This window comes from Phyllostomus hastatus, unplaced genomic scaffold (assembly GCF_019186645.2).
Source record: "Phyllostomus hastatus isolate PE091 unplaced genomic scaffold, TTU_PhHast_1.1 phas_contig_36, whole genome shotgun sequence".
NCBI lineage: Eukaryota > Metazoa > Chordata > Mammalia > Chiroptera > Phyllostomidae > Phyllostomus > Phyllostomus hastatus.
The window spans coordinates 1,763,266-1,835,354 of NW_025333862.1; the positions used below are offsets into that span (position 1 = coordinate 1,763,266).

Genomic DNA, 72,089 nt, shown 5'->3' on the forward strand with positions numbered 1-72,089 from the left:
TTATTTGTTCAAATATGTTTTCAATCTGTTGCTCTTCCTCTTCTCCTTCTGGTCCCCCTATAATTCAGATGTTGGAACATTTAAAGATGTCCTGGAGGTTCCTAAGCCTCTCCTCATTTTTTTTGAATTCTTATTTCTTCATTCTTTTCTGTTTGATTGTGTCTTTCTTCCTTCTGGTCCAGTCCATTGATGTGAGACCCAGCTTTCATTCCATCACTATTGGTTCCCTGTGTATTTTTCTTCATTTTACTTAGTGTAGCCTTCATTTTTTCATCTAATTTGCCACCAAATTCAACCAATTCTGTGAGCATCCTGATCACCAGTGCTTTGAACTATGCATCTGATAGGTTGGCTATTTCTTGGTTGTTTAAAAGTTTTGGCTCTGGGGCTTTGATTTGTTCTTCTGTTTGAGCCATATTTTTTTTTTGGTGTGGGGGCATTTTTCTGGTTGCACCTGTTACATAGTGAGGGGTGGAGCCTTAGGTGTTCACCAGGGTGGGGCAACCCAGTTGCTGAGTTATAATGCTATATGTAGGGGCGGGGGTCAGAGAGGGAACAATGGTGCTTGCTTCACTCTCTGTCAGATTTCAGTCCCCTCTGCCACTTCCCACAAGCAAATTAGGCCCTTCTGGTGCTGGTTCCTGGGTGGGTGGGTTTGTGTACATTCTAGGACCCTGTGGGTCTCTCCAACAAACTCTTGTGTGAGGCTGGGAATCTCTCCTAGCTTCTCAGTCTCCACAAGTGTTTTCAATCAGTGCTTTTAGGCTTTATTTCCTGGCACTGGTGCCCTGGGTCGTGTGGTCTGTCTCGCTGCCCGTTTTCACCTGGTTTATCTGCACACGAATGTGTGACTACGGACAGCTAGCTGCCTTGTATGCCTCACTGGGTCTGCTTGTTACCTCCCCACTCCTGCGTCCAAGGTCTGCCACTAGGGGCTGCTAGCCGCCATGTGCCGCCTGCGTGACCGGGACCACCAGCAACTGCTTTTCCTTTCCATGACCCCTCTCCGCTGGCCGCCAACTCTGCCCCTCTTACTGGTCTGGATGAATGGTTGTCAGGACTTCTGTACAGTTCAGTTTTCTGTCTGTTCTGGTTGATTTTTTGTTTCTAAATTTTTGTTGTTCTTAATTTTGGTTGTTTGAGGAGGCACAGTATGTCCACCTACGCCTCCATCTTGGCTGGAAGTCCTTCTTTGTCCTAATTCTTAACCTTCTGCCAGTTCTTTCATCATTTTAGAATCTCTTCTCTGATCCTTTTCTCTTAAATAGCTGGGTTGAGAACAAACCTTAGTAGGTGAGTAAGTCTGTGGCTGATGGTTATGAGTTGAACATGAGATGTTATTTCAGGCCCTCTTGTATGGTTTTCTGTTATTCTCAATATTTTAATCTGTTGTCTTTGGCTAACTCATGGTCATTTGTGATTCATTATGGTCCTAAGATCTTTTTAAGCCCAGAGCTTTGTCATTAACCTTTGGAACCAGAATTTCATCCGAACCTATGTTATTTTTAACAGGTGTCCATGTAAATCATGATCAGGCATTGATGGGTATACTGGTGTGCTGGAATGACCAGAGACTTTGGAGACAAACCTAGATGAAGGTCTTGGCTCCCCCCAGTTAATGTGTGACTTATAGAAAGTTACCACATTTCCTGAGCTTTGTTTTCCTCATCTGTAAAATGGAAATGATCATACCTTCAAGTCATAGGGCTATGCTTGAAGACTAACTGATAGAGCATATACAAAATTCAGGCACACAATAGGCCCTCCATGAATGGTGAATGAATATAGGTTGACTAAATGAGATCTACATGTGAATAAAAAGCTAAATATATCTTGTCACTCTGCAATGCTTGTGTTTTGACTCTGTAATGTTCCTTACCACTAGCAGAGAGCCCACGATTCTGGACCAGACACCAACCTTCACCCTCTGGCTCTAACTTAACCTTTCTTTTATTTCCTCCTGTTCAACTGGCCTAGCTTTTCTGACTCATTGTCACCTCCTACCCCTTCCCATTTCTACCTCCTCTAAAACATAAACTAACTAACTCAGCTTTCATTCCCCTCTAGTCTGTCATGGAGATGACCCCCAGCTGGTTGCCAGGGAAAAGTTCTGAGTAACAGTTGCCACAGAGTGCAAGCTGTTCCTGCCAGGCACTAACTCTGGTGACTTTCCATACTAGTTTATCAGGGACTTTCCCAATATTAGCATTGGAAGTCTAGAAAAGTGCCACAGTTCCTGGAATACCAGGAAAAATGATCATCGAACCCAACCCCATACCCCATGCAACTTCATGTTACTGTGCATCATTGTCCATATCTGCATGTTCCACCCACACTACCCATTGATGTCTGGGTCCTACAACATTGTTCTAGGTGTTATTTCCACCTTACCCATTGGTTGAGATAAAACCACACTCAATGGGCTCTGTGCAATGTCACATTATTGAATTTGTAGTCCCCAGAATGGTCAGGCTTCTTAAATGATATGTATCCTCCAGTCCGTCCATCTACCACTGCCAGAGTTATCACTCTAAAATGAAAATCTGGTACTGACTCCTTGTCTGCTGAATAAATAACAATCTCTAGCATAAATTCCCTTCATAATCTAGCCACACCAACTATATTGTTTTCTGTGTTCCTGCTTTTGTGTATGCTGTTCCATTTTTTGTAATACCTTTCATCCTTTGAACAACTGGTTAACTCTTAGCATTTCTTAAGGTCTACACATTTAATCTCTGCCTCTTCTTTGATTCTTCAGTGACTTATATATAGTTGTACTTCAACCTTTATCATATGGTGCAGTAATTATGTGTTTGCTTATTTTCCAGACTGAACTATTAGTTCCTTGAAGGTAAGTTTCATGACTTACTCATCCTTGTATTCTCAAAAGCTCAGCATTTTTGACATTCACTTTTATTTTACAATTCTAAAAACAAACTATTAATAGCATATTCATCTTCATTTTCAAGTAGTTTGCATCCCTGAATATTATCTTATCCCTGACCCTTGCATTATTCCTTACATATAAAATAAGGTTCAAAAACAAGGTGAGAGTTTGGGTAAGAGCATCCATTATTTGTTTTATTTTGTAATAAAAATAAAACCCAGGAGTCTATAGTTTATCATATATACTGTAACAAAACATCTGGGACAAAACACCCAATATCAGCTGTCATTGTGTATTTCATATGGAAAGCCAATAAACTAAATAAATGATCAGGAGTTCTATTCCAGACATATGATGTGTTCTTATATGTTCACCAGGTGTAACTATGAGGTGACAAAACTTTTGTTTAATTTTGTTTGTATTAACAAATAGACTAGAAAGACACTGTTCAGAAATTTCTAGAATTCCTCTTTGCAAAGTGCCTTAATAGAATAGCAATAATAAAAAAGGGAATAAAAGAACCATGTATATGTTAACCAACTATATGTTAGTCAACTTATACGCCACTTTCTTCCACTTTACAATCAAATCTTGTTTTTGCATTACCCAACATGAACCTCCACTTATCCAAAAGGCTGGAATCCCAAAGACATTTGGCTGTTTTCAAAATTAAAAGCCAATCTCAAAGTATGAAAATTCTCCACAATTGATGATATGCAAAAGTGAGTGGCAGTCTCTAAAGTCAATTCCAAGAATTATAAACTATTCCTTAAATAAGTAGATAAAAACATGTATGCATGTATATTAGAATCAGTCACCTTATTTTAGATATAATATGTATATGATAAGAACATATACATACCTATAGGGAGTATATTAATGAAATGTGGTTATATGCATGTATGTGCTTCTGAAAAAAAAAGTGTTTTATGAAGTCTATGTGTTTACAAATATATTATTTCAGCTTAATTTAGTATAATTAATGGAGAATATATTATCTTTCCATTTCTACACTAGGCAGGAATTACAAGATTCATGAAACATCATTCCTGCCCTTGAAGAGGTCATAGCTAGAAAAGAATACACATCAACTAACCATTGCAACACAGTGAAAGAAGTGTAACAGTGGAAGTACTGTATTTTTCAGATCATAAGACATACCTAGGTTTTAGAGGAGGAAAAAAGGAAAAAAAAATGTTTGAAGCAAAAAAATGTGGTAAAATATTTAATAATAAATAACATAATATTTCACCAATGTAAATGTAAATAAAACTCAACAGCAGCATTAACAACCATTATTCCTCCCAAATTTGGGGGAGGTGTGTCTTATAGCCTGAAAAATACAGTATATATTCAATGTAATGGTGGTACCTAGCAAGGAATAACCCTAACCCTAACCCTAACCCTAACCCTAGCAACAACCTTAACCCTAACCCTAACCCTAACCCTGGACTATTTCTGGATAGAAGGCTTCATGGAGGTGGTGAGATCTCATCAATGTTTGAATGGATAAACACATGCACAAGTTTCATCAGGCTTGAAACGAGATGGGCAATCCAGGTATAGGAAACAGTATATGCAAAGACACTAAGGAATGAAACAACATAGTGTGTTTGGGAAATTACAAGTCATTGATATTGCTGGATCATGGAATGCAAGTACAGGAATGCAGAGGTAATTTGTCAGAGACACTATAGACACAAATACATGTAACCAAAAAAGTGTTTTTTTTGTTTGCAGATGATTATGTGTATCTATTGTCTTCTTAAAATACATCAATCAGCCTAAAACTAAAGCAATAGTGGCACTCATATTTACTACATGTTGTTTCTGCCTGAATTTATCACAAAAATATCTCTGGTCTCCACTCATATCTGTTCTATTCTTTGATTGCTCTCTCACTTCTTACTCATTTCACCTCTTACTCAGTTCCTCCTGCACTTTTACTTTTCTTGCTCCTTTTCCTTTTGTCCTGTTTCCTCCCACAGTGATGAGTCCATCTACAGTCTCATAGGTCATTCTTCTTCCTATCTCTCCTTCAGAAGCAAGATCAAATAACTTGTTTCTCACAAGCCTTTTTGGCAAAGTCTAGTGGTTAAAAATTTAGGCTTTGGAGTAAGACAAATCTATATTTGAAACCTTGGTTTCTCTTTCACCATCTTTGTGTTATTGTGCCGGTGACTTGGCTTCTCCAGTCCTTGCTATTCTCATCTGTAAAATAAGGGAAATGTATACTGCACAGAGAGCTTGTGAATATTAAAAGACATAATACATATAAAGAACTTAGTATATAGAAACTTGGTCTTTAATAGTCATTGTTAATTCTAAATTCGAAGTGTCCAGTGATCTTCATGTCTAAGTCATGTACATACATAGGTGGTTCCACTGGTATTTACCTTGACTGTACCTGCCTTCTTATGCCATGGGAGGCAGGACTGCTGTGTTGTACAACACCAAATTGAATGATGCCCCTGGCAGTGTGTAGTATGGCCAGTCTGGGAAGGAGAAGAAGGCTTTTGCTTTTAGCTTTGTTGTTTCTAGCTTGATTAACTTTAAAGTAATGTATTTATATATATTTAAAGTAATGTATTTATACATTAAAGTGTCAATGGGGTTTCTGGGCAGGGAAATTTGGCCTCTTGTTTTGTGTATATTTGATTTCTATTTTGTACTACTCTTTATTTCTTAAAATCTACCAATATACTTTCAAAAAATGCAGTATGTTAGAAATCATTCCAGTTAGAATTAGTTAGGATTTTAGAAAGATGACCAAGGAGTGTTTATTGGCAAAAAAAAATGAGCACAGGCTTTTCAGTCAAGCAGAAAGTAAATAGCGGATTTGGATCTAGTATTCAAAAATTACATAACCTCCTTAAATTATGTTATCTCTATTTGTAAGGCAGCTAATAATCCCATTACATTAGGGTACTTTCAGGTACCTAAATAAGATAGTATGTATGTAAAGTATCCAGTGCAAAGTCAGCATACAATATGTTCTCCATAAATGGTAGTTGTGATAATTTTTATTATGTGCAAGTTGCTGTCCTCGTTACTGTCTTATAACAGATTGGAATTAAGATACTGGTTAAAATTGACAATTAAATTGGGTTTTGTATTAGGGTTAGTAGTTAGGGTTTGTGATGGATTAAATTAGAATTCAATTAAGGTTAGAATTAAAATGCATACAGAGCTTATTAAAGATGGGGTTGATTAAAACTGGATAGTAGAAGTAAGAAGCTGAATAAGGAGTACTGGTTTAGTTAGGTGAAAAATAAAAGAGGAAAACAATGTGAAAATCTATGTAGAATTTACTGGTAAAGAAAAGGCCATACAGACAAGAAAGGTTGCAGTGCAATGTAGAACTGAGCCAAGTCTTCTGAGTTTTTTTCCTACAGGTGTTGTCATCCCCCTTCCAGATGAATATATTGTATTCACCCAATTCAGGCCGAGTTCCCTCTTCTCCCTCTATAGGAGCAGTGTGGGGAAAGGAATGCTGAGGGCCCACACAGCTGTGGAGCCCAGCATGGTGCCAGCTTCACATTCCACGCCCCCAGTGACCCAGGCTGTTGCTGAGTGGACAGGGGCATCCGGGAGCCAAAACTCGCCTTCCCTTCATTCCCTTTCTCTGCCACAACCCCCAATTATCACTGCGGCTACCAATTCTTTAATCCCACAGACAACCCACTCCAGACTTTATGCAAGTCTCTTGGAAATACATATTGTATGCCATAGCATTTTACAGGGGTAAATAACTGTAGAGATCACAATCCAACATAGATACTTTTATTTTACCTATTTTTATGATAGGGACAATCCTTGTAGGCCAGTCTTATTTATAAAACTCTCTTCCTGGTGAATAGGGTGTCTGTGTGGTGCTGGGTGCAAATGTACAAAGGGCATTAGAATGGTTACAGATAAAGAGTTATTCCAATGTAGACATCCACATCTGTAGAAAAAACTACCCTTTCACTCTGAGCTATGGAGGAGTGAGGAATTCCTCAGATTGTACACTGCTGGGGAGTACTGGGATTGTTTCTACTTATTTCTCTTGCTTCTAAGGGAAGTATGTGCCTCCCCTCTGCAATACTGGTAACTTTTTACTATATAGCTGTATGAACACAGAAAGTCACTTAACTTCTCTGAGTTTCATTTTCATCATCTGTTCAACAAAGGATATTAATTAGGTAATGTTGAGGTCTCTTACACCTCTAATACTCTTTTATTCTATGATTCTAAAAGTCAATGGCTGCTTCCTACTCCCAGAGCCTAAAGTACTGCCAAACTTATATTGATGATGTAGAAAATGGAAAGGGAGACAGGAGCATTCCAGAGTCTTATGTGCTTCTTCTTAATACTCTGTCTCCAAAACAACTCTCCTCCTCTCCTCCCACACTTAGTTCTTCTCCCAAGCAGTGCCAGTGCAAGGCGGGGCAGGACCGGCAGAATCATTAGAGAATTAAAGAAGGAGAAGCAGAAGGGGACCACTACAGAAGAGCAGACAAGAAAGAAAACAAAAACAGCTAGAAGCACTTGGGACCTAATCCCACATCCTGCCACCACCATTCCACTCATCCCCAATCTCACTTCCCCCCAACACTAACCTGTCCTCTCTTAAACTCACTTAACTGATCTCTAAGGTTTCTTCTAGCTCCAAAGATAATACTTTTTACCCATTAAGATTCTTTAGCTAGGTAGTTCAGTGGTTCTCTCAATGTTTCTCTTCCTCTTTCTCCCTTCCTCTCTAAGAATATATAAAATCTTTTATAAAAAATCTGATTGGGACTTCTGGCCAAGACAGAGGCATAGATAGACACACTGTGCCTCCTTCCACAACCAAGATAAGGACAACAACAATTTAGAAACAGAATAACAACCAGAACTTACAGAAAATTAAATTGTATGGAAGTCAGACAATCAAGGAGTTAAAATAGACAAGTTCATCCAGACCAGTAAAAGGGGTGGAGTTGGGCAGCTGGGCAGAGAGAGGTCACGGAACAAAGAGCGTTGGGACTGGTATAAGCCATCCTGGGCACGCAAGACCGCAGCAGGTGGACCCTGGGCTGGAAGACCCCAGGTGAAGAGTGGCAACTGGCAGACTCAGCAAGGTGGTGATTGTGAAGCAAGGCACTGCACACAAGGCAGCTGGCTGACTGGGCAGTCCCAGGGTCCCAGTGCCAGGAAATAGAGCCTTGGAGCACTGATTGAAAACACCTGTGGGGGTTGAGGTGCAGGGAGGGAGTCCCAGTCTCACAGGAGATGTTGTTGGAAAGACCCATGGGGTGCACAAGCCCACCCACATGTCAATTAGCACAAGAAAAGCCCAGTTTGCTTGGGGAAAGTGGCAGAAGGGACTGAAGTCCAATGAAGACCATAGCAAGCACCATTGTTCCCTCTCTGACCCCACCCCCACATGTAGCATCATAACTAAGCAACTGGGTTGCCCTGCCCTGGTGAACACCTAAGGCTCCACCCCTCACTATGTAACAGGTGCAACCAGAACAACGCCCCCCGCCCAGAAAAAAAGATGGCTCAAACAGAAAACAAATCAAAGCCCCAGAGCCAAAACTTTTAAACAACCAAGAAATAGCCAACCTATCAGATGCACAGTTCAAAGCACTGGTGATCAGGATGCTCACAGAATTGGTTGAATTTGGTGGCAAATTAGATGAAAAAATGAAGGCTACACTAAGTAAAATGAAGAAAAATACACAGGGAACCAATGGTGATGGAATGAAAGCTGGGTCTCACATCAATGGACTGGACCAGAAGGAAGAAAGACACAATCAAACAGAAAAGAATGAAGAAATAAGAATTCAAAAAAAATGAGGAGAGGCTTAGGAACCTCCAGGACATCTTTAAATGTTCCAACATCTGAATTATAGGGGGACCAGAAGGAGAAGAGGAAGAGCAACAGATTGAAAACATATTTGAACAAATAATAAAGGAGAACTTCCCCATTCTGGCAAAGGAAATAGACTTCCAGGAAGTCCAGGAAGCTCAGAGAGTCCCAAAGAAGTTGGACCCAAGGAGGAACACACCAAGGCATATCATAATTACATTAGCCAAGGTAAAAATGAAAGAGAGAATCCTAGAAGCAGCAAGAGATAAGGAGACAGTCACCTACAAAGGAGTTCCCATCAGACTGTCAGCTGGTTTCTCAAAAGAGACCTTGCAGGCAAAAAGGGGCTGGAAAGAAGTATTCCAAGTCATCAAAGGCAAGGACCTTCATCCAAGATTGCTCTATCCAGCAAAGCTTTCATTTAGAATGGAAGGGCAGATCAAGTGCTTCTCACATAAGGTCAAGTTAAAGGAGCTCATCATCACCAAGCCCTTATTATATGAAATGTTAAAGGGACTTACCTAAGAAAAAGAAGATAAAAAAACATGTATAGTAAAATGACAGCAAACTCACAATTAACAACCACACCTAAAACTAAAACAAAACCAAACTAAGCAAACAACTAGAACAGGAACAGAAGCACAGAAATGGAGATCACATGGAGGGATAGCAACAGGGGAGTGGGAGGAAGAAAGAAGGAGAACAGGTACAGAGAATAAGTAGCATAGATGCTAGGTAGAAAATAGACAGGGGGAGGGCAAGAATAGTATGGGAAATGTAGAAGCTAAAGAACTTATGACACATAGACATGAACTAAAGAGGGAAATGGTGGTGGGAGAAGGTGTGCAGGGTGGAGGGGAATGAAGGGGGGTAATGGGACAACTGTAATAGCGTTATCAGTAAAATATTTTTTTAAAAAATCCTTTAACTAGAGTAGATCCTTCCCTCTGAAGTTCTGTTATAGAACAACAGGGTTGGGTGGGCAAGGGTGATATACTATTACCGAAAGGAACCGCCCCGGTTCTATATGTCCACCATCTTATAGGAAAGACGTCTCTCAATGCCAGAAATTCATGAAAAGGAAAGGAAATGTTTATTTAATGCTGTACAGACTTAAAGTAGTGACCTAACGTCTTCATCAAAATCCCAATGTCCCTTAAAACACCCACAAACACATGCAGTCCTTCCTTCCCCTCTTTGCCCAGTCTGGGGTACCATATCTCAGGAAAAGAAATAGAAGTCCATGGCTCAGTCAGCCCCTGGTTCTTCCCAGTAATCCATCTCGGCTGGTAGGCCTCCCTTGGTTCCTGGCACCATCAGCTGTGTCATCAGGATCTCTGCTAAAGCCAGGTGGTGGTCCCCACTCCTAAACCTGCGAGGATACCCACTCAGCCAAAGCCATGTGGTTCTCTCTACACAACGGCCATGGAAGTTCCTACTCTGGCAAAACTGTGTGGTTCTTTTACATGTCCACAGCCACGTGGTCCTCTCGGCACAATGGCTGCAGGAGTCTCCACACTGCCAAAACCATGTGGCTGCCACATCTCAGTTTAAATCCCCATGCCAGTCTTCCTCTTGCAGCCCCATTTCTGACTCCTCCCCCAATCGGCTACACTTGCCAGCACTCTCATATCTTTCCAGCTTTACTAGGCTGCCATTGTGAGTCTGGGCAGGTGAGGCCCCATGTCATAGAGCCAATCTTCTCCAAGCTCTCATGCAGGCGCTCTAACTTGGGGGACCTGCCCCCCAGTTAGTCTTGGTGGGGAAGTTACTTCCATTCCCCTGGCTCTGAGCATGGCTACAGCTATTTAACATATCTATGTAACCAGTTAAAGGTTATAGATATGTTAAATGACCATGCCAGAAGTTAGCTGCAAGCTGTTGCTATACAAAACAGCTCTCCATGGCTCTGCTCCATGTATCCCTTTCCCCAACCCACACCTGTGGAGGGGGGGGTGGCAGTGAAGACATCTTAATATTTCCTGAACACTTTGAGTTCTGGACTCCATTCCAAATCACTATTTGGGGTCCCCCCTCTTGGCTGCACCCTGTTACAGTTACGTCCTTTTTTTGAAAACACACCTGCTCCTTGCTATTCTCTGCATGGCTAAATTCATGCCAACTTGGTCCAACCTTGGTCAGCTAGTCCAGTTTTCCCATTATATCCTCCTCCTCCACCCCAAGACCATTCTCTCCTCTCTCTTACACCCAGCTCTTTACGTCTCTCAATCACACTAATCCCTCCATCTTTGTCTCTCAGAGGTTTCAAGATGCCAGAGAACCAGGGAGGAGGAATAATTTAGAGTCACTGACAAGTGTCAAGGCTGGCAAGACAGGCAGCCCAAGATAGTCAAACACTGTCCTGCCAATAATTCTTAAAAACAACCCATATACTCAGGAAATATTCAAGAGGCAGGCAGAGCTCTTTTCACAGAAACCATGGATAAGCTCTAGAAACACTGAGAGAAAAACAGTGGGGCAGCACCTGACTATCCTAAATGATGTCCCTGGAGAATATTCTTTCTGAGCCTCTCCATCAGTGACTAACATTTATATAGAGCTTTAATAATTACAAAGTACTTCCCACACCCTTGTGCTTGTATCCATCACAAAGGGCTGAGGGGGAGAAAGGTCATCTAAACTTTAAGGATTACTAGGGTGTGGCCCAGTCATCAGCACAGGAGGGGACTGGTCCAGGAATTGGAGGACATGGACCCACATCCCTCATCTAGGGACAAAATATGGCCAAACAAGATGGAAAGTACCTTGAAAGCCTTATCATTCCATGCCCTAACTGACATTGTGTTTTCTATTATTAACTGTCTGTATAACCTTGGGTATGTCAGTTAAAGCCCTTTGGACCTAAGTTGCACCTGAATAATAAGGGGTTGAAACACATATTTTCTAAGAATGCTTATAAACGTAAAATCCTTTCATTCAGAGATTCTAAAATTTAGAAGTTGATTCCCAAAATATGAGTTCAAACAAACTGACTCAGAAGTATCCCTTTCTAAGATGTCCCAAGGCTCTTCTGGAGATAGTTAACCACAAAGAACAGGAACCCCAAGGGATTTGGAACTACTGAGCCAAGAGCAAGTATGGACACCCTGCCTCTCATTCATACTATATTTGGGTCAGGGACAAGAACTACATTAAACACAAGATGCACAGATCCTTAAAGGGGAAGCTTCCTGAGGGTCTGTAAATCAGACCACTGACCCAGGAATCTTATTCACTAAAACCTGAGAAGCAAGAACAAGAGCCTCTGAGAGATTGAGGAAAAAGAAAAATATTGGAGAAAAGGCCATGGAGTGAAGGTGGGGCATAGGAAATATTAAGGGGGAAACTGGGTTGCTTTGCAGGCCATTGGGTTGGGCAAGAGTCTTAAGGGAAATCACTGTTTTGGGGGAAGGGGGATAATTTCTGTGACAAGGGATGAAGGGAAATGTTTACTGAATGATGTCTTTCAAAGGAAATCGCCTGAGGCCACAAATTGTTGCTGGAGAGACTAGGAGCTCTTGGGTTAGAGGAACTAGGGGCTTTTGTGTTGAGAAGAATGGTCAAGGCAACTGGTTACCCAGTGGGGAGAGGTCCCTGGGCACATTGTTGATAGGGGACCCCCAGGACTCTTGGGAATCCCCAGTTGCTAAAGAGGGGAGGGTGAAGCTTTGAGGCTAGTGGGCACACCCTTGCCTAGGCCTGCAGTGGCCGTTCTAGCCAGCTGGCCCAGGGCCCTGCCCAGCTCCTTCCCTCCACCCCAAACCTAACAGGGGTGCGCGCTGGGCTCTGCCACTAGGGCTGCTACCTCCCTGAGCTCCACACCCGAGCCAAGCTGGCTGAACTCCCGGGGGAGAGGGTGGAAGGAGCCGCGGCAGCAGGGAGGGGACGTGGGGAGAAGGGGGAGTGGGGAATGCGGCAGTCCACTCCTTTGCCCCCCCTCCACAGCGACCAGCCCAACCCGTCATCACCCCCCTCCACCTCCAACCGAATGGTTTGTTCCGAGCGTCCTATTTAATCCCAGCGACTGCAGCAGTGCCGGCTCCCTCCCGGTCCCCGCCTTGGACCCGGGGTTCTAGTGGCTCCGGGGTGCCCTTTCTGCGTTGTATTCTACTTCTTCCCCAGCCCCAGCCCCCGGGGACCCTGGCTCGCCCGCGCCCAGCAGGGAGCCGGCCGGGAAGCACAATGGGGGCCCCTTCCGCTCTCCCTTTGCTCATGCTCTTCGCCTGCTGCTGGGCTCCTGGCGAGGCCAACCTCTCCCAGGACGGTGAGTGAGAAAGGAGGCGGCGCCAGGGGAGGTGGGCAGCGACCGGGGCGGGGGTTTTAAGCGGCTCTAGGGGCAGAGGAAGTCTGCCGGCTTTGTTTGGAACCTGAGGTTTAAGTCGCCAGCGGGTGCCAGTACCCCTATGTCTGTCTCAGCATCTGTGTCTCCGTGGGTCGTGTGTGTGCCGGGTATGCACTCTCCTTTATAATGTCGAGTGTGTCTGCTTGTACACCGGGGTTGTGGCCCGTTATACCAGCCCAGAGCCTGGTTGTGTTGCTGTCTGTGTGTGTCTGGGTGTGCGCGTCTCTATTGGTGTCTGGTTCTGCGTTCCTGTGTATGTGTATGTGTGTGTCTGTGTCAGTGTGTGTTGGGGGCGGAGTGAGGCAATCAGGGCGTGTGTCGGGCGTTTGTGTATGTATGTCTGGAGGGTTGGGTGGCCAATGCAATTCCCAAAACTGCTGTATGCAAACATCTCCGCTCCCCTACCTCAGGCGGACATCCAAGTGGCTAGGGAAGGGGGCCTGGGTGAGGCTGTTGAGGGGAGCATAGGCAAGGAAGGGGGCTTCTTCTTGGAGCAAAATAACAACACTGGGCAGATTAGGCCCGCCCGAGGATGACAGTATCCTTAACCATGGAAAAGTGGGAGAAAGAAACCCAAACATGAGCAGGGGAGTGGGGGTGGTTAGGCAAAAGAAAAGATCAAGATACTTGGGAAAAAGGATGCATGAAAAATCCAAAGCTTTCCTGAGCTAAACATTTATTTTCCCAAATCTGGGGTGGGGTAGCATGCCTAGCACCTTAGCCACAGTCTGGAACTCAAACTTGGGGGATGGGGTACAGTGATGAGGGTCCTTGGGAAAGAGCCCCTCCAGCTGCCCTGGACCTGGCTATGTGGGTCAGGGTTGTGTGGGCACCTCAGCTTTCTTAAAGGTTGCTGACGGTTAATGGAGTGGTAGGGGACAGTTTGTAAGGAGACAAGGAAGGCAGTCAGTGCTCAGAGCCTAGGGTCCCAGAGGAGGGAGGGCAGCTGGCTGTGAAGGGACTAAAGGAATGCATCCTCCTGTCTCCAGCCTTGTCAGAGCTGGGCAAGGGGTGGGGGAGGGGGGAGGAATAGGACCTCTGCAGAGCAAAGGGATGTGGGGCGAGTGAGGGGGAGGGTGGTAACTGTGACCGGCCAGATGCCAACGAAAAACAGAAAGAACCGCAGGGGAGGAGAAAAGGGAGGAGGCTCTTGGGTGATGGACCCAGTGGCCAGGATAGATGGGCACAGGGTGGGGCGGAGGTGGAAAGGGGAGGGATTAAAACTGGGGAGGATGATGTAGAGAATTTCATCTGAAGAAAATAGGCGACAAGCCAGGGTGCTGGAGGGATAATCACTTCATCTTGCCTGACCTCCTCCCATTCCTATCTCCATCATGATAAAGGAGCTTTCACGGATGTGGGGACACTGGAAATCGCCTCCCTAAAGCTGGGTAGCTGACTCCTTCCACCCTGTACCCATCGATGGTCTCCAAAGAGAGTTCCTTCCTAAGTCACTACAGAGACAGCAGCCTCTCCCTCCTATAAGGAGTCCCCCTTGCCCAGAGGCCTGCATTGCTGAGCCAGCTCACTGAGAAGATGTGGAGAGTCCAGAAAGAGGGCAAGCCAAGTGCAAGGCAAGGAGAGGCACTGGGTGTTTGTATCTCAGTAATGACCCTCTACTAGATTTGACTTTCAACCGCAGCCCCTGCTAGTTGCATTAAAGAGAGACAGATGTGACTCAAACTGCACCTGTTCAGCAATGGGAACTAATGGTTCCTAAACAAAAAGAAATCACCCCAGAAAGCTAGGAGCTCTTCAATTCTAGAATTTAAATACTGGAGAACAGAATAAATCTATATGTTAGCTAAGTCTTCACCAGCTGCACTATGTTTTTTTGTTTGTTTTGTTTTGTTTTGTTTTGTTTTTGTCTTCAACTTGGGGGACCAGCCTCCATGCAGGCTTAAGGTTGAGAGGAAGAGAAATGCTCTATCCTCTTACTTATAAATATGTCTTAGAACAGTGGCTTGAGGGAAAGATTGGGAGGCAATAAATTTTGAATAGAGAATTTCTGAAGATCTTGGGAAGCTGGGGATGAGAAGAAAGGTCTGTTAACTTAGAAGAGTTAACTCAAGCATCATTTTCCTAGTACAGCATCATCTGTCCAGATAGTGGGAACTCATGTCTGGTGTGCAGTGTCTCTGGATGCATGCATGTATGAAAGCTACAACCACATATGATCATTTATTTAAATAAATTTTACCTCTTAGTTTCTGGATCTAAGAAGGCCATCTCTGATAGTGGGAGGTGGGTGCATAAGTACAATGATCATTAATGAAACTATTCTGACCAGGATCATGCAGAAGGGATGCCTGGTACCCCTGAGTTGGTCTGGGGAGGAAGTGAGGCAGTTCATACCTTACCTCGTAGTGTTTGACCAAAACAGGGACAGATGCAGTATGAAGGTTTAAGGACAAGATACCTTACTTAGTACACTGATGCTTGAGTGGTCAAAGGGGTGTGGTAGAGTGACTGTTTCCATTTAGAATAAAAAAAACAGGTTTCATATGCTGCTGAGGTATATTGTTCCCTGGAGTACAGCATATATTTTTAGGTTCATAAGGCTGAACAGGGATTGAGAGGCTGGAGAAGAGCAAGCAGTAATATCTGAACCTGGCCATTAGAGCTATGGCTAGAAGCTCAGGAACAGTTTAGATAGTTTTCCACCTGCTCCTTCCTTCTTACATTTCTCCACTAGTATTGCCAAAAGTTAGCATTCTGGGTGAGGGGAAAACAAGCCCTATGAACCTAATGTGTCCTGTGGTTATCTCTCTCGTTAGCATTTTGACATTCAACATTGTAATCAGCCTTGGATTCTTCCCTCTCAAATTACTTCTAGAACTCCATGAATTGACCTAGTGTAGAGATGGATAGGTGGACAGCCTCACTTTGCTTTAGACCAGGTTACAGCAATTTAACCTTGTACTGTACTCCCCCACACATGAATGAATATCTTTTCCCTTCCCAATGACCTTCTATTCACTGCCATCCATTCTGCAGCCCCCTGGCAAGGTGCCCAGTATAGAGATCATGCCCTGTGTGCTAGAGAGGTCCCAAAGACATTCTCTCTAGAGGAGCCTACATATCTGCTTGGCAGACCTTCTCCATCCACTTTCTGTTCCTAGTTGCAGCTGTAACTGTTCTGTTTTGTTTCTGTTCCTTTTCTCTTCCTAGTTGCAGCTGTAACCCTTAGGAAGTATATGCTCTTCTTTCAGATGTGCATTTTCTGGTACAGAGAAGTTGAGACCACTAGAGAGACACTGGTCTAGCAGAGTTTAGTTAATTCCATGCAGAGCCAGCCTGTGTGCTGTGGGACCCAAGCTGTGGAATGTCAATGCCAATTCAGAAGTTATGCCAAAGACTCTCTCCTAAGTTCTCTCTAGGGCTAAGCACTATTTGGTTTTAGTAGTTTCTTCTCGGGTAGTGTTTTTCTCACTTTCTTTAAAGATGTGAGAATTCTTTCTCGAATAAACAAAACAGATAAAAGAAAAATTACTCTCTTTGAAACAGAGAAATAAGACCTGTAGCCCTTTTACTCTTCTCCTTGGCTTCCCCACACTCCCTATACTCCCTAAGGCACAACTTGTAGTTCTGCTACATAAGGTTTGAAATTCTGTTCCCTAAAATGACAGTAATATGAGTCAGCTCGCTACCATTAGGTTCTCTGGTGCTCTTGCTTACTTTCTCATTCTTTCTCTCTCCCTCTCTCCTTCTTCCAACTTGCCAACTGAGGAAGAAAGAAGGTCCAAATGTAATTTCAAGAGTGCCTTGTTGGAGACATTCACTATTCACTTGGAGAGTGACTCATAGTTCTGCAGCCACAAAATTCTACAGATGGCATTTTTTTGTGTACTGGTCACTGTGAAATAGCAGAATAGGTAGTTCAGCCATTGCTCTATAAATCTTTAGATTTTATTTTAGTACTCCTTGCTGTTATTACTTTATTGAACTCCAAATAATATGTAGATTGGAATCAAAAGCTGTTTTTCCTTAAGTCACATGCTAGGAAAAAATATCTTCATAGTTATCAGAGAAATAAAACCTCCAGGGCTGTGACTAGTCACACCCTTTGTTTTTTCTTACTCCAGTAGAACTGTATACTGGCCCAACTATCTCTTTTTGTCATCTACTTCTGAGTAAGAGAATTCCACATAAGGATAGTAATCTCCATGAGAACAAGCTGTGGACTGGGCCATCTCCTGACTACTGAATGAAAAAATGTAGGGTATTAGAAAGTTTTGGTAATTATGTTTCCTCCTTTGATTTTTCATGTTAATTTTCAATAATTCATTTTTAAACCTTGTCTGTAGGCTTCTGTATTGGGACATTTTCTTTTCCTGGATGAGGCGAATCCTACAGGTCTTTGCATAAACTCTAAAATCAGCAGAAGTAATGATTCCTTACAAGGTCTGAACCAATTGATGCTAATGATTCTTTAAACCAAGAAAAAAACCAATTCAATTTTCTGTTATAACAAGGAGATCTATCCTTTCTAGCATCAAGAAACCAAGCTTTCAAGAGTCTTGAACACATGAAGCTTTTGAGAATTTTACAAAGTAGAAGCTCGTAAAACTACATATTCTTCACTGAAGCAACAAGTACTAGAGATAGAGCTGTTTTTCCCTTTACCAAAATTTCCCTAAGCCTAAAGAAAGTGACCAAATTTCCCAATTAACACAGCAACCTCTAAGTTCTGAGGATAATACTCTTCTTGAAGAGACATGATCCATTTCTACTTCCCATGTATGATCAAGACTGGACTATTCACATAATTTTGGATACCTTAGAGCACTCTGACTCTAATACAGATTATACCCTATCTGATGGTAATACATGCCTGAGTGTCTCTGAGGGAACACAGGCTCTGTGGCACTTCTTACCTCACTATGTGATAACTTTAATTTTATTCATAATTGATTGTAGCAAGTTAAAACCCTTTCTACCACTACTAATACATAGGTAATTTGTAATAATTACTGAGGCTCCTTTGACAAATTCAGTCTGGTGGTCATTTTCACTTTTTATATACTCTTGGATATGTGTGACAGATTCAAACAAAATACTTCAGGAGGCCTTTTAGAATGAGGGATGTGTGTGCAACATGATGTTATCAGAAGCTCTGATGTCTCTTCTTTTAGACTGATTGTTAGAGAGCTGGCTGCCTTCACCCATGGTCCAGCTTTCTTCCCCTATCTGTGGAACAAGATACCTGTGATTTGAGCTCTCCATGGTGCTAGCCCCTGATGGTGACACTCCAGGCTCTTATTGTTGCTCTCCATGGTTCTGCTCTCCCTTCAAGCTTCATAATTTCTATTCTCCACAATGCAGCCCTCAGAACAGTGTTGGAATCTCCCTCCCCCACCACAAACACACACATGATCTTGATTACAATACCTGACCTGATCCACAATTGGGAGGGGAATAGAACTTTGAAATATATATCTGGAAAGTCTTCACAGCTATAGGAAGGAGACAGAAAAAACAAGTAAGTATGAGCTTGAAAATAAGTGTTGTTTGAAATGTTCAGGAGACTAGAGCCTGGAGTAACCTCAAAAGGCCTCAAAATAACTGGCCATTTTGGCATATATTAACTCATATATTAAAAACAGAACTATAAAGGGTTATGTTTTATATTGAGACAGTATTGCTCATATACCATAACCACACATACCCTATACATATGGAATGCAAAAACATGGAGTCCTACTCAGTTTATAAGCACTGAACCTCCAAAAACTACTCTGAGCCTAATGATCAATGCTAGCTGTACTCTCATGGAATTTATTTCACCTTTTATCTCAATTTTTGAAGTAAATGCAAAAATGACAGAGAGTGAAGGATTATCAGAATAAATAATGGAGGGATTCAACATATAAGAGGCATAGAAAACAAATATCAAAACCTCGACTCGTGTCCCCAATAATTATAGCCTTCTCATATAGAACTAAATGACCTTAAATACATAACCATCCCATCTCAGAGTCCAAGTGGTTGGCCATATCTCAGAACATGCATCTTTTAACTGGATTCTTCTACTCTTTGGGGTATATACCAATAAGCTGATGACATCAAGTGTGACAAGTAGCCAAGAATGCTCAGCCCCTGCCAGTCTGGGACTAGAGAGCTCATTCCTCCTATCACATAAGAACTACAGAAGTGTCTCTTCTACACCCTGTTTTCTTTATGTCAGTTTCTGCATAACAGTTAACACCAATGAATGACATGCAGCAGAGTCTGACTGGGGAAGCAGGCTTCCAGAATGAATTTCTGGGACCCCTCTTCCATTTCCTCATTTGAAACAAGAAGAAACTTCATTCATCAAGGACAGGTAATAGAAGTGATTTATTTCTGTGAGTGAGCCTTCAGGAAGGCAGAATTAGGGTTACAGTAACAGCTGGAATATCTCCCATCTACTCATCTCCCTAAGCCCTTTATTCTCATGAATATCAGAGATGTTTCAGAAAGGATTCTAGTGCAGAGGTTCCAACATTTTTTTCAACATGTGTGTCATTCTTCTATGTGAACTCTTACCTCTGGGATTGTTTAACCCTCTCATCTCACTCCTTCTTTCTACTGGAGGTCTTCTTTAACAATTTTTTTTCTTACCCCAGTTAGACCTACACTAATTGTTTATTAATAGATCATTATAAGCACCTTTGGCTCATTTACTTTCAGGTCAGAGTCAGAAAGGTCAGACTCATCACCTTGGCCTAGGAGGAAAAAGAAAAAGAAATGAAAGCTTATCTCTCAGCCATTCATCTCTAAGCTAACCATTACTTAGTGCTCCCCTTCTTTCATATAGTCCTAGATGTCGACAACATAGAATAGAGAACTAGTGCTTCCAATACTAGATTTCACTGGGAATATGTAGGTCCTTGCTTCATATGTTTATTTTTTTACTTCTGTGCCCTGGCTCTTTGCTTCTATTCTGATTCTAGAATTCCAACCAAGGCCTCAGACAGGGTGGAAAGCTACAGAGGTAAACTGGTTTATTGAGTCTCTAATGGAAATACTTAATACTTCTTGGAAACTCAGCAAGACTCAAATACGTTGATGACAAACAACTTGAGACTCACTATGGCCTAGGTCAGCCTTTGAAGAACACCAGGCAAAGTCCTTTTATTATTATAAAATGAGGAGCCAGATCTAACCGTGTGGTTCAGTTGTTTAGGCATCATTTGGGAGAGTGAAAGGTTGCCAGTTGATTCCCAGTCAGGGCAGGTTCTGTCCCGGGTTGGAGCATGCATAAGAGGCAATTGATTGATGTTTTACTGTCACATTGATGTTTCTTTCCCTCCCTTTTTTCCTCCCTTCCCCTCTCCCTTCTCTAAAAATAAATAAATAAATAGATAAATAGCCAGTTATACCATGTGCTCCAAATAATTTGTTCCTCAGAAAATGCAAAAATGACAGTAGGAGAATTGTACTTAATTAATCCAACTAGTTCTTACACTAGTTTATAAAGATGAAATCTTTCCAAACACCTATTATATCTTTCCTCCCCTAATCTCTGTCCTATAATATCAGACAAATATAAAAACCACCATCACTAAGCCCCTAGACCTCACATATTCTCATTTATCTTCAACTGCTGCGTAATGCCAACTCTTTTTTTTGTTCCCAAGTCCTGGAATCCAATGTCAGTAACAGATGGACAGAGCCTCAGTCCTGGGGAGGAGAGGATTCTGGCACTCTCTTTGGGAATATGAGCAGGAAAAAGCCTGAATTCTGCTTTGGGGAGAATATCTGCATTTAAGCCATATGGCTTTCTGGAAATAAGAGGTTCTGATTAATATTGGGCTTGTGAAAAGGGCTCTGTATCTGGGTCATAAGAAAAACTATGTGTTTATGTCAGAACAAAATTAAAACAGATATATGAATAATGAAATTATAGTATATCATGTATGTTGAGAGACACATGTTGAAGGGAAAAAAGAGCATAACCAAATTGGAATATACAATATTCACTTGGGGCACAAAAATGAGCACATCCCCACATTAAAGAAGAGTCACTAAATAAAGTTTTAAGAAGAGAATAGGAGATCATTGGGTCAGAAAAGTATGCATCTGCCACTCTGAGGACTGTGAGGTATGGAAACTTGAAAGAATCTGTCTGTCTCACAGACGAGTTAAATTCCCAGGAAACCACAAAGTAAGGCTAATTGAACAATGTGCTCCTCTCTGAGAAATACATTTTTGAAGTGAAAAAAGTGAATGGAATATACCGAATCTGACAAAGGATTGGGAGAAGGGAAGAACCTTAGAGTATGTGGGTGTGGAGAGTGGAACACATTATTCTTCATATAATGTTCTAACCACTGCCCTGGACCTATTATCTACACCCTGATTCTGATTACCCAGAGAAGAGAAACAGTACGAACAAGTCAATAAAATCAGAACCACCAGAGATAAATGCTTTTTTTTTCCTGATTCCTAACAAATTCAACTTTTTCACAGCGTCATAATCTTATCACACCAGGTCATAAGCTTGAAGTATCTAAAGTACAACATAAAGAGCAAAGGAGAAGATAGAGCCTGTTGAGAGAGGGAATTCATCCATGCACTCCAACAAGTACTGAAGTTCTGAGGGTAGGAGCAAGACTTTGGAACCTGGACTGTGAGATTCACCATCCTCAGGGAATCTATCCTTTACTTCTCCCTGATGTCTCCAGTGTTTCTTGCCTTTTCCCAGCTCCTAATTTCCCATAGCTAAACATTTTCCAATGAGTTAATCTGAATTCTGCTTTCATTTACCCCCCACTGAATGTGTTATGTTTCCTTTCCAAGTACTTCCTAAGACTGGGGGAGGAGGATTTTTCCCCAGTTCTATTACATGTGTGTGAAAGCAGCAAGGTAATTTTTTTTTTAATTTTTCAAAATTATTTATTTGAATATAAAAATTTTTCTCTAAATTTCTTTTTTCTTATTTTATTTTTTATTGTTGTTCAAGTACAGTTATCTCCAATTTCCCATCACCCCTTTCCCCCTCCCCACCCAGCCCTACCTCCCATCCTCAATCCTATCCTCCTTTAACTTTGTCCATGGGTCCTTTATTCATGTTTCCTGATGACCCTTCCCCTTCTTTCCCCCATTATCCTCCTCCCCTCTCCCCTCTGGTTACTATCAGTTTGTTTAGAACTTCATTGAAAAACTAAAAATGAAACCCACCTTGTTGACCTGGCAATTCTACTGCTGGGATTTTACCCTAAGAATCCTGAAACACCAATTCAAAAGAACCTATGCATTCCAATGTTCATAGCAGCACAATTTACAATAGCTAAATGCTGGAAGCAGCCTAAGTGCCTATCAGTAAATGAGTGTATCAGACAACCATGGTGCATTTACACAATGGAGGACTAAGCAACAGAAAGAAAGAAGGAGCTCCTACCCTTTGAGACAGCATGGATGAAACTGGGGAGCATTGTATTAAGTGAAATAAGCCAGGCGGTGAAAGACAAGTACCATATAATCTCACCTTTAAGTGAAACCTAACCAACAAAACAAACAAGGAAGCAAAATATAACTAGAGACATTGAAGTAAAGAACAAACCAGCAGCGAGGTAAATTTAGCAGATTAGTGCCTACACTTGGTTCAAGGGACATCTAAAAGTTCAGAGCAGATAAAATCTGTCCTCCTTACTCTCTACAGCATGAGAATACAGATCTAAAATCATTCTGGTTCTGATTTCTGAGTATGTGTGCATGATGGGAGGGAAATGAGAACATGGGGCAAGTAGATACTTTTAAAATGTCTCAGGACTGTCATCCACCAGAATGATTTCATGGCCAAACTTAGGGACTTACCTGAAAAACAGCTGATTAGAATGAGACCCCAATATAGAACCTGTTCTTTCAGGTCTTAATAAATCATCCCTTTGCTCTGTCTTGTCTTCTCTAACAGCCTTAGTACAGAACACTAGATGCCTGTCTAGAGCACACAGCTCAGTCCTAGATACAAGGAGCTAAGGCTAGGAAGAGGCCTTTGGATCTAGGTTCCCCTTCCTTTTTGTTTCCCAGTTGCAGTTCTGTGCTATAACATGGTATTACCACAGAGGGACTTGTTTTTGTTGTGGGCAAGCCCAGGGCTCCTTCCCAGCACTAATGCATGAAGAACACTGACTCAATAGCAAATCAAAGCAACAGCTGTTCCCACCTCCTTCTTTGCCACCCACTTCCCAGTCTTTGCTCCTCAGAACCTTAAATCTCTCAGGCCTTCCCTCAGCCTACTGCAAGCCTTCTCTACCTCCAGATTTTTCTCTCTCTAGCTCAGAATGGGACATGCTCTTCTGCTCTCTTCGATCTTCTAGTCTTTATCTCCCTCTTCACAATCAGGTTAGCACTCCTCCACCTCTCCACCATGCAGATCCAGCACACACACACAACCTGTTCCCATAATCACCCCCTTTTAACTCCTAATAGCAAGGAAGTAGCTTTTACACCTTGGTCTCCTCTTTTATGAGAACTGAAATCTGCCTATAAGGTCCTTAAGTTTGTGAAGATGCCATTCTTTGCATCTTCAGGAACTACATCCTCATCTCACTGCAACTTCTCTATCCTGCCTGGCGTTTAGTAGAGTTACTTTTCCTGAGGTCTATGGTCCTGGGCTTCCCCACTACTATACACAGGGAGGTGGGGAGCAGGAGGATGGATATCACTGGAAGTTAAGTCACACTAAATGCAAACTTAATTTTTGAATTAGCTAGTGCAAAGCCCTGCTATCAAATGGCAATGTATACAGGAGACCAGGTTATAATCACAGTTCCCACCAGCTGCCTGTGTGACTGTGCTTAAGTTCCTAAAATTCTTTGAGCCTTAGTTATTAATCTTTAAAATAAGAGGGTTGCACTAGATGCTACTTAAGATTCTTGTTCACTCACTCTAAAAGTTTATGCTTCTAAGAGTCACAGAGGGGAAAATGTTTGGGGAAGAATAAGCTGTAATAGAAAAGGGAGAGGAATAATTGAACTTTGGTAACAGGGGCTCAGAAACGGCATCAGTTCCATCTTGTCGGGTAGAATCAAAAAGATCTTAAAAATTACATCTGGCCATTAGAGGTTAGTAGAAAATGACCAGATAAACAAATTGATTTCAGGGTTTAGGAAATACACAGAATGTATTTATTCATGACATATTAAAGTTGGAAAAACTGTGCTTTCTTTTTTTTTCAATGTAAAGAAGGTTAACACCAAGATAACCTTCTTGTTTTAACAAGAAGCTTTTTGTTTTAACTCCATCCTCATGCCCACCACAGGCAAGCTAGCCAACTCTCCAAAGGCTTTCCTTGTCCTCATTCAGCCTGGGAAAGCCTAGCCACACACCATTCCAAGACCAGGAACACAGCCTTTTATTTGCATTAACATGCTTAGGATGGAAACAAAAGGTGCCTGCCAATATGCAATAGTAAACCTGTTTGAGCCCATATTGGTCTCTTTCAACCCTAAATCTTAGATCATCTCACAGTATAGGTTATTAAAATCCTGACTCTTTTGGCCATGTTTTTTCAAGCTACAGGGCCAGTCAGCATGTTAGGAACTTGTTAGAATGAAGCTTCTGTTCCCACCTGTTTTCACTTATATCCATCCCATAAGCCTCCTAGGGGAATAAAGCAAAGCTGAGAGTAGTGACTTTAGGCCCAAGTAACTGCTGGCAGGCAGAAGGAAAGCATGTAAACAAGACTCTGGAAGGAAAAGAAAACAGACAGAAACAAAACAGTGGAGGCGTGGGGGACAGAGGTGGGGGGCGGGAGCTAAAGCTCAGGAGTCCAGCCAGAAAGGGCAGAAGGAGCAGTGAACTGGAGGGAATGCCTGGCTCAAAGAGGCAGCCAGGCAGCTGAAGCATGACTGAGCTCTGAAATTCAGAAGTAAATGTGAGCTGGAGTATATCTGAGCTATGCAAGGAGATCCCTTAGGAGATCCTGCTGTCTATGAGGGGACACAGCTCTGTCCTTAAGGAGCAACAGAAAGAAAAGGAAATATACACACAATACCTGAAAAGGCAGATAATTGCAGATGACAGAGGAACTCTCACCTCTATGGCACTAGCTTTTGTCTGATTGTACTGTAATACCAGGCACATCAGGGAATTAGAAACTTAAGGAAGGGCAGGCAAAGTTAGAAAGGAATGGAGGGCAGAAAATAAAAAAATAGTTCAACAGTCACACTCTCAAAATTTAGACTAAGAAACTACACCATGACTTCATAGGAGTAGCATGATTTCTGGCAGCCGAAGAACAACTGAAGAATGTAGAGCCCTTTTTTGATTAGGGTATTGTGCTCTGAAGTCTCTCAAGTCAAAGTGACTTCACAAATCTTGGAGTTATGCCTAAATCAGGATTCAGGTGGGAGTGGCTCTGGGCATAAAGAAAAGCTACATAAGCCAAGATCTAATTCTGATTTTTCCATGTCTATTCTCTTTAGTGTGTGACACAAGAATTCACTATGTGACTGAGATCAGGAAGAAATGACAGTGAAATCACCCAGTCAGGGGGCCAAACCTGGGAGTGGGTTAACCATTCTAAAAGTGGGTCCCCTCAGCATTCTGGGCCACAGTTTTCAGTGTGTTTTTTCCCTTGGAGATAACACTCCTCCACCTACCTGTCATGGTAATCATAAGAAATAAGTAGACTAGGAGGAAGAGTATTTTTAACTGGAATTAGAGAAATGTTGAATCATCATCACAATCACCATCAACTCTTACTCAGGGAGCTGATTCTCTCTAGTCTGTGAAGTGGGGCTATGGACCCAAGCACTGGCATGGACAGCAGCAATTATGTGGAAGCATTCTGTCCTCTTACCCCACCAACCGAAAAGTGCACCTGTGCACTACTGACCCTCAGGCCGATGTACCTTAGATTCCCAAAACTGACTAAGAAATATATAAAAACCCTGCAATCAGAGGTTATACTGCCACATATACTTCCCTACTTAAACATCACTTAAATTGGAGACATAATACTTTTTTATTAATTTGAGTCACTCATTTATTTATGAAATAAATATTTACTGAGCACTTACTATGTTCAGGGTCCTGGGATATGAGTGAAAAAGTTAATCACAGGTGCCAATGCTTGCTTAAAAGAGGCACATTAGTAAGCTTCCAAATCCCACCTCTGCTGCTCTTAATATGAACAACTCATTAGAAGGAAATTAGTGAGTTGAATTGCTTTGTTCTTTAAAATGCTGGGAGTCATAAAGACATTGGAACCCATAGGTAAATAAATCAAAAATTAAGAACCCCCAAGGCAACTGAGGGCAAACAGGAAAATAATGTTAGTTTATAGGTGCTAGACTGCTATGAAAACATGAGGGGATTCCGTTAGTTTTAACTGGACATATCTGTAGCTTTGTTAACTTGAGTCCCACTTTGTAAGGCTCTTAAGGGTGCATGAAATAGCCTCCCAAGGTGTAGATGAAGATATATTAATAAATCTAATTAAAAATGCAATACAGTGGGTACAGTCTGTACCATTACCACCACAAGCACCTATTTTCAACTTGCTACACTGTTTCATTTTTAAATCACATTGCAGGTGAGTTTTGTGAATACTGTTTAGGTGAGCCACCCTTGGTCAGCAATGCAGAAAGGGATCTTCTCCCATAATCCCTGCCCCACAACCACAGACACAAAATGAATGCTTTGCAAGAGAAGGCAGTGTAGTGATAATGTGCAGAAAGGCTGGGTTTTATGGTCAGAGAAATTTAACTTTAAAGCCCTTCCCATCTCAACACTTACTGAGGCCATCATATGGATGAGTTACTTAGCTTCTATGAACCTTAGTTAGTCTCTAAGTCTTAGCTAACTTGTCCTTAACATGCATATAATAATACCTATTAAAAGGGTTGTTCTGGAGTAATGAATATAGAGCACCTAGCTTGAATCTTGAAACAGAGGGTGATTGATAAATATTGATTCCCAGCATCTTGTGGACTTCTAGAGCTTCAGCCTCTGGATGGGCGACCCTCTTTCTTGGCCTACTCTTACCATGTTTTATTTGCTATTGCTTCTTCACTGGTAGATGTTGAGCTTAGTTCTCACAGTAGAAAATGCTCAGAAATTTTGTTTCCTTTATTAAATAAATATTTATTAAGCGTAACATGCTGTATTAGGGCCAGTACTAAATGCAAAACTAAATTAGATATCAATCCTACCTGCACAAGCTATGTAATTTTGGAGGGAAGCCAAATGTGCAGTACGAAGTAGAGTGATGCATAATTTGAGGAAGGCAGATAATTATTGTAACTCAGAGAAATGAGGATCATTTTCATGTGGGTCAAATAGGGAAGACTTTTTCAAGGAGATGCCACAGAAAATAGGCTTTAAGGGTGAATAGAGCTTGGATGTGTGAAGATGGGTGAAAGGCATTATCAATGGAGTTATTATAGAAAAGGGGATGTATGCAAGAAAGCAAAGGGGTTACAGAAAGAATTCCAAATAAAGTCATATATCTGGGATATGGGGTGAGTGAAGTAAAGACAAAGTTGAAAGGCACATTGACTTCAGACTGTAGAGGATATTAAAAGTCTAGGCTAATAAATCTGGATGTGATCTGTAGACAATGGGAAGTTAGTGAAGGTTTCTGAGCAGGGAAACAATATGACCAATATGACCTGAGATCTCTCATTTATTTTTCTTTTATGTGAGAGGGGTATGGTTTCAATTTCTGAATTTCCCTCCAAGGACCCTTCCTGAGAAGAATTTTCACTATTTCCACTCTAAAGTCCAGGTAGCCCTTTCAGGGCACTCTTTTAAGTTCTCCTTTCCATTCTGAATCCATTGATGGAATTGTGCTGATGTCATAAGTGGTTGTCACCATCTAAATCCAAAGAAGGCACTAGCCTTTCACAACATAGGTAATAATTTCTTCTACTTATCCATGTTTGTATTGATACAGTTACAGTCACTCATCTGCTCCCACAGAGTGGCCATTTGGAATTTATCATTATGGGTGTATAATTTTACAAAAATAGAAAGAAAACTTAAGTACTCATCTAAATTAGGGGGACAAATGTCACCCCCAGAGGGGAAAATAAAACAGATACCTTTTAAGCCATTTCTTAAAACACTACAAACTAGAGTTCACTGTAAGCCTAGAGAGATAATACACCAAGTATATTACAAATATGACATTTATTGGAGATCATTTGTTTAATTATAAGTCCCCTCACCTGAACAATTTAGTTTGGTTTGAATGACTTACATCACCAATTCACTTATTCATCCTATGCAGAAAAAAAGGCCAGCAAAATGCATGAGGGAGGGGATGGAATGAATGTAAATAAGGAGAACAGAACTGAGAATGCAGATAAAAAGCACAGATGAAAGAAGGAGTAGGAGAGTGAAGATTAAATCCATGCTGTTGGACAGGATACACACTCAGCCTGATTACAGATAGACATAGCACAGTGCCAATTGCGATGGAATGAATTACCAGACCAATTAAATGTACCGACCCCTCTATGGACTAAATGCTAAAAATACAGAGATGAACAAGGTAACACCCATGCTCTCAGGCAACTCAAAGTTTAAATAAGGAGACTGATAACTAAACAACTACGTGGCAATACAATGGGCTGAAATACTATAAGAAACAAAAAGCTGTGGAAAACTTTTGAGAACACCATCAGAGAAAGAGGATCCTGGAGAGGTGTGCCATTTGTGTGCCTTTAGCTAAGTCCCTGAACCTCTCTAAACCTCATCTCTAAAAAGTAATTATATCTGGTCACTTATCTCTCAAGGTTGTTTTGTCATTCGATGAATTCATGGTCTGCAAACTGAAACTCCTATGCCAAGTTATGATATGGCTATTTCCTCTGTTCATTTGAGCAAAGTCCTGTTTAGTGATTACTTTGTGCACTGGGTTCCAATACTGTGGGCTGAGCACTGACCCTCTCTGGCTCCTCCCTTCCCTCTACCACTCCAAACTTTTAGCACAACCATTTGACTTCCTACTGCATGTTAAAGCAGTGCACCCACTAATACACATCCTGAAAAATAACATGAAACAGTCACCAACTTCAGGTTGTCTCCATCCCTGATGTTCACAGAAAGCAGCAGGGTTAAAGTCTAGCACCCAGGGAGGGACCCTGCTGGATGGGAGAGCCCTTGTCCTCTCCATGCCACCTTTCTGCCTTGCCCTCATCTTTGCTGCCTTTCTTCATCAACATTTTTTCCATCCCTTTGTGCCTACTCCTTTCTACCTGTTAGAGATTTTCTGTTTTCTCTGTTTTACTCCCCTTCCCATTTGGCCATCAACACTTCTGTATGAGAACAGAGTAATTCCTAAATTTCCAATGGCATGTCTGTGAGAAATTCCAGAGAGGGCATCTCCATGAAGGCCTGCAAAGCCCTGAAACTATCTCTCAGAGTCATATTCAGACACAAGGAATCGCTCTAACTCCCTCATCCTTACCTCTCTCTCCTTATCCCCTTTCCCTTTCTCCCTCCTCCTTTCTCCCTTTTCCCCTCTTTTCCTTCTGATTCTGCAGTTCTCTTCCTCTCCCCTTTCTTTCCATGGACCCTAAACCCATATGCCAATTAGCTTTTTAGTCCAGCACTCCTGCCACTCCGTCCTTTCCTTCCACTTCCTCTATGTCTCAGTGCTGCCTGCTTCTTGTCCTTCCACTGCCACGACTGAAGTTATTCTAGAACTCAGGTCTGGATGGGTACCAGCTCAGAACTCTCCTCAGCAACCTGTGACCTCACTGAATTTTATGCACTGTGATTGGCTGTTTTGGGGCTTATGGCTGGAGACCCTAAAAAGATTCATTTGGACTATTTCTTTGCCCCTCCACCCCTTCAAATTGAATTAGGGAAATAGACCCTTGACACTATGCAGTCACAAAACTGTTTATGGGTGCTTGCTAAGAAAAGAGAGATTTGTTGTGCCAGAGAAGTGAGCAGAGTCAGTGATATAATGTGGGCAATTGGACTGAGGGTGAAGGAGGAAAACTTGAGACTTTGAGCACCCAATAGAAGGTAAAAATCTGGGAAGGGTGGGGGTACTTCTGCCCTCACTGCAGTGTCTGTCTTTCTACAGTGGTAGAGTCTTACCTGAAACAAATAGAGCTTTGAATTTGGATCAGACATTTAATTTCTAGTCTTTGCTCTTCTATTTACATGACCTTAGGCAAGTCACTTCATTCTGTTTCCACTCTGCAAAGTAATAATGATAATACAGGAGTACTGGTTCTATGGGTTTATTAAAAGTATTTAATATGAAAATATTTTCTAATTATTAAACCTATAATTATTTTAGTAGATAACAGCGTTTAGCAGAGTGAATCCTGGGTAAGGAATGAATGTCTTTGGTTATCTTTCATTTTCTCTGTAGTGACCTCCACCATGTCATGTTTAACCTTTATATGCTTCATTATCCTCACCTGTGAAGTGGGAGAACTGGGCTAGATGACATCTAGAATCTCTTTTGGCTTCAATATGATAAGATTGACTGATAAACCTTAGCATCCTCCTTTTATTCACTCCTGGGAGGAAAAGTCAACTTCCTTTTTCAGTACTTTAGTTAGTCTCTTCTTTTTGTAAGAAACCCACCTTCTCTTGGGTATTCTGGTGAACATACTCTTCACAGGGTCATACCTTTCCCCACGTATAGCAATGGAAATTCAGATACCAAACTGCAGCAGCATATATGTAGGGCTCATCCATGATGGAGATTCTCTCCCCAGGCTACTGGCAGGAGCAGGATTTGGAGCTGGGAACTCTGGCTCCACTCGACGAAGCCATCAGCTCCACAGTCTGGAGCAGTCCTGACATGCTGGTCAGTCAAGGTGAGAATCCAGGCTCCCTGATCTCTGTGTCTCTCACTGACCTCAACCATCCTCACATCATCTCCCACTCATGTGGCCTTCACCCTGTGTTCTACTCCCCTCATTACCACACAACTCTTTCTCCTTTTCATCTGACATTGTAGTTCTTAGATCTACACCAACATTCCTAGTATCTACTCCTTCTTCCTTTACAATATAGAGACCTCTGTATCCACTACACCTTCTTCTAAAAGTGAAATGATTCCAGAAGGAGTGTATTAGTCAGAATAAAAAGGTTCTGGAAGACATAACTAAGCCATAAATGTTCATAAAGGACCATGTACAATTGAATTACTCGTCAAAAATTGGTATATAGCTAGCAGTGAATGAAGGGCTTTCCAAACCTTTTATTGAGATATTTAAGAAACATATCACTCCCAAATTTACTCAGCCAGCTCAGTCCCTGGCTCATTAATCTCACAACCAGTTTTAATTCTCATGAGATGATTACTTGAGGGGCATTCCAATGAAATAAGTACTGTATTGAGACTCTGAAGAATGAAGTTCTAGTCCTAACTAGAATCACTGAGAAGTAGAATGATCTTAGGCAATCACTTCACCTCCATTGCCTCATTGTCTACATTTTTTTAAATGAGAGAATTGGATTTCATTATCCCTAAGATCACTTTCAGTTCTAATATTTTATGATTCTAAACACTAAATCTAGTGGCCAGGCTTGGTGCTTTAATTTGGAGATAGCTATCCTAAAATATTGCTATCAACTCTAGCACATGCCACCTTCACCCCTTGGCACACCTTCTCTGCCAGGAGTGCTTATTGTTTGTTGGAGATAGATCTGTAGTGACCAAGAAAGAAAAAATAAACAGACAGGGAAGAGGTAAGGTCAGTGGCATAGGGAGCATAGGGATTGTCTAAGTTACTCAATTAGGAAATGTAGAAAATATGTTTCTTGGCTTCCTATTCAGAGGAGAATAATGCTAGTTAAGTAATTTAGCTCCATAGAACAAATACTGTGGATGTTTCAGAAGCAAAGCTGGAAGGTGCTGCTTACTTTAGTTCTGTAAAGGTCAGTGCTACTGGGTCACAAAATGTCAGTCCTGAAAATGAGAAAAACAACATTGGGAATCAGAATCAATGCTGTGGGGAAAATGGAGCAATAATACTAGGGGGAAGAAGCAAGTGCCACACTGTCCAAGGGGCTCACAGTTACACCTGACTAAAAGTCACATTTGGAATTCAAATGGCTCATTCATGAGATACCTTGTTCTGGTTTTTGTTTTGTTTTGTTTTGACTTGTCTAAGCAGAGAGGGATTAGGAAACATATCCATCACATTGAAGGGAAAACTTTAATCCTTTGCTCCTTAACACCAGGATGATGATTTGGTTTGTGTGTTGAGAGATGGGTAGTATTAAAACTGAAAAAATATATTAAAGGAGCTGATGAAATAAAGGAAGTTATTGTTGAAGGAATTTAAAAATCTGAGTCAAAATGTGTCAATTGAAAAAAATTTGTTTGTTTTGAAGTTTTATCAGCTACTTCTTGTGTAAATGAATGTGTAATCCAAGGGCTGACCTGACCTTTTGCTCACTTTTAGTTTATGAGTCACAACTGCTTCTTTTGATCTTGCCCATAAAGGCAGGTGGTAGCATGGAGGCGAAACACAGAATGACAGATATATATCTGTATTTTCAGAGGTGATTGGTAGAACTCTATCAGTAAAGATACATGAGAAGTAGTAAGTGTAGATTTGGAGGGTCTTTATTCCACTAAGTGTTTGTGGCCATGTCAATTTATGAAGCAAACATTCAACAAGTGACTGCTTTCCTGTGTATTCAAAACAAGAGGAAATAAGGGTTCCCCCTTGACCACCTCTGTTCCTTCCCCCTAGTCCTTCCCTTGTGATGCCTTGAGATACAGGACCTGGATCTTGAATGGTCTGAATTAGATGAGGTGGACTTTGGCCTAGAAATGTGTGGAGGGGCTAGGACTTGCTTAGAAACTAACCCTATTTTACTCCTGCAGACAGTCAGCCCTGGACATCTGATGAGACAGTGGTGGCTGGTGGCACCGTGGTGCTCAAGTGCCAAGTGAAAGACCATGAGGACTCATCCCTGCAGTGGTCTAACCCTGCTCAGCAGACTCTTTACTTTGGGGAAAAGAGAGGTACTATTATCTCTCTCCGAGGGAACCATGGGTTGGGGAAGGGGATTGCAGCATTGAAAGGAAATGTTACTGTAGTGCAAAGGCTGAGACACATGAAGGTATGACTATTTGAGGAGGCAACAAGACACTGGTTCCTCACTTTGTATCAGAGAAACTTTATTATTACAGCTCTGACCTAACCCATGTGTAGTCTTATAGGGTCCTGGGATGACTTTACCACAAAAGAGCAGTAGGAGACAGCTGATATCAGTGTTGACATATGTGTCTTACAAGGAAACTCTTGAGGTCCAACCTACTTTTCTGGGTATCTCTTAGGCTACTGTGCCCAATGGCCCACGAATGTGACTGAATGACCTAAAGACTGTTAAAACTCAGGAGCAGTATTTTCCCCTTGACCCAAATTACACTGGACCCACTCCCCCCAAAAAGCTGACTTGGGAATGAAGATAAACATGAAAGGTACCAGTAAAAGCCTTGCTTCCCATTCTCCCAATTCCCCCCAGCCCTTCGAGATAATCGGATTCAGCTGGTTAAATCCACACCCCATGAGCTCAGCATCAGCATCAGCAATGTGGCCCTGGCGGATGAGGGCGAGTACACCTGCTCCATCTTCACTATGCCTGTGAGAACTGCCAAGTCCCTCATCACTGTGCTGGGTGAGGCTCCCAAACCCCAGTGTCACTGCAGCATGTTTCTGTGCAAACAAATCTCCTTAGGTGTGTCCCTGAAAGAGCCTAGAGCCAGGCAAGACTCCAAGCCTTCTGGAAAAGTTCAGCCTATATTTCCTTTACAGTGGAACAAAATGCAAAGAGCACTGACTTCTAGTTACTTCTCTGCTCACCATTTGCTTTGGAACACATATCTTACTCTCTCTGAGCCTGAATTTCCTAATGTGTAACAGAAGGATGATAATGTCTGTTCCACCTATCTCCCAAGATTATGTGAATGAAACATTAGAAGTGCATGCAATATACGATTATAATGTCCAAGCTGAGTACCCCAGTTGCTTACATACTCTCATCCTATATTTTATTCTATGTTTCAATTTCCTTCTTTGCTTTCCTGAGCTTCACACTATTTCTACGGCCACCCAGTTGTGTTCAAGTATGGTACATTTCCCCATTCCCAAGCCTCCTCCCTTTGGATCTATCTTCCTGGTTCTCAGAGAGGAGATCAAGGAAAAAAAATATCTAGTCTTTTGCCCATAATAACTAAAGTAGACCCTGGTATCCAGTCACCCTGAGAGGCTGAATCAGCAGAGAGAGCTGAGTGTAACCTTATGGCCTCTTCTTCATATTCTGGCCATCCCCTATGCATGGTAGGAATCCCTCAGAAGCCCATAATCACTGGCTACAAGTCATCATTACGGGAAAAGGAGACAGCTACCCTAAATTGTCAATCTTCTGGGAGCAAACCTGCAGCTAATCTCACCTGGCAAAAGGGTGAGCAAGAACTTCATGGTAAGTTCCTCCTACATTGGGGTTAGAGGAGGAGGTGGTATTGGAGGGAGGAGAGGTGGGAGGGAGGGGTACATGTGTATATACACACAAGGCATGCTGTAGAAGGAAAAAGCAGAATGACATTCTGTGCACACTTGTGTGTATGTGTATACATATTCATTTTGTAACTTTCTAAGTTTGTGTAAGTTGAAACTCACCATCTTTATGACTACTGTGGAACCCACACAATATCTGTATGTTAGGGCTCACTCTGTGTGTGTATGTGTCTGTTTCTGCACTCTAGGAGAACCAACCCGAATACAGGAAGATCCCAATGGTAAAACCTTCACTGTGAGCAGCTCAGTGACATTCCAGGTTACCCGGGAGGATGATGGGGCAGACATCATATGCTCTGTGAACCATGAATCTCTAAATGGAGCTGACAGATCCACTTCTCAACGCATTGAAGTTTTATGTATGTCATGGGCTTGTGGGTGAAGACAGATCAGGTGTGAGATGAGGTGTGGAACACGTACAGATAAGTGCATGATAAAAACAAACTGAGACAAAAGTAATAGGATTAGGTGAAGGGTCAGCAAACTTTTCCATAAAGGTCCCAATAGCAAACATTTTAGGCTTTGGAGGTTGTATGGTTTCTGTCTCAGCTACTTACTTCTGCTGTTTTTGCAGGAAAGTAGCCCTAGACAATATGTAAACAAACAAACATAGCTGTATTTCAATAAAATTCTATTTACTGAACCATGTAGCTGGCAGGATTTGACCCAGTGGGTACATTTGCCTACCCCTGGAGTAGACCAGTATGATGCAACTAACATAAATTATAACTGTAGCAAATGAGGAGTCAAAAGACACAGGCTGTAGTCTGCCCTCCACCACTTGCTGGCTGTGTGATTCTGAGAAAATTATTGTACCCTCCCTGAGCTTGATCCTTTATTTGCTAAATGAGAGCATGAACACGAGGATCACTAAGGCTTCCTCTTGATCTAGCTTATGATTGTTTCAAGAAAGTACAGGTTGTAGGAAACACAATCTCTTTAGCTATCATTATTCCCAGATCTTTTCCTATAGTTCTCTACTGTCTACCACAGCTCTTGATTTTTCTTGGGATTCTGACCCCAAATGGCTACTACCATGATCACTACTTCTAGCCTTTCTGAGGGTCCTATCCATCTATGGAATGTGCCTTGAGTAGGGACAGAGAACTCCCTCTTCACCTGAGGAAATTGGGAAATTTCAAATAAGAACTTTTTTTAGTGGAGGAACCAAGGGGGAAAGAAAATAAAGTACAAAGGTAAAAGATAAAGAGTTTTAAAATAATGTACTTTTTGTTCTAACTCATCTAAAGGTTGGTTATTTTTCTAAAACAATTAAAACCCTTACTCTCTTCTTGTGGAAGATTTAGGACTGACTTCAGGGCTATTTAAAGCAATTGCTAAACTTATTGCTGAGACCTGAACATGAGGAATGTTTGGAGTACCATCATTTTCCATTTAGCAAACCAAGCAGATAACTTGGATTCTGGCTGCACTGCCTGTACTTACTAGCTATCTTAACTTTCACAAGAGCATGTAATCTCTTAGTGTCTCCTGCTTACTTCATTGAATTTTCTTGAGGATAAATGGAACAAAAGCTATGAAAGCAGTTTGTAAACTTCAGAGTTCTATATTCCTATATTTTTTGTCTGATTATTAGTTCTAAGGGTGAAGCCCCTGCCTTGGGCTTCTTCCCCTAAGTCTGGGTGCTGGCCAGGGCAAAGAAAAGCCCTCCCCAGTCTAAGGCCCAATGACTTCTGTTAAGTGGCAGACCATCTGGCAGGTACTCTCCAGGGAACTTTTTGGTGCAGTTGTGATCAGCAGTCAGTCACCAAATGCTATCTATACTGGAGGCACCATGCTAGAGGTTCCTATGGCTGTGGGGCCCTTGAACACCCATTCTTTTACCTGGCCTGATTCTCTTTGTCCTGTTTCATTTGACTGAAACATGTTCATTAACTGGTTGTTAAGGTTGATTCTACCCTTAGGGGAAGCTCAGTGTCTTTATCTGTTGTTCTAAACCAGCATCTAGTTGTATCGTTCTTGGCAGGCGTCTGGACCTAGCTTCCTTAGCAGCCCTTTGGTGTCAGTGGCAGATGCCACTATTCCTTTGCAGAGCCTATCTATATTGTGTCATTGCCTTTTTGCAGCTAAAATATGATCCCCATCTCTTGCTGTTTTAAAGCTCACCCTTCATTTCTGGGCTGACCATTAAAAAATGATGTTTTTATTCAAGCATTGCTGCCAGTTTAAGCTCCCTTACAGAATAGAGAGAATTGAGAGGTTATGAGCTCAATAAATGATCAAGTTCAAGTGTATTTTTTCTGTCACAAATGTATACTGAGTCCTATTTATGTGCTAGGTAGTGTGCCAGGCACAGATGACTCAATGAAACCCCTTCTCAGCTCCTTTTTAACATCTCTTGGGTCCTCACCAAGGACAGATTGTTCAGAACCCTACTCTATAAGGTGGCAGTACCAGTCCTTCAAACATTCAATGGCAATAGCTGTCTTTGCTGGCAAGAAGTAGAGGGAGAAAAGTCTTTGTTCATGGTCTCTTGGACTCCTGAGGCATTTAGAGGTGGAAGCTGTAATGTGTAATGAAATGATTTTGAGATCAAGGTGATGTCCTGAACACTATGGGTGTTTTATGTTGACACAATTTCCTTCTCCACAGACAAGCCAACGGCGAAGATTAGACCAGACCCTCCACATCCCCGTGAGGGCCAGAAGCTGTTGCTACACTGTGAGGGTCGTGGCAATCCCGTGTAAGATTTCTCTCCTGGTGTCTAATACAACTCCACAGTCTCAGATTGTGATATTCACATAATGTCTTCCTATCTCCTGTGTACTGTCTAGCCTCTAATTTTCCCTGACACTAACAATATTCATCCTCTGTTTCTCCTGCAAAGCAGCAGTAGTGGGGGAGGGGGGGGCCCAGTCCCTGGTTCCCACAAGGAACCAAATTACAGTAAGATACAGTTAGAAAATTTCCCTTTTCTCCAAATTGAACCCCAAGATGTCACCCTCCCCCTGCTTCTGAGCAGCTCAGTGTTTCTGGCTCATATAAGTTCTTGAACTTTCATCAAACGGTCCTTGACTTCCCTGCTCTGAGTTATATTTGTCTCCCTTTAGCCCTGACCTACTCTCTTCTGAACACTCAACAGCCCCCAGCAGTACGAATGGGAGAAGGAGGGCAGTGCACTACCCCTGAAAATAATCCAGGAGAGCGCCCTGATCTTCCCCTTCCTCAACAAGAGTGACAGCGGCACCTATGGCTGCACAGCCACCAGCAACATGGGCAGCTACAAGGCTTACTATACGCTCAATGTGAATGGTAAGCCCACCTCACTTTTCCTCCAGCATCCTTCTTCTCCCCTTCTCTGTCCATGTTACACTCTCATGTTTCTGTCACCTGAGAGCACCCCCAGATGGTGATTTGGAGTAGACTAGAAGGACAGCAGCTCCCCATTGAGGGCCTGAAGACTCAGCTTCAGATCTACTCTGGAATGTGCAGTAAGGAAAGATCAATAGAATAGAGGACTCCTATTGGCCTTTGTTTAGCATTAATGACTCAGGTGACACCATCCTCCAACCCCTGCATTCACCAGGTAGCAAAAATAACAATTCTGTGTATAGAGGACCCAGAGCCTCTCACGTATGGGTGTAGATGCATTTTCCATTGCAACAGGCTGTTTTCAGAGTTGCTTCTCCTGTGACTAGTATTAGATGTATACTGCTTCTATTGTCTCCCTTTCTGCAAACCTGGGTCCAAGGAGGAAATGGAGATAAGTTTGTACTATGCTGAGAAATAGTCAGAATCGTTTCTCAGATGCCATATCTTCTAGAGGAAAGAGATGATGCTTCTTCTCTGAAGTTCTTCCCAAAGATACAACCACAAAACCCCGTTTCAGGAAAGACAAGCTAAAACAGAAGTCCCTCTATGGGGCATGAGAGATTTTTTTAACGATCCCAGTGGCAATGGGGTCATGCCAAAAAGTCTTATAAGTCTTTCCTCAGAATAGGGAAATGCATTTGTCAGGGGGACATCAGAGGCTCCCTTGAGTGAAAAACCAATTAAAACTGGCCTAATCAAGCCTAAGGAGACAAAGTAGGAAAGATAAAATATATAATGAGTCAATGAGGCATCTAGACTCAAGTTGAGTCTGTGGAAAAACAGTAGTTCTAACATTGATCAGCCTCCCAGGGATAAGAGATCTGAGGGTGTCTGGATGGGGTAATTCTGACTCCAGGGCAAACCTCAGCATTATGGGGACTCAGCACCACAAACAGCTAGGTGCCTGAAGCAAGGACAATGCCCTGAGGTACATTATCTGCCCCCATATCTCTCTAGACAAACTGTGATGATGACTGGCCGTGAGAAATTTCTTGTGCTCTGTGGTTGGCTTCTTTCTGATCCTCCCAGACTTGTGCTGGAAAGCCTGTCCTGTTTGACTGAACTGCTTCCAGTGCTGACACCTGGTGGTAGAATGGGTTATTGCATCTTGCTGGAATATCCTAAGCACTATTGGTTCCCACCTGCCTGGAATGAAATTAAATGGTGTTCCACCTAGAGACAGGCCTGTCATGGATGACCCAAGAGATCATGTAGGCCATGGAAACCTATGTTTTTCTAGGGAATTTCTATTTCCTTAGTCTCAATAATAATTAGCCAAGATTTATTTTTAATGTGCAGTGTCTCACATGCTCCCTAGGAGAAAGACAGTGGGTACCTTCATTCCCCTTCTTCCAACTTACGGTATCAACACCCCCCCCCCATCAAGTCATGGATCCCCTGGGCCTAATTTCTCCATCCCTTCCAAGTAGAACATTAAAAACAGAGCATAAATGTTTTATTTTCGAATAAGGCATAGATAGGCAAGAGACTGAAAAGCTGGCCTAATCAAGCCTGAGGAGACAAAGTAGGAAAGACAAAATATATAATAAGGAGTCAATGAGGCACCAAGACTCAAGTTGAGTCTGTGAGAAAACAGTAGTTCTCCAACGGGGGCGGGGGGAGAGTCGTATCTGTGGTGAGTATTTTGGACACAGCACTGTATCCTGGGCCTGTGTCTTCTCAGGTATTTGAGATGCTGCTATGTGGCTAGTGGTGTTCTTAACATTCCTAGCCCATCTGTGCTGGCAGAGACATTGGCCATCATTGAAGGCAGCATGGCAGGACTTCCTTGAAGAAAATATTCAATTTACTACAAATGTTTGGGTGGTGGGAAGTAAAAATGCAGTTGCAGACCCCCTGATGAGACTTACCAGAGGACTTGGGTTTTGCTGGAACTTTAAACTCCTCTGCCAAGAAGGAACACTGTTCTTTATACAGAAGGTCAGAGTCTGCCATAGCTTGTAAGGTGTTGTCAAAGTACCTGATTCTTAAATCCAGTTTCTTACTACTCCTTGTCTATCTGATCTCAGGGCAATGGGTTAACAGGTTGAGAAGCCTTTGTAGAGAAACCATCTCGGAATATTAAGTGAATGGGAGAGTAAGAGGGCTTGGGGGATAGGGAAGGAGTACTCTGATAATCCAGAAATTAGAAGAAATAAATATAGAAACAGGTAAAGAGACTGGGAGAAAAAGAGAGAGCAAGAGAGAAGTCTCAAAAGATGATTTAAACATTAAAGTAATGATCTTTAATCATTGGGTAGGATATGTATCTATTTACTCATAAATACATTAACTTTTGTAAACATTACTATGTTCCATACACTGTGTAAGAAAACTGAGTACAAAATAAGACATATCCCCTTTACTTAATGATGCTACTCCATTCTCCTAATGTTAGTATATTTTCTCTGCTGTGTAAGATTACCATGACCAGGTTAGAAATGCTATAATATTAGGGGTTTTCCCAGATCTGACTGTATGCATTGACCCTTCCCTCTAGACCACAGTCCGGTGCCTTCATCTTCCAGCACCTACCACGCCATCATTGGTGGGATTGTGGCTTTCATTGTCTTTCTGCTGCTCATCCTGCTCATCTTCCTCGGCCACTACCTGATTCGGCACAAAGGTCAGATATGTGAAGGAAGTATCAGGAGAACTTGGGTGTGGGTAGGGAGATGGGTCAGGAGCAGATAGGTAGGAGCTGGCTGCAGGAATGACCTTTGGAGACCCAGTCAGCCACTATGAGTGTTTGAGAAAGAAGAATGCAGGCAATCCTGTAATGATGGAGCACCACCAGTCCCTCCTGAAAGCCTCACCACTTGTTGATCATCCAGTAAAATCAAACCTTCCCACTCAGTAAGCTGCTGCTCCCATGCTGCTCTGCCACAAGGATATTCTGCTATAAGCAGAGAACTGAGAAACTCTGCATCTTCCTCCCATTTCTTTATATATGTTCTTCCTTTATGTTTTGCTTCATTTCCCTTGGCCTTTAATCTCCTTGCCCTTAGTCTCCACAATATCTCCTTTCTTTTCTCTTTTCTCCTATATGCACGACATCTCTGTACCATCTCTTTACATGCCTTCTTCTCATATACCCCCTTTTGCTATGACTTCCAGCTGCGGCCAGACTGTACCTACTGATCAAGTGCTAGTCAGCTCATAGCTACATTGCACATGGAGATGACATGGCAGTTTCTCTAGCACCACCTTACACATGCACACATGCACATGTACACAGATACACACATGCACACCTACATACACATGCACATATATGCACACAGGCACACAGATGCACATACAGGCATATACACACATATACACACACTGTTATTTTTTGCCTATATCATTGATTAGATTCACTAATTAAAGGCAGGATTCATTCATTCATAGGGGTATATATGGTCAGGTGAGGGATGTTGCAGCAAAATGCAAGTTAGATCAGGTGAGGAGGAAGAAAGCTCTAAATGGGAGAAAAATTCAGGAGCAAGGTATGAATGGGTGGGTGGGAAAGTGGGCAAGGGGAGATTGAAAGGTTTGGAAACTGCTCCTGAGAAGAGGAGCCTCTGTTCCTCTCTAGGAACCTACCTGACACATGAGGCTAAAGGCTCTGACGATGCCCCAGATGCGGACACAGCCATCATCAACGCAGAAGGCGGGCAGTCAGGCGGGGACGACAAGAAGGAATATTTCATCTAGGGTGCTCACCCACTTCCTGCACCCCTCCAGGGACCCCATGGGGACTACTGGGGCCATAACCAACTTGGACTTGTACAGAGCAACCCCAGGGCCACACCTCCTGCTTGCTCCCCAGTTCCCCCCCAACCCCTTGTACAGAATGTCTGCTTTGGGTGCGGTTTTGTACTAGGTTTGGAATGGGGAGGGATGAGGGTGGGCAGGGAAGAAGGGTTGCCCTCAGCCCTTTCTGTGGCTTCTTTGAGTTTGGGTTATTATTATTTTTGTATCCCAAATCAAATTTGTCTTCAGGCTGGAGGTACAGGGGCTCTGGGTTGAAGAGAGCAAAAAAACCCTGGAGCTTTAAGAGGAGAATGAGGGTGGAGGGGTAAGGATAGGAAGGAGCAGGGCTGATTTAGTAGGGACTCTCACCAAACTTCTATCCTGTACAACAGAGCAGCTTCCTGGACTTCTCTGGGAATGGGGAAGTTGTGAGCAGGAGCTGGCCTTTCTTCTGCTGATAGTCACATACCTGGAGCTGTGGACAGAGACACAGGTGCCTCTCTGATGCCCTTGTTCCACTTCAGTGGGAAAGGGATAAATGGGGATCCCTGAGGAGATGTGACCTGAAGATGGCATGCAGCCACACAGAGATATAGGGGTTCCACATGGGGAGGATGTGGGTCCCTGCCAGAAGGGGTAGATTTAGAGAAAAAGGATGGCAGAGATGGTCCCATATACCCCTTATCCCCATGATATATAAAGCCAGGGCCTTTACACAGGACTGCCCTTGGGGGATAGCAGGGCAAGGCTGCACCTCCTTGCTCCAGCAGCTGTGGGAGAGGTGCTGCTCCAGGCCCAACTGCATCTGCTTCTCTGCCCAGGAGTCCCTCACTCCCACCCAACCCCTGGACTGTTGTTGCTTGGCAACCACTCCTCTTATGGCATTATTCACCAATTCCTCCTCCCACCCCTCCCACTTCCTAAGCAACAGGTGGCAAACACAAGGCCCTCAGGCATAATCCTGCCCTGTGCCTTGTTTTATCAAGCCTGACACCTTATTTATACCAGTGGCAGCACCAAGCTCTCGCTTAACTGTTGAGGAGTTGTTACATTTATACAGTCCCTAAAATTCCATTTGGCCCTTTGAAGGCAACCTCGAAGCTGATGTGTTCCCCAGTGAAAATGAGTTTGACTCCCCTGTCCTAAGCCACCCCTTAGTCCTTCTTCCCTTCTCCAGCAGCCAGGCAGATATAACCACAAAAATACAAAAACAGGCTTCACTACACTGAGCTCTTTCCTGCCTAAACAAAGAAAATAATGTGAACTCTGTGTGCATGCGTGTGTGCACATCTGTGTGTGAGAGGCAGTGAGGCAGGTCCTGGGCAGGTGGGCGAGCTGTGGGACATGTAAACATGGACCTTGGGAGCAGAGAATACCTAGCCAGCTTAGTACTACCCTGGGAGGTTGCTCTATCCTGGCATTTTCCATGCCACCCCCAGTGTCCATCTGTCATGGAGAAAACAGTCCCAGGATGTGTTTGTACTCAGTTGTCCATATAGTCTTGCTCTAAAATACAGAGCATTGAACCTCTGCTTCAATCTCCCTTCTTGGAGTTGTGGAGTCAGTGCCACAGCCTTCACTATGCACCCCTCAGGCCTCTCCCTGGCCCTGGCCCTGGAACAACTGCTGTCACTTTTTCCCTAAAGTCTGTACCCAGTGACCTGAGGGCTGGAGTGAAACTTCCTCTCTCCTTTCCACTTCCATCCCTCCTTTTGATTTTCTGTCTTCCTTCCTGGCCTGATCTGGTTGCCATGGAGATGAGTTGCTCACTTGCTCACTCACTGTGCAACCAGCTACCCTCTTTCACACCCAGGATGTCCCTTGGCACCACTGTCACTCTCCTCCAGCATGTCTTCCCTGTTATGACAATGCAGGGGCATGCAAAATGGGGGCAACTGCATTCAGCAGCTCTGTCCACCCCTTCAGTTCAGGTAATACTGTTGTGGATCTTCTGGTATCTGGCTAGGGCCCTGGGCACCACAGGCAGCACCCCCTTAAGCCAAGGCTCCCTCCTCTTAAAGCAGCAAGGCAGCCTAGGGCCCCAGACCTATTGGTTTCCCTGTCTCCTTGCACCCACTTCGGGGAAAGTGACTTTACGTCTTTGAGCTGAGTCTCTCTGTCCATATTACACAGAAGCCATATTTGTACTGGGGGCGGGGGGAAGAGGACCCTTGTGCTGTGTGTGTTTGTTTGTGGGTGGGGGGTGTGGGGAAGGGAGTAGGGAGGGGATCGTGTATCTTTATAACCTTTCTAACTCTCCTATGCTAATCTCAGAGGGGCACCCTCAATATATCTGGATCACCGTGTCGCTGGGCTGCCTCCTTGCCGCTCTTGCTCCTGTGAGGATACGTTATAAGGGCTGCTTTGCTGGAATCCCCAACACCTGGTACTTTTGGGGGTGGTGTGTGCCTCACCAGGCCACTCTCCCAAGGGCATCTCTGTATGGAAACAATATAACTCTCCAAGGGAGAGAAGTGTGTTCACTCCCTTTGGCTTGGCCCTTCCTTTCCAGAGAGTGTTTGGGATGGGACATCTGGCTGCTCCCACTGCCTTCCATCAGGCAGGACTGGAGAAGGTGGAGATGAAGGTGAAGATGCCTCCAACATCATTCCAGGACAGTTTCAACAGACCCCCCAAATCATTTTCCAACCCCCTCATGTTGAACCTGAAACTGGAGCTAGCATCCTGGGAGAAAAGGGGATGGTCTTTTTAAGATCCACATTCTTTTGCAACATGGCTTTCCTATCCACATCTAGGCACCCCTTTATGGGAAGGAGCTGCTTAGCAGAATTGGAGTTAAAGTATCACATGCTTTCTTAGATCAATGAAACTGTTCCAAAGCAGCCCTCTCTATCTCACCTTTCTGACTTGAACACTCCATGACTCACCATTTGCAAATGTCCAGCCTCAGTCTCCCTAACAGGAAATAAAATGTTAGGGTGAAGGGGGGTGAATCAGTAGAGTCCATGGGAAAGCAACTGGGGAGAAAGGGGCTACCAAAGAATCATCATGTCGGCTTAGGGGGATTCACCTACAGGGTAGATATCCTTTCTGTCAGCCAATTAGAGAGAGGTAGAAGTTCTCCCCACAAAAGGGACTTTACACACTGCTGAGATGCTAGGTCAATGTAGCAGTTCCAAAGCTTTTGCATTCCCCACAGAAATATGAATAGAGATTACCCCAGAGTCAACAGGCCCATTTAAGAATATATTGTCCCATTGTCCCCCAGAGCCTGCTTTAACTTAGACCATGTGTTCTGCTTGCTATGAAAGATACCTTCACTGTACCCATAGATGATGAGGCAAATACCTAGTTGGTCCCTGAAGTAGCTTCATTATGCAGCCCTCCCTCCTCTTACACTGAAAAATTCAGACTCATACCCAGATGTATGCCTTAGATATTTGCACACAGTACACAGCATACAGCCACACACAGATAAATGAACCCCTTCTTACACCCAGACTAATATACATAGAACCCCCACCCACATTCTACTCAGCTTGTCAGCATCTAATGGATCCAGCCATAGTGCCACTAATACTCCTTCCTATAAACACTTGACTTTTGAACTATCTTTCATTGGCTCAAGTTCAAGGGAATAGACAGTGAGAGTCAACTGCCTTTCCCTCCAACTTCCCAGCATGCCCCTTATCTCTGTCTCACACTTCACCCTTGGCCCCAACTTCTTTCCTTGTGCTTAAAATACTTGCTGGGAAGCCCCTTGGCTTCTAGCTTCCCTTTCCACTCTTGGGAAAATACCTATTTTCTGGTCCCCACCTTTTTCCTTTCCCGAATGCAGGTCCCCACCAGTGGAATCTAACCTCAAAACAGGAAGCCTTAGGCCAATGCCCTATGTGGGACTGAAGGTTACGCAGGCAATGGGTGTGGGGTAAAGCCTTCCTGAATGTGCCCCTCCCCATGCCACCCATGGCCCCGCTCATAACTGATGGTCCTCACTAGTCCCTGGCACTTATCTTGGAACCACAGCAGGTGACAAAACCGTCCCAGTCCTTCTCTGCCTGCTCTGAGCCCAGCAGTGTCATGGGGAACTGTTTGCAACGGGTGAGTGTGGGGAGGGACCCACAACCCCCACCTCTGCACTTACTACCCCTCTGTCTTTATACCTCTTTCCTTTCATCCTCATCTCTTATCCCTTCCTTTTTTCCCTCTCTCCTTCTTACCACAGTCTCCTAGGTTCCCATTATTTTCCTCCTCATTTGCCTTTCAGCTAGTCCATCCAGGCCCCTGGTTACTCTCCCTCCAACCTTCCCCTGCTCTCCAGTCTTACCCACTGCCTTTCCATTGCTCTTCCATCACCCTGCTTCTCCACTGACTCCTGAGTCTCAACTGTGTTGTCTTTTACCATCATCCCCACTGCACCAAACTCCTATAGCCCCCTTGTTCTCCAGCCCCAGGGTCCCCTCTGTCCTCCATTTCCCTTTCCCTTTAGTTCCCCAGAGACTCTTCAGTAGAGTAACTGGATGCTCTGATTGTCCCCTCTGGGGATATCCTCCAGGTGGACTCCTCCTCCTTCACTGGTGACAACTCGAGTAACTTTAACTTTGAAGATGAGTTTTTCATTGATTGGAATAATTCCTACGGACCTGGTGACTATAACTACACTGGACTGGAAGCAGCTGCCCCCTGCCGCTCCTGTAAACTGCTGGATGAGTCCTCACTGCCTTTCTACATCCTCGCCAGTGTCCTGGGTATCCTAGCTAGTACAGCTGTCCTGTTTGCTTTTCTCAGACCTCTATTTTACTGGCAGCTGTGTCCTGGCTGGAAGATCCTTATACAGTTAGCTGTGGGCAGTACCCTCTTCAGCATCTCAGTGCCCATCCTGGCACCAGGGCTAAGTGGTGTCCATGACACCCACCTGTGCCACCTGGGCCATTTGGTCTGGTATGGTTCAGCTTTTGCCCAAGCTTTGCTGTTAGGCTGCCATGCCTGCCTGGGCCCCATATTGGGTACAAACCATGTCCCAGGCCTCACTCTGGGGCTCACTGTGGGACTTTGGGGAGTGGCAATTCTATTGGGGCTGCCAATCACTCTGACCAGTGACACTTCCAATGGACTCTGCACCCAGACATTCAGCCAGGACATTTTGCAGTTTATGCACGCTGCTGCTTGTTTTGCCATCTTTTTCCTGTTGCCACTGGGTTTATTGGGAACCAAGGGCCTGAAAAAGTTATTAGACAGGGAGCCATGCCCCTGGATTGATATTCTATGGGTCTGGTTCATTTTCTGGTGGCCTCATGGAGTACTTCGGGGATTGGACTCCCTAGTGAGGTCCAAGTTTTTGGTATTAGCATCATGTCCAGCCCAGCAGGCCCTGGACTTGCTGCTGGACCTGGCAGAAGTCCTGGCAATAATGCACTGTGTGGCTACACCTTTTCTCCTGGCTCTGTTCTGCCACCGGGCCACTCGTACTTCCATGCCCTCCTTGTCTGTCTCAACGAGACAGTCCTCCCATCTGGACACCCTTGAAGGAAAATCTTAGCTCTCTTCCACCTGCCAACCTGAATTAAAGTCTACATTGCTTTTATAAAGCTGGTGGTTTCTTATTTTATCTCAAGACACAGAGAAGGGGAAGGAAAATGATGAAAGAGAGATTTCATGTCAGATTGTCTTGCTAGCATGTGTTTCTCTGGTTGGCTTGAGGAGAAAGTTAATGATGTAAAAACATCCTCTGGGCACACAGGTGTTCTCTGGAGGTGTGGAGTTGCTGCCATCTCTTCCACAGGGGAAGAGAAAGAAGACAAGAGTATGAGGGGAGCAACTAAACCTAAAAAACTGTAAGAGATAGCTTAGAAGGTAAGGAAAGAAGAGAAAGTGCTATAGAAAACAAATGAAAGAAAAATAGAAACTGGAGAAAGCAAAGCAGAGAAGTGAAGATGAGCTCCGAGCATGACATCTCCTCCCTGTCTTCACTGTTCTACCTTCCTGTGTGCCTTTTGTCTTTCTGACATCTATTGGCTCTTTTAAGAGATCATGGTGGTGGTGGGAAGGGTGGGGAGAAACCTTACTTAGTTCAGAGAATCTATCAAAATATCTAGAAGCCACTACCTAGGAGTCATCTCTCTGAACTTGATTCCTCATCATGACTTTAATCCAGGGGTGTCAAACTCACTTTCACTTAGGGAGGGCCACATCAGCCTTGCAGATGCCTTCAAAAGGCTGAATGTAATTTTAGGACTGTATAAATGTCACTGCTCCTTAACAGTTAAGTGAGAGCTCTGCACTGTCACCAGGTAGAAGCAAGGTGCCGGGCCAGATAACACAAGATGGAGGGGCGGGATTTGGACCGAGGGCCTTATGTTTGCTACCTGTGCATTAATGCCTGTGTGTGTACACATGTGCGCATGTACATCTGTATCACATGTGTGTCAAACCCACATCCATGATACCTGCATGAATGTAATGTGTGTTGACATGCCTTCTTTCCTCTCCATCAGTGTGTGAATTGCACATACTATGTGTGTGCTCTGACCTATCAGCACTCCCTCTACTTTATTCTGCTCTTCATCCTTGTTCTCAGAATATGGAATCAGGAATTATGACACACTCACTCCCTACCCTTGAGTTTTCTTTACCCCCCATTTCTGTGCCTAGTCTTTTCTGCATAGGTTGTGTAGAGGGAACTACAAATCAAGAAGTCATGCAACATGAGAAACTTAAAGGGGAAGGGGTCTGACCTGATTCATTTCTGCTTAGAATCCCCAAAATGTCCCTTTCAAATCCCAGCTCTTGGAATAAGCCTTTCTTTTCCATACAAATCTTTGCATTTATCTTCCACACTGTACCCCTATACTCTGGACACCTCTTCCTTAAATGTCCCCTGATTTTTTTGGCTGTTAATCTTGATCCTGGAGGCTTTTTCTCAACCCTTATATAGCCACATTGAGGTGAGGATGGGAAGAACAATGAAAAGGTCTCTCTAGATTAGGGGAACAACTTCTACTGCTACCAACAAGTCCACACTACCCAAGATCACACACACAAATGCACAAACAGACAAAATGTGTTTATTTGAGTTTCTCCAACAAATAAAAATGGGGGAAACTTGAGAGGATATTCTTACATCTGAATACAAATGTGGTCATTCCATTTTTCAAAGATGAGCTACATCTGGCTCCTGCCCTACACCAATTCTGCTTAACTTTTTAGGCTTGGAGATATCTAGCAGAGTGCAAGAGAGAAACAGAGATGAGCTAGAGTATCCTAGGCAGGTTGTGCAAAAGGGCTGGGAAATTTTCCTGGGCGGGGGCAGTAACAAACCCTCTAACCCTCCCCACCCCAACCTCCTGTCTCTTTGTAACTACTAGGTTAGCTTCTTACTGTGCAACCTAAATTGAAATATGGGATTTAGGGACTGATTAAGATATGGGAGACATTCTAAAAGAGGAAGGGAAAGAAAATTAGGAAGAAAAATAATACACAAACCTAAATTATGTTAAGGTCTTCAGCCACAGTTCATGAATGAGTTCCAGTGTTTTCGTTTTCTCTCACTCTCTTTTCAGTCTTCTCTCATAATTCCCCCTCCAGCCTCTCAGTCCTAACAGACATTGCTCAACTTACGTGCAAGGTACTGAATTATTGGAGTAGGTTGACTTAGTTAAGGGGAAGGCAAGAGTGTCTTCAACTTGCTGAATCTTTCATTGTTAACCTGAAGCAAGTGAAACTTAATTTAAGATTATTAGGGTTGTTTTATCTACCCCCATCCCCAGCTTGTGCCTCCAGGTAAAAGTACCTCCTTTTTCAGACCAGTTAAAGAGAACCCCAGATAATTCAACTGATATTACATCTCTCACAAAGGAAAGGCAGAAGTAAAAATCTGAAGTCAAAAAGAGGTCAGAGGTGGTTGGAAATACCTTCTTACAGTTATCTCTTTCCCATTCCACCCTGCCAACTTTGTCCTAGTATCTCCGGGGCCTGCTTCTACCTGTTATTATCTAGGCTGTATTTGGATAGCTCTTCAGAAAGTCTAACCCTAACCACAGTTACTACTTTAAGGCTTTCCTCAGAGTTCTGTTATCCTATTCCATTTAACCCACTGTACGCCACCAACCATTATTCTGAACATTATTCTGAATCTGGCTTCTTTTCTGCAGCCTTTCAGGAATACAGATCCTGTTTTCTTAGAACCCTTAAGAATTTAATTCCAGGATTGGCAGGGACTTTTGCTATGTATGAGTTATTGGACCTCCAAACTAAAGAAAAAAAAATCCATTCAGGAAGATGAGAACCAAGGAACAGGCTCTTGGGAGCACACACGCTCTGGGGAGGTTCAGTCTGCAAAGCTTCTTTAAGGAAAAAGATTTATTTCTTAAGGGAAGGTTGAAGATCACATTGATGCCCATAGTTCATTTATTCCAAGCTCAGGCCCCTCCCAGAAGATTTAGGAAACAAGTAGCTGGTCTTTACACCCTTTTATCTATACCTATTTCCCTTTACCCTGTCCAGACCCATTATCAGCTTTCAGAAGCCAACCCCAGAGGAATTCTAATTGAGAACTTCACTGGGATTTTAAATCCAACCCATTGCAAATTCCAATTGCCAGGGATTTGCAAGAAAACCATCATATGCTATCTAATTATTCTGACATCAGCAGCCCTCCATCTGGGCACAAGGAGAATTGCAGTTTTAATTAGCAACAATGGACCTTGCAGACCAATGTAACTATTTAGGTTAATTAACAAGTCCAAATCCTTCTAAACCATCTCTACATATCTTCTAGGTGGTTCAGACAGGAAAGGTGTGAGAAAATTTAAAAATCAGTTCAGCAAAATGCCCATTAGCTTTTATTTTTCTTGTAACTCCTTGGTGAAGGGAAGAGGAAATTTCCAAGAAAGAGAAGCATTTGCAAAATGGGTTTGGGGGATTTTGGAGGCATAGCTTGAGGGAGATTTGAGATAGCTTTATGTCACACTTAGATTTAGGAAAACTCTTGTATATATTTGTATAAATGAGAGGAAAAAGTCCTTGTTATTCTCAAATACCTCTAATGCATTGTGTAGTTGTTTGTGAACTTGGTTTCTAAAACATGAGAACCCCAAGTTTCCCCTCACTGCTCACTACTCACCTTTCTGTGCATGTTTCTACCACATTTTGGGGACACTTAAAGCTGTCTACTTCCTTAGATTTCACAGATAATATCCCAAGTTCCATTTGCCCTCTTCATGGATGATTGTTTGTACTTTTTTCCTAAGTAGTTCTCTGAATTCTGGAAGAACACGCTGTGTATTCTGAAGGATCTGTTCCTTTTCTTCTTCTTCTACATCAGGTATATTAACTTTTGGGGGAGGAGTCTTTTGGAAAATCTGATGAAATCTATGAAGTTTCTCTTCAGGAAAACATAGCGTTATGCACAAATTTGACATTTGGTCCTTAGAGTTAAATTCAAATGCTTTCTCACTGCCTAGCAGGACTTCTATGACTAGGCTATGTTTTTGTCTCCCCTTTGCTCGTTAAGCTTGAGAGGCTCAATGGCCTGAAGAAATGTCTATTCTTTTTTTAAACTTTTTAACTTTTATTATTGTTGTTCAAGTACAGTTGTCTCCATTTCCCCTCCACCATTACCCCCACCCCAGCCATCCCCACCCCCCATCCTTGATCCCATCCCTCTTTGGTTTTGTCCATGTGTCCTTTATAGATGTTCCTGAAAACCCTTCCCTCTTCCCCTCCCACCATTATCCCATCCCACCTCCCCTCTGGTTACTGTCAGTTTGTTCTTAATTTCACTGTCTCTGGCTATATTTTGTTTGCTTGTTTGTTTTGTTGATTAGGTTCCACTTATAAGTGAGATCATATGGTATTTGTCTTCACCACCTGGCTTAAGAAATGTCTCTTCCTTTAGGGGTCAAATCCTGCTTCCATTCTTTGCACTAGACATTTCCTTTACACGAAACACTTATTTCTGTTTTATTTATCTTACTGCCATCCTTGGGGCCTTAAGGCAAATATTGCCTTCTCCAAGAGATGGGATGTAGCCCCAACTCACCCATGCTCTCAATGATTCTTCATCAATACACATGGAATGTTTTCAGTGTGACCTTCAACACACACTGAAATTGTTTTGTTTATTTGTTTGCTTATCAGTTTGTTGCTAACCTACCATCACATCATTCCACCACTGGAAAACAAACACCAGGTATGCAAGAACCTTTTTGGTAATGAACATATTCAGAGCTCAGTATACATGTGCTAAATATGTGAATTAATTTTGTATAAATAAAATGTGCCCAACTCTAGAGGGTTTACAGTCTCACAGGGGAAGAGGAACAAATAAGCAAGGAATTAGTACAGAATAAATGCCAGAAAACAGATCTCCTCTCCCTAAGCCCTCTGGGGAACTTCTCCATACCAGTCAATAATTTACGGGCAGAAAAGACTGAAGGATTATCCGTACACAATTTTTCGCTTGCACACCTGTTGCTGTGTCCACTTTCGGCCAGCTGGAGCTGGAAGACTTCACTACATTTCCTGACCCACACATTGGAGGACCTTTGGGACATTGTGAGTTTTGAACAGTAGGGGATGGCTGTGATTTTCACCTTAGCTTGAGGAAAAGTGAGTCCCAGGAGACCACCCTAGAGTTCAAGGAGACAGTCAATTTTGGAATCTGGCCACCTCTGCAGATTTTATTACACTCAGCTAGAGAGAGCCCACACCCTTCTAGGACTTCAGTCATTTTAGTCGCCAGGGTTGATATTTCTTTTTTTTTTTAATCAGTTAACCTTCTCTTCTTTATTTCCAAATTACAACCCCTGCTCCCTTATCAACCTTCCCCCACCCCCTGACAATTTATCGCTCTGTAGTTCTGGGTAACCCCTTAAGACATTTATGGGTATATAACTCATTTAATTTAAGGAATGTTTTGAGTGCCTACTAATTTCAAGACACTGGGAGGGGCTTTTTGCCTTGGTTCTCAGAATTCCTCAGCCCTCTCCTCAATAACTCTGAACATATTTGGATCCTAGTACTCATAGAAAATCCACCAGATTTTCAGTCACCTAGACTTCTCAGTCCAGGCCTCTATTACACAGCCAAAGACCCTTAGCAAATCACAAAGACCCTAGTCAGTGGGTGACCCTGAAGCATTGTAACATCCAAGAACGTTCTTATACATTCTTACAAGGTGTGTGGGTGGGTTCTGGAAACTAGTACAATGAGACATTACCCAGAGGAGAAGCAAGAGGCTGTGCTTAAAAACCCTGCCCTAAGAACAACTGAGCAAGTCCCAACCTCCCTTGGTTGGCTTCACTTCTCTTATTCCTCTAGTAAACCCCACTCCTTGGCTCACTCCATAGTCTGGCTTCTCATTTGTCCTGGGTAGGGTTGGCAGGCAGTTTCCCACAGTACAGTTTCCCACATGGTGATTTTCCATTCCTCCTAGCCCTGCCGAGGTCTGTCAAATAGTATGGGTGGTGACCCCAAAGTGAATCAGACCCAAACTGTATTGAGAGATCCAGTGTAGCCTGGGTGGTGCAGCTTAGTGGATTGAGCATGGCCCTGTGAACCAAAGGGTTGCTGGTTGATTCCCAGTCAGAGCACATGCCTGGGTTGTGGCCAGGTGCCCAGTAGGGGGCATGCAAGAGGAAACCACACATTGATCTTTCTCTCCCTGTCTCCCTCCCTTCCCCTCTCTCTAAAAATAAATAAATAAAATCTTTAAAAAAAGAGAGAGAGAGACACAGTGTACAGGACAAGGTGTGTTGAAGGAGGGGTGAGGGGGGGTCCACTATATCACTTGCTCCTGCCCTGTACAGGCCATTTTTGGAATAGAGAGCTCAGCTCTGGTCACCACATGTTGAAAGTAACACTAACAAATTAGCACTCTTAAAGGGATAGTGGCCAAAATGATGACAATTTAGAGGTCCTCCTTCTTCTCTAAGGAAGGACTGAAGAGCAGGGGTAAAAGAGGATGGGATAGTGATAATGGAAGGACATAGAAACTATATAGCTGTCTTTAAATAGCTGAATAGCTGTCTTGTGAATTGAGCATTAGACATGTATGTAGTTGTAGCTTCAGAACTTGAAACATTGGATGGGAAGAAATCAGAGACTTATTCTGACTAAATACTAGAAAAGATGTTTCACAGATTATAGGGATGGGTTATGGAATTCTTGTTCATGTAAATACATACACCCAAACACTCCTCCACATAACCTATATTCTCTACACTACAGTATATTCTCTACAAAAGAATACACTGCATTGGTATTCTTTTACAGTGGTGAACATATAAGATGAGGGCCTCATTCTTGTAGAGTTTAGAGACAAACAGGAGAGGCAGACATGAGACACTAAGCAAACAGATAAACTACAGATATTGTTATAAGAGAAAAGAACTGATGCCATAGAAGAAAATAAAAGAATAGAAATAATCTGAGTTATGAGTTCACAGTTACAGGACTCAAGCTGAGGCTAGACATAGCAAATCATCAAAACAGATTAGAGGGCTACCCCTTGCATTAGGATAGAACCAGGACCAGTCTAGCAACTTTTCTCCAAATTGGCAGTGCATCAGAGTCACTTAGAAGACATTTTCAATAGTTTTATGACTTAGTTTCAGATATTCTGGATCAGAATATTTGGGACTAGAAGACTCTGAAAGCTCTACGATATCATGTTAAATGAAAGGGCTAAACAAAAATGTGTATTCTTTGATTCTGGTGTCTGGGTCCTAATTGTGATGATTTTAATCTCTTTGCTTTTTCCTCAAATTGAAGTCCTCTGGTTATGAGCTAAGATACTTTATAAAACAATGAAGGGATTCTTAGTCAGATATGCACTTGATCTAAATTTTTCCAAGAGAAGGGTACTATTTCCGGAAACAGTTGCTGCAGAAACAATTACAGCTGTTGCCTGGGGTACCTCTAGTGGTCAGAAGCTGTCACTTCAGCACCACTATTCTCCAGACTTGGGTTTGGCCAGAGAATTATTTGATCATATTACCTCTATGAAGATGAAGGTATTCTATGAAAAGTAGAGAAACCTAAATACATATTTGAGAAATTTCTTCACTAGAATTAACATTCAATATATAGATGTTGTAGAATCAAGGAATTGCTTACCAATTATCCCCCTACCGTGTCCCTTGTTGGCAGGTCTTAGATAATCTTAATTTAAATAATTTCTTTACATACCAGAGTATACAACTCCCAGGATACCCAGCCATTGGGCAGAGATTCCGTGCATCGTTTCTGTTCCCTCTATGTTTGAAAAGAGCACTAACCTGAGATGGAAACTTGGGTCCTGAGCTTTGGAGTTGCATTACCTACCAACTTTTTGAGCTTTAGTTTTCCTACTTGAGAAAAGCAGGCAACAATACCTGTTCTGCCTGGCTCACAGACCTGACGTAAAGATTAAATGAACCAACAGATGTGGAAGCTATAAAATGAGTTACAACTGGGAAAAAATATACCAATTAATATTATGGAAGAGTTTGCCCTGCAAGCAGTTGGAAAATATCCATTACTTTCTGGGCCATTCCACCTAAATGTAAATTCTTACAAAGGCAATAACATACCAGAAGGCACTGGGCTTCTGGAAGTTACCCTTTCACCTCTATCCTTGTGTCTCTACTTAGCTTGGTGACCAAAGGGCTAATGGAATTGATAGGGGACTCAAGAGTTGGAAAATTTTAGTTTAAGGTAAATAGTTATAAGTCTAGTAAGTAATGCATATGTTATTTCAGAACCTACAGATAAGGCCCATCCTGGCTCCTGGGAAAAACAGCTGACCTCCTGGGACACCGCTAAAGATTACCACCAGGGGACAAGTGGAGGCATCCAGGTCATTGTGTTTCAGGGAAAGACAGATGACCACTCTACCCTGGGAATAGCTAACTGCCCAGGACAAGAATACTGCAGGATTTTTTATCTAATTTTCCCTAAACTTCAAAACCCCTCTCTGCACCTTGTTTATTCCCTGTTATAAAAACATTGGCCTTGAAAGAAAATGTAAGATCATTCATTTTAGGGTGCAAATCCACTATCTTCTCAGATTGCCAGCCATCTGAAAAAAGTGCCCATAAAGATTAAACCTCTGCCCCTACTTATTGGGTTTGGCAACTGACAAGCACCACAAGGTCCAGTGTCTTTTCTGGTTTCAGAATCTGCCCAAACAGCTTGATAGGAAGTTCCCAGAAAGGGTTTCTTTAAAAGAGAGGCTGATTAGTAGGAGTGATGGTAGTGGTGGTAATGGGGGATTTTGGGAGACATTTTGTTGGCATTTGGGCAGGATTTGCTGCATTGTAGTATCATTTAGGGCAGAGCATAAAATGTTATTTGACTTTCAAAAAGCAGTGATACCTATGCAATGTCATTTATTATACCTAACCTTCCTTCAGGGTCCCTACAATGACCACATTCCAGTTCTTCTCATACAGTTCTTTTCTATGGTTTCTGTCCCTGGGGACATAGCATCTTCTGAATGTTCCTTGTGGAAAGGTAGAAGAGCAGGGGAACTCATCCTCTCAGCAGTCCCTGAGGTTCCCCAACTCTTTGGAAATGAACTAATGCCACATATTCTATACCCTTGCCACTCAAAGTGTGGGCTATGAGCCACAATTTTGGCATGACTTGAGAGCTTACAGAAAATACAGACTCTCTGGCCTCACTCCAGACCTGCTATGGAATCAGAATCCACGTTTTAACAAGATCATAAGGAACTTGTTTGCACACTGAAGTCTGAAAAGCATTGTATACTTTGTTGCATATTCAACTTGGGCTCTGTCTTCACCAAGGGCCCCCATCCCTCACTCTTCCCTCAGCAGATGAAGGACCCTGGATCCATGAACTTTCCCTTCTCCAGTCTCCCTGCCTTTCAAACTCTACTTCAGAAATTACCATGTATTAAGGGCAGGCCTTGCAAACACAGTTTCCATGCTTTAGGCAAAGTGAGAAAACAAAAACACACCTCCCACACTCCTCTGACCCAAAAGTGTAGATTTGCCACAAATTCCTTCCAAGTGGCAGAAGTCTGAGGGCTTTGGGCCATGGAGACACAACCTTTTTACATTTCCTTTCTTGTACTGGGTAATCTCTAAGAAGGGTAACTGTGGGAAATTGTCAGTAAATCAGATGTGAAGTATAGGCAGGATCAGAAGTGACCAAGTGTCAAGGGGGTGCCAAGGAGCTGGCCACAAGTCACAGGATGGCAAAGTATCACTCCCTCAAGATAGTAGAGAGACCACACAGGGTCTCACTTTGTGTACCCACAGGCACTTGAGCAGGAACGTGTGCACAGCCACACATGGTCTCTACTTCTAGACAGTATGTCCAAGTGCTGTGTCCTTAAGGCAAAAGCCAGGGTGTCCCATTCCTACTGACCAGGCCTTGTCTGCATTTGGTGGCACAGATTTAACCCTAGATGTTACGGAACAGAGCCAACGGCAGGTGTACGATATACTATTACCTAAAGGACCTCCCACTAGATTTGCTATACCCACCGCCAGAGAAAAGACGTTTCTCAAGGCCAGAGATTTGTGAAAATGAAAGGAATTATTTATTTAAAAGCTATATAGACTTAGAGTAGTGACTTAATATCTTCACTAAAATACTAAAGTCTTTTAGAATACCTACAGATGCTCACAGTCCTTCCTTTTCTCTCTGCCCTAATCTGGGGTACCGTATCTCAGAAAAAGAAGTAGAAGTCCATGATTCAGGCTCCCGGCACCATCAGCTGTTTGCTGCCGGGATCTCCAGTTAACCCAAAGCCATGTGGCACCTTTTCATGGCCCACCAGCAAGAGTCCTTTCACCCCTTTTCTTCCAGGCAAAGTCTCTCCTCCTTCCTAAGCCATGTGGCAAAAGGAAGCACTCCAAAGTCCTGTGGTCCTCACTGTTGCCAAAGCTACAGGATCCCCACTCTGCTAAAGCTGCATAGTTCTCCCTGCGGCATGGCTAATGTGTCTGGGTTTAAATTCCCAAGCCAATCTTCCTCTGCAGCCCCATTTCTGACTCCTCCTACAACCAGTCACACCTGCCAGAATTGTTATAGAACACAAGGGACCAAGGGGGGCCGAAGGCAATATACTATTACCGAAAGGAACTCCCCAGGTTCAATATGTCCACCGCCAGAGGAAAGATGTCTCTCAATGCCAAAAATTCATGAAAAGGAAAGGAACTGTTTATTTAATGCTATACAGACTTAAAGTAGTGACCTAATGTCTTCATCAAAATCCCAATGTCAGGCCTGGTTGGCATAGCTCAGTGGATTGAGCATGGGCTGCGAACCAAAGTGTCGCAGGTTTGATTCCCAGTCAGGGAACATGCCTGGGTTGCAGACCATGACCCCCAGCAACCGCACATTGATGTTTCTCTCTCTCTCTCTCTATCTCCCTCCCTTCTCTCTCTAAAAATAAATAAATAAAATCTTTTTAAAAAAATCCCAATGTCCCTTAAAACACCCAGAAACACATACAGTCCTTCCTTCCCCTCTTTGCCCAGTCTGGGGTACCATATCTCAGGAAAAGAAATAGAAGTCCATGGCTCAGGCAGCCCCCAGTTCTTCTCAGTAATCCATCTCAGCTGGTAGGCCTCCCTCAGTTCCCGGCACCATCAGCTGTGTTGCCAAAATAGCTGCTAAAGCTCAGTGGTCATTCCCCCTTCTAAAGCTGGGGTCCCCATTCAGGCAAAGTCACATGGTTCTCTCTCCCAGGGCCACAGGAGTCCCCATTCTGGCAAAGCCATGTGGTCCTCCCTGCACAAGGGCTTCGGGAGCTTCCACTCTGCCAAAGCTGTGTGATTCTCCCCTCAATGGCTGCCACATCTGGGTTTAAATCCCTGCGACAATCTTCCTCTGCAGCCCCATTTCTGACTCCTCCCACAATCAGCTACACTTACCTGCACTCTCATATCCTTCCAGCTTTACTGGGCTGCCATCGTGGGTCTGGGCAGGTATGGCCACATGTCACGGAGCCAATCTTCCCCAAGATCCCATACAGGCACTGTAACTCGGAGGACCTGCTCCCCAGTTACATCTTGGTGGGGAATTTACTTCCATTCCCCTGGCTCAGAGCATGGCCACAGCTATTTAACATATCTATGTAATGACTTAAAGGTTATAGAAATGTTAAATGACCATGCCAGAGGTTAGCTGCAAAGCTGTTGCTATACAAAACAGCTCTCAATGGCCCTGCTCCATGTGTCCCTTCCCCCAACCCACACCTGTTGGGGGGAGGGGGTTGAGGACATCCTAATATTTCCTGAACACCTTGAGTTCTGGACCCCATTCCAAATCCCTATTTTGGACCCCCTTCTTGGCCACACCTTGTTACAGTATTGCTGTATTCTTCCAGCTTTACTGGGCTGCCATCATAAGTCTGGGCAGGCATGACCCCATGGCATGGAGCCAACCTTCTCCAAGCTCCCACGCAGGTGCTGTAACTCGGGCAACCTGCCTCCCAGTTACGACTTGGGTGGAAATCACTTCCATCCCCCTGGCTCAGAGCATGGCCACAGCTATTTAACATATCTATGAAACCAGTTAAAGGTTACAGATATGTTAAATGATCATGTCAGAGATTAGCTTCAAGGCTGTTGCTGTACAAAATAGCTCTGCATTGTCCTGCTCCATGTGTCCCTTCCCCCAGCTCAAACCTGTGGAGGGGAGGGGGGAAGACATCCTATATATTTTTCTAATATTTCCTGGACACCTTGAGTTCTGGACCCCATTCCAAATCCCTATTTGGGTCCCCTCTCTTGGCTGCACCCTGTTATATAAACACTTTCTTTGGTCAACTAGAGTCAATTTCTCCCATGTGATCTGAGTGGGACAGGGTAAAAATGGGCAGGCCTCATAGTTTAGTCTCTATTACTCAGCCCAACTCATTCACTGAGTCCTGAAATGAGTCTGTTAAGGATGTCTCTCATTGGTAAACATTGGCCATGCCTAGTGTTTCTCTGTTAACACAAAATTCCTCTAAGAGTGGCAATGAATTAAATAATGGACACTAACTATGGGTTAATTTATCAGAAATGTTGCCCAAAGAAGGGTCAAGGGCAACAGGAGAATATCAGGTAACTGAGGTGTGGGAGGGCTCCACCCGCAGGACCCCCCACCCCCAGCTGCCACAGATGAGAATAAGTCTACCAAGAGATGATCTGCTTGGGGAGGAAAGGTGGCTGATCTCAAAGGAGAAGGGCCAAGAGCCTTTTCTTCAATGGGCTTTTATTGGGCTCATTTTGCACAGGAATACAGGTAAAGCTCATTAATCATTATCAGGCAGTAAGGACCAAACAATAGATAGCATACAAAGAACTCTGAGGGCCTATTTTGAGTCAGGGTCAGATATCTAAAGGGCTACAAAACTCTGAGGAACAAACTTCTTGCTTGGACCCTTATCATTTAATTGAGAGCATTCTAAACAAAGCAGGTTTCACAGGATTTTACATATTCTTTCTTAGGCCCGATTGCCCTAGGGAACCCACCCCTTCCAGCACAGAGATGCATGCACCACTGGCATTGTTTCAGGCTTAAGGCATTGTTTCAGGCTTAAGTCAGGCAGGGGAAGTAAGACAGCCAAAAGATTAGGAGACTTCTCGAAGACAGAATGAGGACTCAGGCTATGTCAAAGCCAAGGAATGAGGGTCCATCCCCTCCTTTTGCTATAGCCAACCAAGTCCTTCCCTGGGGCCTCCCTGTGATCATACCTGTCTTAGGTCATTCCCCCCTTGGGGAATCTTACCCATCATTGGCTAACCAATCAAGCACTGGGGTCCAGTTATGGATGAAGTAAAAGGAGCAGAAGTGGTGCTCCTGCCAGGGAGATAAGCTCTGTCTCCTTAGTGGCTTATGGTCTAAAGGTCGCTCACTCAGCCTTATCCATGGGGGGGTTACAGCTTCTGAAACCAGGCAGGGTGGCTCCCAACACTGAGGAGGAACAACAAGCCAAATGAAGGAGAGACAGAGGCAGGGAGACCCTAGAGATAAACTTTATCTACCTCACAATTGTTCCAAGGAACAGCTCAGGTTCACAGAACAGGATGTTGACTGGGATTGCTCAGATCCAGTTTTTCTGGAGCAAGTAGAGGAACTAGCATTTTTAGCCTGATGGGCCTCTCAGGCTCCAGCCTGGACCTCCCAAAATAACTCCACCTGTAGTCATAGAGGTTCTGAAAACATGCCCTATCTGCCCACACCACTCTTCCAGTGGCTCCTCATTTTCCTAGAAGAAAGCCAAGCCCTGGCATGACATCTACCTCCCGCGCCAACATTGCCAATCATGCTAAGTTCCAGACATAGGGCACGAAGAGCTACTCCCCCAAAGCAAGTTTTTTTTTCTAACACGTATCTGTGCCTTTGCACAGGGCTGCTCTGTGGACTGGAAGGCTTTCACTACCTTCTATTCATCTAACCAATGTATAAACTTGCTTTTCAGATGTGGCTCAGGTGCCCCTCTATGTCCCCACAGGCTGCATTGGTGAGTTAGGTCCACCTGCTTTGTGTTCCCAAAGCATCCCTGGTATAATGATCACCCTGTGCTATTCAACCCCTTTCTTTGTGTGTCACTCCCATTAGTCTTAGGTATCTTTAGAAAAGAGTATATGGCTTTCTTGTCTTTCAGTTTCTAGAACCTACACAGTGCTGGACACAAAGGTTGCATTTTGAATGTCTGTTATATATGTTAATGCATATATGGAGGACAGAGGTTAAGTATCAAAAGGGAAAAATTAAGTCCTCCAATTAGAAATTATGCAACTTGTCCAGGTATAAATTGTTAAGAACCAGAATGTCTTCAAAGCCTTTTCTTCTTCTGTTCTTGCATCTAGGTGGTAGTGAATCATAGCACAGCCCTGTTGTTATATTTTTCATCATAGATTACAGACATTCAGATCTGACCTTCTGGGCAGTACCTTGACATGGGTCTGGTTCATTCTTCTTGTTTTCTAGCTGATGACTAAGGCTCAGGAATGTGGAAAGCTACCTTTTGTACTGCATGTGATACTCAGAACAACATGATAAATGTTGTCTTCTTATCACATAATTGTCTGGTCAGGGACAAGATGGGAGGAGCTGGAGATGAGAAAGGGAACAGGAAACAGAAATCTCATCTTTAGATAGAACAAGGTGGATTAAAGCAATGTGTATTGACCATGGGCCTACCTAGGTATCCTGACCCCCTTTCTAAGCCCCACTTGTAATAAAAAGGTGGCCTGAAGAATGAAGGATGTTTCTCCAGCCACCCTCTCAGCCCAAAGGGAGAACTAGACAGAATTCACATAGAGCCCACTTTGCTCTGGCCTCACCACAAGGGACCACATCCAGATGGGGAAAATATGAAAAAAGGTTTGTGGATTTGCATACATTTGCATATCTTTGCATATCCACACAATAACATGTAGTTCATTCTCAGGCAATTTCAAGTAAATGTGATTATTGTTACCTTTAGGTTGTTATGGATAGATTTTTGTCTTCTGATTTTCCTTCTCACCCACCTACAGTCCCCTCACCCACCTACAGTCCCAGACACCAGATGAGTGTTTGCCAGTGCTGTGGGATGAACAGGGCTTAAAGAGTAAAGAAGCATGCAGCACCAGGGGGAGAGGCTGAGAGAGGGGTAGCAGAGCAGCTCCAGCAGCCCAGGTGAGCTTCTATCCTCCAAACACTATTCTCATACCAAAATAACAGCTACACTAATTGAAAAAGAATGTGCAAGTTACACACCTTTTCATTGTTAAGGTGTCAATTACTATACAAACCCTCTGCACATAGGACAGAGGTCACAAGACAAGCAACACATGAATATAAACTATGCTCAAACACCAGACTCTCAGACCCTTTGGAATCTTCCATCATCCCCATATTCTCTTACCTTTTCAAATAGACCCACATTTCCTACTATTTGGCTTACAGTAGGTTCTCCCCAACAACTTTTTAATGGTGCAGAAGCTTTGAAAGATCCAGAGGGGAGTCTATTTAGTCTTTCAGGTACTAAAATAGTCTGTAGGCATAGACCAGTGGTAGAGAACACAGGAAATAACACTATCACGGAGAGGAGAGCCTGGAGTAGTTGAACATCAGGACTTCCCTTCTTTGTTAAGTCAGATAAAAGACTCTCCTTGCTGGTGATTCCTATGAGTTTGAATACTCAGAAAGCAAATAAATTTAATGAGAATACTGTTGTGACAATTTATCAATTTATATTCCCTTATATAAATTTTCTGATCAACTATTCAACAAATGTCTTCTGTGTGCCTCAAAAAGCCCTGAGATTATAGGCTGAACCATAGTAGGCATTCAATAAATACTTGCTTATTTTTTTGAAAACAGTAGAAATACTATACTAACTACAATCATGGGATTCAGAAATTAAAAATTTACAGAACTTTCTACTTAGGAACTCAGGATCTGTGAAGATACTTGAAATATTTTATTAGTATTTAATAATAGAAAACATGTAATATAATTGTTGAGAGCAAAGGCACTGAAGTCAAAGATCAAAGTTAAACTCCCAACTTGTGTGACCAGGCACAAGTCACAAAACTTTCCTGATTCTCAGTTTCACTGAAGGTGGGTTAGCAAGTACCTATTACATAGGGTTTTGGTGAGGATTGTATTGGTTGACCTGTAAAAAAAAACTTAACACATTGCTCATCATTGAGGAAGACTTCAAGATTTTAGTTAAAACATGGAAAGGCATAATTAGGTACCAAAATATACAATTTAAAGTAGTACAATTTTTATAATTAGAAAGAACCTTAAAAAACTTCTGATCTGGAGACTGAAGATGGTAGTGAGATAGGAGGGAGAGGATTCCACTTCTCCCTACACACAAGAGAAAAACCTAGCCAATCTACGGAGGAACAGAGCAAACAGTCAACAGTACCCCAGCATATATAAAGATAGGAGACCAAAAATTGTACAGGACATTGAAAAACCAGACGGTAAGGAGAGTGCTTCAGGACAATAAGTTCCCTGGAACCAGTGTGGGGACCAGAGCAGCTGGAGCCCCAGACCTGATGCCCACTGGGTCTGTCACAGGGTTCTTGGGAGAGAGCCAGGTCAATGGATCCTCCCCTGCCAAACAAGGATTGAGCAGCACTGGGAGAGACCTGGTTGCTTGAAATCACAGACAGGGGAATAAGGACTAAGTAGCAAACACACAGGGGCTGTGAGCACCCACAGAGTCTGTGGACACCAACTGGGGAGAGTTGAGAGCTGGGCCAGGATGGGCCCTGACCCAGATAGTCCCCAGTCTGGTTGGAGAATTGGGCTGTTTGAGAGGCCAAGTCTCTGTATTGAGTGGCAGGCTTAAATAGGAGGAATTTCTCAAAAAAAAAGTTATTGGGGAATTCTCCTGCAGCAACCACTCCAACCTCCTCCCCACCCAGCCATTCAGGGTTCCCGAGGTGGCACCGAAGGTCCTGAGCACACTCCCGTAACCCTGGGAAGAGTGTGCACCTGAAACTGGAGGTACCAGCCTAGCATGCACACCCGCAACCTGGGGAGAGTGTGCTCTGAGGAAGGCCCAGCACCCACACTCAAAGCCCCAGGGAGAGTGCACACCCAAAGCTGTGGAACCTGTGGGACCAGAGACTACTGGGGAATTGGGCTGGAGGCTGACTGAGTGCTGATCAAGAAGGAAGAAAAGCAAGACCAATCACCCCTCAGCATGTTGCAGCCAGGAATACCAGCAAAACTGGTTTGGCCAGTTTGAAGACAGCAAGAGGCTTTTTGTGTTGTTTTCTTTTAATTCCCACAAGTGAGACAAAAAACCTGGAACTGTGAAAAGACCAGAGATGGACCCAAGGCGGGGTACAGGGGAGGGAGGCATCCCAACACTGAGACAATGAGGCAAATTTCACTTTGCTACTACAGAGAACCTGCAAGTTATTGAATATTTGTATTATTTTTTCATTATTCTTACATCTTTTATTTTATTAGTATCTTTGCATTCCTCTTCTTTCTGTTTAGTCTTATTTGCCTAGCTGGTTAAATTGTATTGTTTGACTGGTTTCCCTTGTTCTCTCTTTCATAATGTATTGTTAATTTACTGCCTTTCACTTCACTTGTGTTCCATTAGCACAATCCTCAAGGTCTGATACTTGCTATTCTTGTTATCCAGAACACATAGATTCTGTCATATAATTGTTGCTCCATTATTATGTAAATAATAGCTGTTCCATACAATTGTAAATACTACACAACACCCCTCCCAGATCTTAGCCCACTTTATGGTTTCCTAAACTCTATTATTGTGGATAACTCCATCTTTTCACACACTACACCTATTTTCTATCCTTTACTCTCACCTTACCTCAGAATCTGACCTCCCACAAACTCACAGCTTTCTGGATCCAACTCACAATCCTTCCCTCTGCAATAAGAGTCTTATCTTCTCTCCACCCTTTCTAAAAAGTGGCTAGTTAGGTGGAATATCATGGTTAACATTATACATAGCCAAAGGATCTCCTATCTCTTCTCTACAGGCTGATACTGTAAATATCATAGAATACACTATTGCTATCTTAAACCATTTTGCCTTCCCCCTCCAACTGATCACAAAAAAGAGTATGTAGAAGCTGTGAACACTAGGATACCTGCTGGAAGATGAAAACCACCAACAAAGGAACCACCAACAGATAACAACAAAAGAAGGTGAAGGAGGGAGTGGAAGCCAAACTGTTACGGAACACAAGGTGGGGGCAAGGGTGATATACTATTACCGAAAGGAACTCCCCAGGTTCATTATATCTGCCACCTTATATGAAAGACATTTCTCAATGCCAGAGATTCATGAAAAGGAAAGGAAATGTTTATTTAATGCTGTATAGACTTAAAAGTAGTGACCTAATTTCTTCATCAAAATCTCGAAGTTTGCCCTGGCTGGCGTAGCTCAGTGGATTGAGCACGGGTGGTGAACCAGAGGGTCGCAGGTTCAATTCCCAGGCAGGGCACATGCCTGGGTTGCAGGCCAGGTCCCTAGTGGGGGCCATTTCAGAGCCAACCACACATTGATGTTTCTCTCTCTCTTTCTCCTTCCTTTCCCCTCTCTAAAAATAAATAAATGAAATTTTTTTTAAAAAATCCCAAAGTCTCTTAAAACACCCACAAACATATACAGTCCTTCCTTTCCCCCTTTGCCCAGTCTGGGGTACCATATCTCAGGAAAGGAATATAAGTTCATGGCTCAGGAAGCCCCCAGTTCTTCCCAGTAATCTGTGCTCGGCTGGTAGGCCTCCCTCAGTTCCTGGCACAATCAGCTGTATCACCAAGATCTCTGCTAAAGCTGCGTGGTCATTCCCCCTACTAATGCTGTGGGGATCCCCACTCTGGTAAAGCCACATGGCTCTCTTACATGTCCACAGCCTTGTGGTTCTCCTTTCTATTGCCACGGCTGAATGGTCCTCTCTGCACAATGGTTGCAGGAGTCCCCACTCTGGCAAAGCTGCGTGGTTCTCCCTCCAATGGTTGCTGAATCTCGGTTTAAATTCATGCACCGATATTCTTCTGCAGCCCCATTTCTGACTCCTCCCACAATCAGCTACACTTGCCAGCACTCTCATATCCTTCCAGCTTTACTGGACTGCCATCGTGAGTCTGGGCAGGGGTGGCCCCATGTCACGGAGCCAATCTTCCCCAAGCTCCCATGCAGGCACTGTACTCAGGGGACCTGCCCCCTAGTTACACCTTGGTGGGGAAGTTACTTCCATTCCCCTGGCTCAGAGCTTGGCCACAGCTATTTAACATATCTATGTAATGACTTAAAGGTTATGGAAATGTTAAATGACCATGCCAGAGGTTAGCTGCAAAGCTATTGATATGCAAAACAGCTCTCAATGGCCCTGCTCCATTTGTCCCTTCCCCCAACCCACACCTGAAGGGGGGAAAGGGTGAGGACATCTCATATGTCTGTCTAATATTTCCTGGACACCCTGAGTTCTGGGCCCCATACCAAATCCCTATTTGGAGCCCCCCTCTTGGCTGTACCCTATAACAAAACTAACATCAATCCAGGACCTATCCAGAAATACAACTAAATACTGGAGAAATGACCCAGAACAACCAACTGAACAAGAGCAAGAGAGATTCCCAAAACCTTGTACACACAGAAGAACCACCTTCAACACAACCTGCCCACACCAGCACAACAAAATTCAAGAGATGGCGAACAGAGTGAACCTCAGTTAACCAGCTGGAGGGAAGGACCCACCAAAGAAAGACCCAACAACAATCAAAACCCAAAGACAAACACAGAGACAACATAAACAACAGTGCAAGACAAGTGAGCTCAGGAGATAAAGGAGACAACACCACTGAATCTCACAAGCATTCTACCATAGAAGTTCATACCATAAACACAGGGAGTCAGAACAGATAAATTTAAGAATCTGAGGCTAACAAGAAGAGTCTTGCAAACAATAGAATGACAAAGAAACAATCCCCAAATGAAAGGAAAGGAGGAAGCCCCAGAAAGAATGCTAAATGAAATAGAGGCAACTTAACTATCAAATATTGAGTTTAAAGGAGTGGTTATCAGGAAGCTCAATAAGCTCACAGAGAATTTCCAGAAACTACATGGAAACTATAATGAAATCACTGCAAACTATATCAACGTGAAAAAGGAAATAGAAACTATTAACAAGGGCCAATAGGAAATAGAAAATACAATATCTGAACAGAAGAACACAATAGAAGGAATCGAAAGTAGGATCAATGAAGCAGAAGATGGGATCAGTGAGCTGGAGGATAAAGTAGAAAAAAACACCCAGAAAGAGAAAGAAAAGAAAAAGAGGCTCAGAAAGAATGAGGAGGGATTAAGGGAAATGAAGGACAACATGAAACATAATAATATCTGTATAATAGGGATACCAGAAGGAGAAGAAAAAGAGCAAGGGATTGAAAACCTATTTGAAAAAGTAATGATGGAAAACTTCCCTAATTCAATGAGAGAAATAGTTAAAGAAATCCAGGAAACACAGAGAGTCCCAATCAAGAGGAACCCAAAGAGGCCGACTTCAAGACACATCATAATTAAAATGGCAAAATTCCAAGATAAAGAGAGAATCTGAAAGGCAGCAAAGGAGAAACAAGAAGTAATATACAAAGGAACCTCCGTAAGACTAACAGCTTACTTCTCAATGGAAACACTCTAAGAGAATGGCAAGAAATACTCCAAGTAATGAGAACCAGAAGCCTAAAACAAAGACTGCTTTACCCAGCAAGGCTCTCAATCAAGATAGAAGGCCAAATAAGGAGCTTCCCAGACAAAAGAAGTCTAAAAGAATACACCTCCACCAAACCAGATCTGCAAGAGATGCTAAAGGTGCTGCTTTAAGGAAAGGAAGGAAAAGAGAGAAAAAGAAACATAGGTATGAAAATGGCAATGAATAAGTAACTATCAATAATAACCTTAAACGTAAAAGGATCAAAAGACATAGAATAGCTGAATGGATAAGAAAGCATGACCCACACATATGCTGCCTACAGGAGACCCACCTCAGGATGAAAGACCTACACAAACTAAAAGTGAAGGGCTGGAAACAAATTTTCCAAGCAAACAGACAGGAAAAAAAGTTGGGGTAGTAATACTCATATCACACGAGATAGACTTCAAAAAAGGGGCCATAAAGAGAGACTCAGAAGGTCACTTCATAATACTCAAGGGAAGAATCCACCAAGAAGATACAAACATTGTAAATATATATGCACCCAACATAGGAGCACCCAAATACATAAAGAAAATCTTGGAAGACTTCAAGAAATACATGGACAGCAACACAATTATAGTAGGGGATTTTAACACCGCATTATCAAAAATGGACAGATCTTCCAAACAAAATATCAACAAAGATATTGTGGCATTGAATAATGCCCTAGATCAAATGGATTTCACTGATATATAGAGAGCCTTTCACACCAAAGAAGCTAAATACACATTCTTTTCAAATGCACATGGAACATTTTCTAAGATAGACCACATGATAGGACACAAAACAAGCCTCAACAAATTCAAATTAAATTCATATCAAACATTTTCTCCGACCACAAAGGACTGAAACTAGAAAGCTAACCCAAGGAAAAAAACCCAAAACACTCAAAATAATGGATATGGCATAGTATGCTACTAAACAATGAATGGGTCAAGAATTAAATTAAGAAAGAAATCAAAAAGTTTCTAGAAACAAATGAAAATGAACTCACAACAACCCAAAACTTATGGGACACAGGAAAGGCAGTCCTGAGAGGAAAGTTCATAGTGATACAGGCCTATTTAAAAAAAATAGAAACATTTCAAATAAAAAACCTAACCCTACAACCACAAGAACTTGAAGAACAACAAAAAAGACAGCCCAGAGCAAGTAGAAGGAAGGAATTAATCAAGATCAGAGCAGAATTAAATGACATAGAGACTAAAAGCACAATTCTAAGGATCAGTGAATCCAGGAGCTGGTTCTTTGAAAAGATAAACAAAATTGACAAGCCTTTAAGCAGGCTCATCAAGAAACAAAAACCCACAATCAGAAATTAAAGAGGGGAGATTACAACTGATACCACAGAAATACAAAAAAATATAAGAAATTACTAGGAAGAACTATATGCCAAAAAATTTGAAAACCTAGGTGAAATAGACATATTTCTCGAAAAATATAATCTTCCAACCTCAAAGAAGAAGAAGCAGAAAGCCTGAACAGACCAATAACAGCAGACAAAAGTGAAGCAGTAATCAAAAAACTCCCAACACACAAAAGCCCAGGACCAGATGGTTTCACAGGAGAATTCTACAAAGCATTTGAGGAAGAGCTAACCTTTTTCCTTCACAGACTATTCCAAAAAATCCAAAATGATGGAAGACTCCCAAACTCTTTTTGTGAAGCCAGCATCATCCTAATCCCAAAACCAGACAAAGGCACAAGAAAGAAAAAAAACTTCAGGCCAATATCATTGATGAACATAGATGCTAAAATCCTCAAAAAAATACTGGCAAACCACATCCAACAATACATTAAAAAGATGATACACCATTACCAAGTGCGATTCATCCCAGGGATGCAAGGATGGTAAAATATTCACAAATCAATAAATGTAATGTATTGCATGAACAAAAGCAAAAACAAATTATATTGATAAGGTACAGCACCCATTTATGATAAGAAACACTCAGCAAAGTGGGAATGAAGGCAGCATTCCTCAACATAATAAGGGCCATATATGAGAGACCTACAGCCAACATCATACTCAATGGGCAAAAACCACAAACTTTCCCACTAACATCAGGAACAAGAAAAGGTTGTCTACTTTCACCACGTCTATTCAACATAGTATTGGAATTTTTAGCCACAGCAATCAGATGAGAAAAGGAAAAAAAGGCATCCAAATCGGAAAGGAGGAAACAAAACTGTCATTGTTTGCTGATGGCATGATAGTGTACATAGAAAATGCTAGACTCCACTAAAAAGCTGCTCAGCTTAACAAATGAATTTGGCAAAACAGCAGGATACAAGGTCAACATCCAGAAATCAAAGGCCTTTTTGTATACCAACAATGAAATGTCAGAAGCAGAAATCAAGAAAAAAATCCAATTTGATATAGCAACAAGAAAAATAAAATACCTAGAAATAAACCTAACCAAGGAGATAGAAGACCTATACTTAGAAAACTACACAACACTGAAGAAAGAAATCAAGGAAGACACAAACAAATGGAAACATATACTGTGTTTATGGTTCGGAAGAATTAACATCATCAAAATGTCCATACTACCAAAAACAATGTACAGATTCACTGCGATACTTATTTCACAGACATAGAGCAAACACTTCAAAAATTTATATGGAACCATAAATGACCCCAAATAGCTGCTGCAATTTTGAGAAAGAAGAGCAAAGTAGGAGGGATCAGAATATCTGATATCAAACTGTATTACAAGGCCACTGTAATCAAAACAGTCTGGGACTGGCATAAAAGCAGGCACATAGACCAGTGGAACAGAAAAGAGAGCCCAGAAATAAACTCAAATCTGTATGGGCAGTGAATACTTGACAAAGGGGGCAGAAGCATAAAATGGAGTAAGAATAGTCTCTTCAAGAAATGGTTTTGGGATAACTGGACAGCTACATGCAAAAAAATGAAACTCAAGCACCAACTTATACCACACACAAAAACACATTCAAGGTGGATAAAAGATTTAAATATAAGTCATGACACCATTAAAGTCCTAGAGGAAAACATAGGCAGGAAAATCTCGGACATTCCATGCAGCAACATCTTCATGGATATGTCCCCTAGAGCAAGGGACATAAAGGAAAGAATAAACAAATGGGATGTCATCAAAATAAAAAGCTTCTGCACAGCTAAAGAAATGATATTGAAGTTTAAAAAATCAATATGGGAAAACATATTTGCCAATGATACCTCAGACAAGGGCTTAATCTCCAAAATATATAAAGAATACACATGACTCCACTCTAAGACAAGCAACCCAATTAAAAAATGAACAAAGGACTTGAATAGAAACTTCTCCAAGGAGGACATACAAAGGGTCCAGAGACACATGAAAAGATACTCAGTATCGCTATCTATCAGAGAGATGCTAATTAAAACCACAATGAGATACCACTTTACACCAGTCAGAATGGCCATCATAAACAAAGCAACAGACAAGTGCTTGAGAGATTGTAGAGAAAAGGGATCCCTAGTGCACTGTTGGGGGTATTGCAGACTGGTACAGTCACTATGGAAAACAGTATGGAATTTCCCCAGAAAACTAAAAATGGATCTTCCTTTTGACCCAGCAATTCCACTGCTAGGATTATATCCTAAGAACCCTGTAACACCAATTCAAAAGAACCTATGCACCCCAATGTTCATAGCAGCACAATTTACAATAGCCAAGTGGTAGAAGCAGCCTAGATGCACAGCAGTAAATCAGTGGATCAATAAACTGTGGTACTTTTACACAGTGGAATGCTACACAGCAGAAAGAAAGAAGGAGCTTCTACTGTTTGCAACAGCATGGATGGAACTGTAGAGCATTATGCTAAGTGAAGTAAGCCAGGCAGTGAAAGACAAATACCATGTGACCTCACCTTTAACAGTAACCTAATCAACAAAACAAACAAACAAGCCAAATATAACCAGACACTGAAATTGAGAACAGGCTGATACTTACCAGAGGGGAGAGGGGAGGAAATTTCAGGGGAATTTCAGGAGAATTTCAAGAAAAAAAGGGGAAGGGTTTACAGGAACAAATATAAAAGACACGTGAACAAAAACTAGGGAGGGTGGAAATGGGAAGGAGGTGGGCTGGGATGGAAGTAAAGGACAGAAAAGTGTACTTGAACAACAATTAAAATAAAATTAAAAATAAATACATAAATACCTAAAAATTTAAAAATATATATAACTAAAAAGAATTCTGATCCAATGTTTCCCAAATAATTGTCCATGGATTGTTGCCACTTCATCACAATTTTGTTTTACCAGTTTGTAGTAAAATAT

The 72,089-nt window shown here is 42.7% G+C and overlaps 2 protein-coding genes across 6 annotated transcripts; both read left to right on the forward strand.

Moving 5' to 3' along the window:
• Positions 1-12,756: 12,756 nt before the first annotated feature.
• Positions 12,757-55,832, forward strand: CADM3 (cell adhesion molecule 3). 5 transcript variants are annotated; one of them, XM_045841399.1, is made up of 10 exons: positions 12,757-12,990; positions 30,747-30,848; positions 32,873-33,013; positions 33,517-33,669; positions 34,336-34,473; positions 34,757-34,927; positions 37,182-37,272; positions 37,672-37,841; positions 40,402-40,527; positions 55,340-55,832. In XM_045841399.1, the coding sequence occupies exons 1-10, from the start codon at positions 12,909-12,911 to the stop codon at positions 55,579-55,581; spliced, it is 1,416 nt and encodes a 471-aa protein (XP_045697355.1). In that variant the 5' UTR covers positions 12,757-12,908; the 3' UTR covers positions 55,582-55,832. The 5 variants fall into 5 exon arrangements, with proteins under 5 accessions (XP_045697355.1, XP_045697358.1, XP_045697357.1 ...); XM_045841402.1 differs by lacking the exon at positions 55,340-55,832 and adding an exon at positions 41,460-43,800; XM_045841401.1 differs by lacking the exon at positions 55,340-55,832 and adding an exon at positions 41,482-43,798.
• On the forward strand, positions 43,857-47,184 carry ACKR1 (atypical chemokine receptor 1 (Duffy blood group)). Its single transcript, XM_045841404.1, has 2 exons — positions 43,857-45,701; positions 46,156-47,184. The coding sequence occupies exons 1-2, from the start codon at positions 45,681-45,683 to the stop codon at positions 47,137-47,139; spliced, it is 1,005 nt and encodes a 334-aa protein (XP_045697360.1). The 5' UTR covers positions 43,857-45,680; the 3' UTR covers positions 47,140-47,184.
• Positions 55,833-72,089: the final 16,257 nt, after the last annotated feature.

Bases quoted from the DNA above. Each gene is read 5' to 3' on its own strand.
- CADM3 (XM_045841399.1), top strand. From the start codon at position 12,909: ATGGGGGCCCCTTCCGCTCTCCCTTTGCTCATGCTCTTCGCCTGCTGC. The intron at 34,474-34,756 runs GTAAGTTCCTCC...TCTGCACTCTAG, and splicing joins GGGTGAGCAAGAACTTCATG to GAGAACCAACCCGAATACAG. The intron at 37,273-37,671 runs GTAAGATTTCTC...AACACTCAACAG, and splicing joins GAGGGTCGTGGCAATCCCGT to CCCCCAGCAGTACGAATGGG.
- ACKR1 (XM_045841404.1), top strand. From the start codon at position 45,681: ATGGGGAACTGTTTGCAACGG. The intron at 45,702-46,155 runs GTGAGTGTGGGG...GATATCCTCCAG, and splicing joins TGGGGAACTGTTTGCAACGG to GTGGACTCCTCCTCCTTCAC.